Genomic DNA, 68,231 nt, shown 5'->3' with positions numbered 1-68,231 from the left:
CCTCAGCACTGTCACCTGGGCGGAGAAGGCACTCTGGGAGTGGGCACTCGGGGGCTCTCGGGTGGGGGGCACACTTGACGCACCCACTGAGAAGTAGCGGGTGTCCTCGTCTTCAGAGTCCGAGTCTGGGGGAGAGGAGGGCGGAGTGGGAAGGGGGATCCCAGGCCCTGAGCCGCCCCCAGGCCTGCGGCAACCCCCTTACCCAGCTTAAAGGCCGACTTGCACATCCTGAAGGGGTTGGGGAAGCTGCGGGGAGCAGCGGTGGGGCCGGGCGTAGGGAGCAGGTCGGCAGGCTCCCACATCAGCAGGTCGTTGTTGATCCTGCGATAGTGGGGTGTGGAGCAGGGGGCGGCCGTGGCAGGCGGGCCCCTTCCTCTCCCCTTCCCCCCGCCCACAATGGCCCAGCCGCCAGCCCGCACCCCACCTGTTGTAGATGGTCTCGTAGAGCTCCTTGCTGGGCAGGAAGATGTGGGCACTGGGCAGGCTGACTTCCAGGCTGCAGCGGGACAGCGCCAGGGTCCGGTTCTGGAAGGCTCTCATCTCCTCGGGGTCTCCAGGGATCACCATCTAGGCGGGGAGCGGGGCATGCGCAACTTCGGCCTCGGGGGACGAGCAACAGAGGCCCCCGCTCTGCAGACCGGAGTGCTGAGCAGCCCCAAGAAGGCAGGACAACCATGGGGGGGCCATTGGCATCTCACAATCCAACCCATATGTGAAGAGGACCCCAAGGGGCCAGTAGCCCGCCTTACTCCTCACCCTGTGAGGCCACAGAAGCACCCCACCCCACCCGGCTCAGCGGCCCTGCCCCTGGGGCGGAGCAGGCTGCCGGGCAGGCCGGCCTCACCTCCTCGGTCTCGTACATGGTCCTCCTGGAGGAGAAGGGCGAGGGCTCGGGCTCCCGCAACTCGCAGGGGCTCTCCGTGGAGGACGCCTCCAGCTCCTCAGCCTTGTCCAGCGCCCCCTCCCACGGCGGGAGTCCAGGCGGGGGGTTCAGCGTGACCACTACCCTGCCGGGGGGGCACGGACCCGTCATTGGCCTGCAGGCCTCGCAGTCCCTCTCCTTTCCCACCCGCCCGCCCTGTCCAGGGGCCACCGCGGCTTACTGGGGCAGGAAGTACTTGCGCCCATGGGCCTTGGGGTCGAGGGCTTTGGAGACTCGCAGGCAGGGCACTGGTGGCTTCTCCCCGTCTTCGTAGGTGCCTGGGGCGGACCCGGGAGAGCGGTCACCTCGGCCTCCCTCCTTCCAACTCTTCCTGGGTCAGGCCAATGGGGGCTGTCCTTTCACACTGGCTACTGCCCGAACTCGCAGGCCACAGGGGCAGGAGGGAGGACAACTGGCAGCGAAGGCCCCCATGAGGGGAGACTGCTGCCCTGGGCAGGTGTGGCTCCCGGTTGGCTCTTACCATGCAAGTTGGAACAGGTGAGCTCCAGGCGGGTGGGGACCGGGGGGCCAGGCCCACTGCTAAGCTCCGACCGGAACTGGGGCTCACTCAGCTCCAGCCGCAGCTGCTCTGTCCGCACGGCCCGGCCGGCCCAGGGGTCCCGCTGGGGTCGTAGGTCAGCGATGGGGAAGCGCAGCAGAAGGGTGGCCCGGGGTGCCGAGAGCCCCACCACCATCCGCTGCTCAGCAGCCGCTGGAGGCTCTGTCTGTGGGAAGGCCGCCGTGAACAGGTCAGAGCCACCCACCGGACTGCCTGCCTGCGGGGCCCCGGCCTCCCCCTGCGGCTCCTCACCATCAGGCCGGTGGGCCGCTCTGGGGACCGCTCCGTGGGCATGGTGGCCAGGCGCAGAACGGCAGTGAGCCTCTCCATGACAGCCAGGTCCACTTCCGCCTGGAAGTCGGCTAGCTCCAAGGCCACCTCTGAGTGGCAGTGGCACGTGGCCTGGCGCCGGTGCCGGCTCTGTGGGCAAGGGTGCCCAGGTCAGCATGGGCCACAGGGTGCCTGGAGCAGACCCAGCACACCAGTCCCTCCAGGGGGAGAAGCCCCAGCCTAACGTCACTAGGGCTTGTCACACTGGGGGATAGGGGGGCTGCAGTGGGAGGGGCACAGGGCAGTCACCTTAGAGGCCCGTCGCAGGGTCTGTGTGTGGCGCAGGCGGGCGCAGGGCTGGGCGGAGACCTGGGAGCCCAGGCTGCTGGGGAAGCTCAGGACCTGCGGGGTGGCAGGGGGTCGGTCAGCGGGGTCCTGGCTGGCCCGAGGCGGGTCTGCCCCACCTGCTGGACTGGCCCACACCTCTGTGTACTCAGGCTCCAAGGTGGCCCGGGGCCATAGACACTCTAGCACCTCCAGCTGCCCGAAGCGGACCTCCGTGCTCGTGGCGCGCTGACCCTGGGCGCCTGTCCGAAGCTCCCAGTTCAGCTGCATGGCGGTGCCTGTGAGCCTGCAGGCAGAGAACACGCCTGAGCCGGCGGGCCAGGGTGTTCTGCACAGGTGCATCCCCCCCCCACGCAGGTCCCCATCACGGGCCCATACCGGACATGGCTGTGGGGACAGGCCTTCTGGAAGCGGGACCGGAGGTGGTGAAACTCTCGAGTGCCAAAGGGCCCGTCCTTGGTGGCATCGAACTCGGCAAAGAAGCAGGAGACGAGGTTGGGGGGTGGGGCATCCGGGGTGAAGGTGTGCAGCAAGGTCAGCGTCACGCCCCCGAGGGTGATCTTCAGCAGTGAGTCGGGGCGCAGCGTGTCTGGGAGGGGCGTGGGGGCCACCTTGCCTGCGGGGACAGGGGCTTCACCAGGGGCTCTCCAGAGCAGGAGGCGGGAGCTGGGAGAAGCCCTGGGCTGAGCCTGTCCAGGTGGCCCTCAGACGACACCAGCCCTGGGAAAGGGGGATTCCAAGCCAGGGACTGGCCCCAGGCACTCTGTCTCCATCCACCGGGCCCCCAGAGAAGGACGCACCAGCTGGGCGGGTCTGCGAGAGGCGGCGGAGGCCGGGCCCGCTGTGCACGGAGGAGCTGAGGTCCACATCGGACAGTGAGAGATCGGACACGGCGGAGGTGGCGCTGCTGGTGAGGCCGGCGGTCATGGAGAAGAACAGATCTGTGGGTGAAGTCGGGCGGGTGGAGACACTGGTTGAGCTTGGTCCTGGCTCCACCCTGCCGGAGCCGCCCGCCTTCCACACCCACCACTGCTGTCCAGGTTGACCAGAGGGTCCAGGCTGAGAGGCTCAGCCTCGGGCTCTGTCCCTGCCTGGAGCTGCTGGTTCAGGTCCTGCTCAATCAACCACATGTCCTCCACACCCAGCGGGCGGCTCTTGTTTCTCTTGTCCGCCAGGCCCTCGGAGTCTGTGGGTGGGAGGGAGGCCTTCAGTCCAGCCAGCAAGCTCCCCATCTCTGGTCCCGCCCCCCTCCCGGCGCCCAGAGGTCCTACCTGCGAGGCCCAGGTCGGCCAGCAATTCGAGAAGCTGCTGGAGCTGCTGTGGGGTCAGAAGAAGATGCAGGGAACCCAACTGTCCGGTCACCTCCAGCTGGGGGCACAGGGAACAGCGACAGGGCTATCAGGACAGCATGGACCACCCTTGGGTGCCTGGGAGCCTCCCCCCCACCCACCTGCTGTGCCCCAAGGAAGGCTGGATGCCTGCTGCCTGGCCGAGTTCTGCCACCAGTTTGCTGTTCAACCCTGGGTGTGAAAGTTGACCTCGGGGCAGCAAGTCATCCTGCACTCAGCCCCAACCAGCACGGGCCGTCTTCCCAGGAGCTGGGGACCCACCTTGGGGCCTGGCAAGGCCTCTTTTTTCTTCAGCTTCACTGCCAGCTCGATGTACCCGGAGCAGCTGCCGATCTGCAGGAGGGGCTGTGGGGGCACCCCCTGGGGGATGGGGGGTGGGGGGGAGGAGAGTCAGCTGCAGGGCGTGGGCAGGGCAGGGGCTGGAAGGGGCCAAGGACGGCCTCCCACCTGTGAGGATAGCAGCTCGAACCACAAGCGGACCCCTGCCATCAGGAGCCGCTTGTGGAGGAAGGCGGGCGGCGGGCGCACGTCCACTGAGGGCGCCTGCTTGGGGTCCAGCAAGGATTCGTCATAGTACTCCAGCCTGCGGAGGAGGGAGGCTTGGCCCAGGGCCCCCAGGCTGGCGGCGTCTCCCCACACCCAGCCAGCTGCTCGGGGTCACCCTGTCCAGGGCAGGGCTCAGCACTGGCCCCCATCCCCACATCCAGGGGCGCCCTGCCCAGCTGGCACCCACCTCTGAACATGGACCTCCAGTGCCAGGCTGCGTTCCGGGGCCTCCAGCGTGTGCTCCACCCTCACCACACAGTCTGCGATGACCACCTTGATCCTCTGCAGCACTGCGGGGGGGCCGGGGAGCTCAGGGTCATTGGGGTGGGACCCCCGTGCCCCTGTCCAGTGGGGGGCGGGCAGAGGCAGGGCCACTCACCAGAGTCGATGGTCTGGGCAAACACTTCCAGCCCGTCCAGGGGCTCGGGCGACTCTGAGGCATCGGGCACCCCCTCCCGCAGGCACTCCTGTGCCATCTCCAGGCTGCTGGTCATGCAGGCCGGTACGTGTCCCAGGCCTGTTCGGGCAGGCAGGAGGGGCTCAGGGCAGGCAGACCCACAGCCCCCTCTCCCCAGCCCCAGTCCTCTTCCTGTTCACCCTCCCCCAACTTCCCCCTGACCTGGGCCCTGGCGGGGCTGTAGCAGCAGCTGGAGGCCGGACACATGCACGGTGCAATGGTCGGTGAGCAGCGAGGCCCAGGGCACCTCTACCTCGATGGAGCTCACGAAGCCCTCTGCAAGCTCCAGGGGCAACTGCAGGGACTCCATTCGACAGTTCACGTACTGGGCGGGCAGGGAAAGCTGGCTCAGGGGACCCCGAAGCTGCGGCCCCCCTGGGCCTGCCACCCCCACCCCTGCCACCTACCCACAGGGCCTTCCCATGACAGGCCAGTCCTACATGCCAGCTCCAGGCTGCTCCTCACTGCTCCCTCCAGAAGCACTTCCCAACACCTCTACCCACCCAACCCACCCCGGCTCCATCCCATCCCATCCCTTCCAGAGGGGAGCCCATCCATCTGTCTGTCCCCAAAGGGGAAGGGTGCTCAGACTGTCCTAACCTAGCCTGGGCAGTCACAGGGCAGCAGAAGGACAAGGCAGGGGCAGCAGGTCCAGGGGCTGCCCTGGGAATAGAAGGCTGGCTGGGGGTGATGGGGGTCAACTAGGGAGGGGCCCGACTCAAAAGGCAGGGTGTAGTTATACCCGGCTTTGGGGAGTAAACCAAAAATGAAACGCATCGTATTTGAAGCTGATTCATGGTGACGCTGTAGGGCAGAGGTAACTGTACTCTGGACAGGAATAGAAAGCCCGGCCTCTGCCCCCTCGGGGGTGGTTGGTAGTATTGAACTACCGACCCTGGAATCAGCAGCCTGAGTACCCACCAGGCAAGCGGGGCTCTTTTAGGGTGCAGTTAAATGTCTGTTGAGGTGGAACCCCTGCCTCCTGTGATGGTTACACTGGGGAGAGACCTGTTGGCTCCCTCAGCCAGACATGAGTCTGGTCATCGTCATGGTAAGATGGGGACCCAGGCTCCCCTTCCCACTGGCTTCTGGGGTCTTCAAGGTGCGGCTACATGCTGAGCAGCTGGGGGCAGGGACTAAGTTTACCAAGAAAGCATCTCTGAGCCACCTGGGCCCAGCCCCTCCCAAGAGACAGGCTGGAACTCTGCCTAGCTAGGGGTCAAGGCAGTTCTGGCAAGGCTGAGCAGGGTGGGGTAGGAGGGTTTTCTGGAAGGACAAAGGGTCTGCCCTGAGGCCAAGATAAGAGGCTGAGGTCAGGGAAGCACCCCCCCCCCCACTCCTACACACACACACACAGTCCTGGGACTGACAGCAGAGAAGCTCCCAACTCAGTCCCCCCTCAACCAAAACTTCTCAGGAGTCCAGTGCCTCCTGCTCAGAGCTGTAGGTCTCCCCGTGCCTGGCTGGAAGGCGAAGCTCCTAACGGCAAGCCCACCCCAGCTGCTCCGGCCAGGAGGGCTGACCCAGTGCCAGCGCAGGCAGGCCTCTAATTGGCCTCTCTTGTACAACCTCCCAGGTCAGTTGAGCTGTGAATCATGGCCCCTGGCCCTGGCTGCCCCCAGTCACAGGCCTCTGACCCAGACTTCAGGCTCCTGGCTGCCCCAGCATCTCCGTGGGTCACTTCCTGGCCAGGGGGCAGGCCTCCAAGCTTCTGGGGGGCCTCCCCTCCAAGCCTGGAATGCTGACCCCCAAGACCTTCCCTCAACCGGACCATCTGGCTGCGGCCCTCCCCAAGCAGGAAGCTGCCGCTGGCCCAGAAGTCACACGAGGTGTTGACCAACAGGGCTGACGCTTGTTGACATCCACATCCGGCGGGAACCCCACCCCCAGGCTGCATCCCGGGGTGAGGAGGTCAGGGTCCCAGCCCGTAGGGGCTCTTCCCAGTCGGCGGACCCCTGCCCGGCTGCCCTGCCTGCCCTGCCCGGCCCCCTCCTCAATCCTGCCCCGCACTCAGGACATCTTTCCTGACACTCCCCAGAAGAGTGACAGCCCCCTTCCCAGCTTCGTTTCCCCTCCTGGGAAGTGGAGACGGGGACCCCTCCCAGCCCGGCTTCCCAGGCTCTCTGGGAAGGGTCCCGGAAGACAGCCGGGGTCGCTGACACTTGGAAAAAGCCGGGGTCCCCCGCCTGGGACGCCCGGAGCCTGGTCCTCCTGCCCGGCGCCGGGCGCTGGGGGCTTCAGATCGCGGCGCCCCCGCCCCCAGCGCCCGCCAAGGTCCTCACCCAGGGCTCCAGGTGTATATCCCGCAGGGCCAGGCTGCCCTTGTACAGGTCTAGGCTGAGCTGCTCCACGCTGAGGCGCTCCTGGAAGTACGGACCCAAGTAATACTGCAGCAGGTAGCGGCAGATCCGCTCTTTGACACAGTTTGACCATGGCGTCAGCCATCGTGACATCTCGGAGACCGCCGGGCCCAGGCCGTCCCCGCTCGCCGCCCGCCCGCCAACCCCGTCCGGCTGCGCTGTTCACTAGAGCCCCCGGCTCGCCCCGCCGCTTCTCCCAGCGCCAGGCCGCGCCCCCGGACACTCAGCCACGCCCCCCACGCACGCTGCCATTGGCCACTGCAAAGGGCGAGGCCCGGTGATTGGCCGAGGGGGGCGGGGCCTTGAAGCGCGAAAAAGGGACTGGGCTCGCGGCATGATGCAGCGCGTCCAATCAGGATTGACGCTCGCGTGAAAATACTGAGGGGGAGGACCTTTCACCTCCGTCCACACGCTCCGAGGGCTGTTGGAGGAGGGGCCAGTCCGAGGAAGCAGTGCGCATGTGCCGACTCTCCCGACCACGGCAGGTGATTGGAGGGAATTTAAAGGGGCAGCGTCCTTCCAAACTTCTCGGGAAGCTTCCCGGAGACCTTTAGCCGGAGAGTTGTTTCAGCAAACATCTGCACGATTCTGACCGCCTTGCCACCCTGTATCAAGTCTCTTAGCACCTGCTAGGTGGGGTGCGTCGCCACCAGGGTGCAGCCAGGTTAGGAAGGAACCAGAGAACCCAGGTACCTGGCAGTCCACTCCCTGCCCAGGAATCTCAATAGGAGGTCAATTGACTCACCCTTTTCTCAGAAGCTGGCCGCGCCCGGGGGCCTCTTTCTGGAATAATCACACCAGCTTTTCATATCTCTAAATCCCAAATTCAATGAAGAATGGAATCCAATCCCCTCAGGCTCAGATCTTTTGTTCCTGCAAAGTCGTGGAGCTAAGAATGACTTTCCCATTTTTTTTTAAATGGTTGAAATAAAATAAGATAAAAATCCTATGCCACTCAAAGGGCAGTGTCCTAAGTCAAGGCTTGTGCGCAGCTCCACCAGCAAGTCTTGTCCAGGGCAGTTGTCCTGCTACAGACTGAGTTGAAGACGGGACAGGGCTCCACAAAAGCTTAAACTATCTGCTAGTGGTTACACGCTTGAGGCTGTGATCCGAAGGGTCAGCAGTTCGAAACCACCAGCTGCTCCTGGGAACAGGATGGGACTTTCTATTCCGGTAAACAGTTATGGTCTCAGAAACCGACGGGTCCCCTAGGGTCACCAAGACTAACCCAGTGACTTTGGTTTGGGTTTCCCTTTCATGCAGTTCCTCATGGTGTGGTGACCCCCCGAACCATCAAATGATTACGTTGCTACTTCATCACTGTCATTTTGCTGCTGTGACAAATACCGTGACCCCTGTGAAAGGTTGTTTGACTCTCAAAGGGGTCACGACCCACAGGTTGAGAACCACTGCATTACAGGCAGTTCACTGACTCCTGCTCTCAGCTGGGTTGGCCACACAAAGCCCTGGATGCCTTGTTGAGAAGATGAAGCCTACAGTGATGAGGTGACAATCTCATCCTGGCCCCATGGTCCCAAAGGCAGGGAACTGGGACTCCAGTCCTAGCTGCGGATGGCCTTCGGCACAAGACAACTGCCCACGACCCCCGTGTTACTTCCTGTGAACGGGCTTATAGACGCAGGCAGGACAGCTTCCCGTCTGGAAGATACTCAAGAAGAGCTGGGCAGCTCCTGAGAGAACAGCAAGGACCATCAGGTGACTGTGGAAAGGGACCCTGCAGGGAGGTGGCCCGGACAAGACCTACTCCAAGCCAGTGCATTCGTCCAATGAAAACAAGACAGCTTGTGTTGAGCACCCAGGCTGTCCAGGCCCAGAGCCCACCCACAACTTCACCCGAGTTGTCTGTTCTTTTCCTCGCCAGTGGCTCACGAGGGAGATGCTGTGACCGTCCCGTTTTACAGAAGTGGAAGCAGGGCCCTCGTGCCCAAGTAGCAAGTGAACGAACCAGCGCCTTGTCTCTGTCTCCAGAAGGGCAGCAAGGACAGAAATGGGTGTTCTTTGGGGTTCCTCGTGTGCAGCCTCGGACAGGTGAGCACTTACTTCCTGTGGTGGGAATGGGGTATACCAATAGAAAGACTGGGGACCTGGGCCGGACACTTGGGCCCCAGTGTGAGGCTGGGTTGACTACAGAAACAAATGTAGAGACACTCATATATGTTTAAGAGAGAACTTTCTTTTTCCTTCTTGTTATTTTTATTTTGTTCATTAAAATTTTTTAAAAATAATTTTATTGGGGGCTCATGCAACTCTTATCATAATCCATGCATCCATCCATTGTATAAAGCACATTTGTACATTCATTACCCTCATCATTCTCAAAACACTTGCTCTCCATGTAAGCCCCTGGCATCAGCTCCTCATTTTTCCCTTCCCTCCCCGCTCCCCCCATGAACCCTTGATAACTTATAAATTATTATTTTGTCATATCTTACACTGTCTGATGTCTCCCACTTTTTAAAAAAAGAACTTTATATCAAGAAGTAATTACGCATCAATAAAACATCCAGCATCAAGTCCATAGGTCCGCTGTTAGCTCATATTCTGACACTAGTCTGTATGTTCTTCAGACTCACATACCACATGCGATGATGCCGAATCCAGGAAGATCACAGGCCAGTGAGTTAAGTGAAAATGTCTGTAGCTCCAGTGGCGGTGGAAGCATCTCAGCGCTGGCACCGGTCTCCACATGGCTCTCCGACTGGGGCTCCTCAACAGGAAGGTGAAGCAGACAGAGAGGCTCCTCACAGATCTCAGCAAGCCTCCTGTGGCTTGTCAACAGGAAGACCAAGGCAGAGAGAGAGAGTTCCCAGAATCTTCATGAGGAGGCCACGCCCACAAGGAGGCGTCATCAGGCTGGGGCTGATTGACAGACTAGACTCCACCCCTTCGCTCTTAATACCTTTAAGTTGACGCAGGATTGGCAGAAATCAATGTCCGAGCAAAAGCAAAAGATTCAACTAGAGCTGGGAGTAGTGTAGGCACCAGTGGCCTTCCTTCTAGACAATTCCTTCACCTTAGGAAACTCCACCACAAGCCCAAAGACAACGTCCTCCCCCAGCCTAGCTCCAGGCTTGGAGAAGGCCATGATGGTGAATGAATGAATGAATGAAAACAATGAGTGGGCAGAGGGGATGGACAGCAAGGTGCTGCTGGCGCCCCCCTGCCCCCCAGGACTGATTCTAGGATTCAGTCTCAAGCCTCACCTTCTGCCCAGACTCCCCACTGCCACACCCAGCACCTCCAACAAGCACGCTGGTGCTGCACCCATCAGCCCCAACAGCTGACCTCGGGCTGACCTGCCCCCTCGCCAGGCGTGGCTACAGGTCTGACCAGTGCAGGCTCATTTTCAGCAGGTGAACACCTGGCCTTTCTTCCTAGTCTGTCATTGTCTTGCCACCTCCACGGAAACGGTTCCGCGTTAGCCCGTCACTGACAGACCAGCGGTGCCTGCACTGGGGCTGCACAGGCCAGAACAGAACCTGGGTAGTGGCCCCCACAGAAGGAAAGACAACCCCCTGAACCACTGCTACCTGACCCCTCCCCCTCCCCTGGATGATGGGGTCCTCGGGAGAAGCCATGGTGGGGTACTGATTAGGGGCTGGGCTTTCTACTCCCCGTTAAATTAACCAAACACCAAACTCACTGCCATCAGGTCAATGCCCAACTCATAGTGACTGACCCAAGAGGGCAGGGAAGGGCAGCCCCTGGGGATTTCTGAGACTGCAACTCTTTTTTGTTTTAATTATTTTGGGGATGGCTCTTACGACTCTTTTCACAATCCATCCATTCATCCATTGTGTCAAACACATTTACATATTTGTTGCCATCATTGTTTTCAAAACACTTTCTACTTGAGCCCTTGGTATCAGCTCCTCATTGCCCCCCCCCCCCGCCCCTCTCCCTCACAACCCCTTGATAATTTTTTCTTTTTGGTCATGTCTTACACTATCCGATGTCTCTCCCTTCACCCACTTTTCTGTTCTCCGTCCTCCAGGTAGGGGATTATATGTAGATCATTGTGATTGGTTCCCCCTTTCTCCCCTCACCTTCCCCTTCCCCTCCTGGTATCAATACTCTCGTTATTGGTCCTGAAGGGTTTATCTGTCCTGGATTCCCTGTGTGTCCAACTCTGATCTGTACCAATGTACATGCTCTGGTCTAGCTGGATTTGTAAGGTGAATTGGGATCATGATAGTAGGGTGGCAGTGGGGGTGGCATTAAAGAACTAGAGGAAAGTTGTATGTTTCATAAGACAACCCTGACTGGCTCGTCTCTTCCTTGTGACCCTTCTGTAAGCAGATGTCCAGTTGCCTACAGATGGGCTTTGGGTTCCACCTCTGCACTCTCCCTCATTCACACTGGTATAATTTTTTGTTCTTTGATGCCCATCGACACCTTGTGATCACACAGGCTAGTGTGCTTCTTCCATGAGGCTTTGTTGCTTCTAGCTAGATGGCCCCTTGTTTACCTTCAAGTCTTTCAGACCCCAGACACTATCTCTTTTGATAGCTGCGCACCATCAGCTTTCTTTACCACATTTGCTTATGCACCTGCTTTGAGACTGCAACTCTTTAGGGGAGGAGAAAGCCCTGTCTTTCTTCTGTCTTTCCCCCTACTAGCCTTGTGGACCACGGCCACATGAATAACCACTCTGCTACCATTAAGTGTTGTGGGTTGTTCTGATTTGGCATCAACTTGATGGTGGGAGGTTGGTTTTGGTTTGGGGATGTCAGATGACTTACTAAGATAGGGCCAAGATTTCTCCAATAGAGAGGATGGGGAGGGGACCAGAACACGCCTTACATTAGGTTGAAACTCATGTCCTTGTCCTTGAAGGGCTAAGGATGGGTGTGGAGGGGTCAAGGAAGATGGCTGGGGGCTGTAAGGGTCCTGCCTGCAGAGAGGTCAGGTGGGAGGTCTGCTGATAAGATAGCCTTCCTGGAACGTGACCCTCAGGCTGGAAGGATGACCAGAACAGGACTTTCAGAAGGAAGGTGCCCCACCCAGGTAGCTCAGAGGCAACTCTGTGTAGAGTAGGTTAGGCTGCTAACCACAAAGTCAGCAGTTCAAAACTATCAGCCATTCCCTGGGAGCAAGATGAGGCTCTCTACTCTGGTAAAGAGTTACAGTCTCCGAAACTCGCAGGGCTGATTCTACTTTGTCCTATAGGGTCAAAAGTGACTCAATGGCAGTGAGTTTGGTTTTTTAATTTTGGACATGGGGGAGCGGAGCAATTTCATCCGTGACCACACTGAAAGCCACGGATGGATACATGTTGGGTGAATTTTGGTAAAGATGTTGAACGGAGCCCTGGTGGTGCCGTGGTGCTGCCCTGGCCTGCCCACTGAAAGGTAGGCAGTTCAAATCCACGACTCTCTTCCGGAGCCACTCATTCACGTGCTCCCTGCTGTGGAGAATGCGGACTCTGAGGGACCCACAGGACAGGGCTGGAATGCCCCTGTGGGTGTCTGCCACTTCGTTTAAGGGAGCAGTGGAAAGCCCCATCAGTCTCCCTCAGAGCAGCTGGGGGTTCAAACCGCTGACTTTGTGATCAGCAGCCTGCAGAGTGACCCCCCCCCCCAGGGCCCGCTCTGTAAAGATTAAAAACACACGAACAAACCTCATCAAGTCAATGGCAGCTCACAGAAAGTGGTCTTTTCCCTGGGGAGGGGCCATGGTTTTCAACTGTAACCTTGCAGTTAGCAGCCACCCCTGCCCCCCGGGGTTCCTGTCCATGAGTGTACGCCACCGAGGACACCCCGTGGGACAGCTCTACTCTGTTCTGCGTGAATGGGCGTCAAACGCTGCTGGAAAGATCTGGTGATCTTTCCTGTCTCTCCAGGAACATCGTAAAGCCCCCGGCGTGGCCATGCTGTGTGGGAATTCCATGGGGGAGGTTAGTGCTTTTGTTTATTTTTTATTAAAAAGATCATTTTATTGGGAGCTCTTACAACTCTATCAATCCATGCATCAGTTGTATCGGGCATGTTTGTACATATGTTGCCATCGTTCTTTTTCTAGACAGGTACTTTCTATGGATCCCTTGGTAGCAGCTCCTCTTTTTTCCCCTCCCTCTCCCACCCACCCTCGTGACCCCTTGATAAATTATAAATTATGATAGGGCAAGTTAGTTGTAAGAAGTGTTAGCATAAATAAATACCAAAAGAGAGCGCAACCTTTTGCCCCCAGGTGACCTTGAATCTATTTGAAACCCAGTCTGAATGGCAGCTCTTGCCGGAAATCTGATCTCATGTTCCCATCCCCCACCCCAAATCAGACGTTGCACTTCCTTCTGCACAGCTCTGGGCTTCATGGCCATCCTGGTCTGCTGCCCGGGGATCCTCGAGTCTGGCCCTGAGGGTTCGGAGGGACCCCCCTTCCCACTGAGATGCCCCCCCCACATGCTTCCAGAAGATTTTTCACCCACTGGTCTGTGATCTCCCTGCTTTCGGTATCATTGCGTGCCCTGCGAGGGTCTGTGGGAGAATTTATGGACTAGTCTCGGACATATGGGCTAATATCGAACCGATGGATTTGATTTGGACTGGGCCGGGATGTTTTCTTAATATACAATTACTCTTGGATATAAAAGTCTCTCGTACACACATGTCTCTGGATTTGTTTCTCTAGTCAACCTGGACTAACACATCTTGGTACCGGGCGATGGGACCTTGCCCTGAGTACCAATTCTGATACAGGCTCCCCCACCCCCGTGTCTCTGGGTCCCTCCAGCCCCTGGACTGTGGGGCGAGAACTTCTTCTCCGGAACTGGGAGGTGGGCCCGAGAAGACACCGAGGTCCACACGGGTGAAGCTACTGAAGCTTTGGAGCAGAGGGTGGCCTCCAGGCCAGCAGGTCAGTGGTCCAGCCCTGTGGCCCTGGCAGGCTGCAGACCCTGCTTTATGTTGCATTCAGCCAGTCGGTTCTCCTGGGTCTCCAGGCTGCCAGGACGATGGCTGGGTGGTTCTACTGGGGCACTGGGCAGGTACCAAGGGCCCAGCCCGCCCACCCCCAGCCCTTGCCCTCCATGCCCACTCCCGTGGACAGACGTTGTTCTTCCAGAGAGAACTTTAGTTAGTGCAGGGGGCTGGGGCTCACGGTTGAATAAAGGGTGCTGGGGTCTCCCCATCCTAGATCGGGAGCTTTAAACTCCGGGAACCTCATCTGTGCCTGGATCTCCTGTGACCGCTTAATGCTTTTGAACCTGGGGCCCCTACTAGCGCCTCTTGGGGGACCAGAGGGACTGGGAGGTTCCCGCTGAAAGGTCAGGACGCCTGGGGTGTGGTGGCGTGACAACGCCGGGAGGACACCTTCTCCCACGCTGTGCCGCTGCAGGGCTAGCCCTTTAAACCCCAGACTATGATGTCACCAACAGGCAGCGAGGGACGGGCGGGCGGGGGACTGCAGGCCGAGGACGGAGGGCGGACTGCATCTCCCAGCAGCCCTGCCTCGCCGCAGACCATTAACCTGTCCGCTACCGGTTTCCCGCGGGCTTCCAAGCGTCCAGCCTTTCTGGGGTGGGGGTGTGGAGCGGGGTCCCCAGGGCGGTCGCCCGGGGAGGAGCAGGTCCTGCGAGTCCTTGGGCCCCGCAGAGGTGGCCGTCCCGTTTCCTGCCCCCCCCCCCAGCTTCCTGGTGCCCCCTCCTGAGGCTTGCTCATTGGCCATGCAAACTCCTTTCCAGAAGCCGGGGGTCCGTGCAGCGCCAGCGAGACCCGCGGCCCGCGCCGCTCGCTGCTCCCGGGAGCTGGGGCGCGCCTCCCTGCCGGGGTCCGAGGCCCGCCGCAGGGTCCCCCCGCCCCGTCCGAGCGCGCCCTTTAAGCGGAGCGGGGACTACATCTCCCAGAAGCCCCCGGGCCCGCCTGACGCAGCCCCGCCCCCCGCCGCGGGGGGTGCGGGCCGGGCGGGGGGAGGTGACTTGATGTCATCCGGAGCAGCTGGGCGCGGGTGCCGGTGCGCACCGAGCGGGGCTCCGCGGCGCTGCGTCGGCTCGAGCCCCCGACTCTGGGCAGAGGTCCGCGCTCCGCCGGGGCAGCCTGGAGCCCGTTGAGCGCCCGCGCCCCGGCTCGGGGCTGAACTGGGGGGATGCCCCAGCCCCCTGAAACCCGCGGGAGAACCCAGGAGCGCCTCCGCCCAGCCCCGGCGCCCTGAGTGCCGCCGCCGCCGCTGCTTCCGCGGGCAGCCCCTGGGGCTTGGGGCCAAAGTCGGTTTCTGAGAAGTGAGTGTAGCTCCGATGGCGGGTGTGTGTGTGTGTGTGTGTGTGTGTGTGTATGGATAAGGGGGCGAGTAAGGTGGGGGAGGGTGGTCGAGTCCCAGGAGGGGGATGGCAAGGAGAGGGGGGGCCGTTGGAGGAGCTGGGTTGTGGGCCTGGGGCCTCGTTCTGCAAGGGGCGAGGGAGGCTGGGGGTGGGGGGAACCCGGGGGCCTTTTCTCTGTAAGGGGGCCAGGGAGAGGCTGCCCCTCTGTTTGGGGTCTGGGCCTGGGTGGGAGTGCAGAGGAGAGGGCTTGTACTGCAGCCCCCCAGAGCCTCCAGCAAGACTGACCCGTGCACCGTCTCCTTCTCCCCAATTTCCTTTTCTGTAGAGTCAGGTGGGACCCTACCCTGACTGTGGGACTCCAGGAGGGACCTGACACCTGAGCCATCCTTCTCTCTAGCCTGCCTGCCCCCCAGGACTGGGAAGCTGCCGGAGGCCCTGGGGGGGGGCCAGGACTGTGGTTGTGCCCCCCCCCTCACGCCCGGGACAGGATGGGCCCCAGTTAGTAAGCCTAGTCTCAGCCAGCATCCTCTCCAGGTCCAGAGAGACCCCTGAAGGCTTTGAAGTCTTGACCACTGCCTGGCCACCATGGAGACAAAGCTACCCCCTGCGAGCACCCCCACCAGCCCCTCTTCCCCGGGGCTGTCGCCCGTGCCCCCTCCCGACAAGGTGGACGGCTTCTCTCGCCGCTCCCTGCGCAGGGCCCGGCCCAGGCGCTCACACAGCTCCTCCCAATTTCGATATCAGAGCAGCCAGCAAGAGCTCACACCGCTGCCCCTGCTCAAAGGTGAGCTGGCCCCGTCCCTGTGGGGCGCCAGCGCGGTCTGCCTGCCCCTGCCCCCCCTTTGCTGATGCATGTCCTGACTGGCCTGTCATCCTTAGGGGTGGGGCCTCTGCCCATAGCACCACCCTGGGGGGCTGACCAGGGCCAAGGGTGGGGCAGAGGCTGGCCTCCAGGAGGCCACTCCTGCCCAGCCGCCTGGCATCAGTCCTGTGCAGTCCCCCACGCCAGGTGTTAAGGCCTGACTGGCCCAGCGGGAGGGGAGCCTAGGAGGCCTGCAGGCTCCTGGGACAGGGTGTGAGAGGTTAGGCCCTCGCTGCCCAGCCTGCCTCAGGAGGGGATGGGATGGGAATGGCTGGCTCCCTGGAGGTGGGATGGGGTGGGGTGGCTCACACCTCTCGCTCCTCAGATGTCCCCGCCTCGGAGCTGCACGACCTGCTGAGCCGCAAGCTGGCCCAGTGCGGAGTGGTCTTTGACTTCTTGGACTGCGTGGCGGACCTGAAGGGGAAGGAGGTGAAGCGGGCGGCCCTCAACGAGCTGGTGGAGTGTGTGGGGAGCACGCGGGGTGTCCTCATCGAGCCTGTCTACCCGGATGTCATCCGCATGGTGAGCGCAGCGGGCCCCAGGGTGCTGGGGGCAGGGAAGGAAGGGTTTGTATGAACCTGGGCCTCCCACCCGCCACCCTCAAGGTGCCCCGTGGCACACCTGGGCTCCGCTTTCCCCGGAGCTTGGAGCGTCCTTCCCGACAGCTCTCGCCTTCCATGGGTCCCTTTCCACCAACCCCCCTCTTGGCCTCTGAGCCGCAACTGTTTCCCGTGCCCACCCTGTCTCCCATATCACCTGCCCTGGTCCCCACTGGGCCTGACTCCACAAGGCGGGCAGTTAATGAGGCACTGACAAATCACTCTCTTGGAACCAGGGACTTTCCCCCTCTCCCGCCCCCCCAAATCCCCCCCCCCCCCGGCAAGCTTCTGTCTTCACAGCTTTTCCTTCAAGACCCCTGCCCCTGCCCCTCAGATCTCGGTGAACATCTTCCGGACCCTGCCACCCAGTGAGAACCCCGAGTTTGACCCTGAAGAGGACGAGCCCAACTTGGAGCCTTCGTGGCCACACCTGCAGGTAGGAAGCACTGGGAGGGGGGAGGGGGTGGGGGGCTAGGTGAGCGGGAGAGCCCCTGGACATTGTGGGTCATACCTGTTTGACCTCCGCCCCCAGCTGGTCTATGAGTTTTTCCTGCGTTTCCTGGAGAGCCCAGACTTCCAGCCCTCCGTGGCCAAGAGATACGTGGACCAAAAGTTTGTCCTGATGGTGAAGGCGGGCGCCCAGGCTGGGGGGGTGGCGGCGGGGGCAAGGGCAGCGGGACAAGGAGGGCAGCTGCCCGGCCTTGGCCTCCTGCCTGACCTCTGGCCCCCGCCCGGTCTCCCAGCTCCTGGAGCTGTTTGATAGCGAGGACCCCCGGGAGCGTGAGTACCTGAAGACCATCCTGCACCGGGTCTACGGCAAGTTCCTGGGGCTGCGGGCCTACATCCGTAAACAGTGCAACCACATCTTCCTGCGGTGAGGGGCTGCGGGGGGCACACGTGCAGGGGAGCCGTGGGGCGGTGGGGCGGCCAGGTCTCTCTGCCTGTTGAGTCCGTCTGACAGGCGAGAAAGCGTGGGCCCAGAGAGGACGTAGGGCCCAGCATGGGGTTCTGACCGTTTTCACGCTGGTCCAGTGGACCCAAGATAGACTAGCGTTGTGTCCCACACCTGGACCACGTGGCTCTGGAGCTGGGTGTCCGGCATGTGTATTTGGAGCCAGGCTCTGTGGGGCTCTGAGGGGAGGTCCTGCCTGGCTGCTCCTACAGCAGGCCCTCTGGTGCCCTCACCGAGGGACCTCAAACACAGCCCTGAAGACCGAGGGAGGGAGGCCTGTGGGCCCAAGGCCAGGACGCGTCCCCTCAGCTTGTGGCAGTTCGAAACAGCCCCGGTGTGACCCCTGGCCTGTGAGAGGAGCCCGGAGTCCTCTCCGTCCTCTACTGACTGACTTTGTCAGTGGCAAACCACCTGCACTTCAGTCCAAGCCTCAACATCTCTGTCTGTCTAGAGGGTCGAGGAGCACGTCGGGCGTTGCTGACCACTGTGCCTCCTGAGAGGCCTGCTGCTGCTCAGTTTCCGGAACAGAGTGCACTGCGCACTTGGGCACACCAATGCTGTCTCTGTTTGAATCCTCACCGGCCCCACCACGTGGGACCGTTTTGGGGACCCAGGGAGAATGCTCTAAACGCCTGTTGATGTTTGCCCTTTGGCGACAGGCAGAGGCGTGGCGGCCTGCTGAGTGGGGTGGGTGGCAGGCTTCCAAGATGAGCTAGGTGCTTCTCAGCAGAGAGGGTTGCTGGAACTCAGAGTGACAGAAGGTGGCTGGGCAGAGCAGGGGCCTTGATCCTCAGGGCCTGCGTCGCTGGGTACTGGGCTGGCCTGGAGCAGGAGCCGCGGGCCGGCCTGACCCTCTGGCCCCTCTGCAGGTTCATCTACGAACTGGAGCACTTCAACGGGGTTGCTGAGCTCCTGGAGATCTTGGGCAGGTGAATCTCTGGGGGCCCCGAGACAGGGCGGGCTTCTGAGGGGGGCAGAGACTGGGGCCCGGTCGGCCCTCTGAGCCCGCCCCTCTGGCCCTTCCTCAGCATCATCAATGGCTTTGCACTGCCCCTGAAGACTGAGCACAAGCAGTTCCTGGTCCGGGTCCTGATCCCACTGCACTCTGTCAAGTCCCTGTCGATCTTTCACGCCCAGGTGAGACCCAGGCCAGACCCTGCCCACCAGGGGGCACCCCTCCCGTCCGGGGACCTGGGACTCTCCAGCAGAGCCTTGTGCCGAACAGCCCCCTGTATTCCCAGCTGAACACACTACTGGTCCCTCCTAAAACCCGACCAGACTCCCTGCCATCGAGGTGATGCCCACTCAGCGGCCCTATAGGACAGAGTAAAACAGCCCTTGTGGGCTCGAGACTGAACTCTCTTTGGGAGTGGAAAGCCCTGTCTTCCCCCCAAGGTCCTGCCTAGATGCTCAGGAAAAGCAGGCAAGTCAGTGTAGGGGGACACACCTGAGCCCTTGCTATGGCTGTTCCTGGGTGGCCAGTCCCTGGCTCCCATCCTCCCTGACTCCCCTCCTCCATCGTCTTCCTCCCCTACAGCTGGCATACTGCGTGGTGCAGTTCCTGGAGAAGGATGCCACGCTCACGGAGCACGTGAGTCCTGCAGAGGGGAGGGTGCCCGCTCCCCCCGCCCCCCTGTCCTCCCAGGGCTGACCCTGATGCCGCCACCCCACAGGTCATCCGAGGGCTGCTCAAGTACTGGCCCAAGACCTGCACCCAGAAGGAGGTACAGGACGGTGCTGAGGCTGCTGCCGGGGCGGTGGGGGGGCCCAGGCGGGCGGGCGGGGTGTGAGTGCTGCCCCTCTGCCCCCTCAGGTGATGTTTCTGGGGGAAATGGAGGAGGTCCTTGATGTCATTGAGCCCTCCCAGTTCATCAAGATTCAGGAGCCCCTCTTCAAACAGGTGGCTCGCTGTGTCTCCAGCCCCCACTTCCAGGTATGACCCGGGCAGGGGGACCGAAGGGCTGGACTACTGTTGCTCCCAGGGCCCCCGGTGTCCCTCTTATGGGCCCCGCGGTAGGGCAGGAGACCCGGGGCTAGCATCAGTCTGCTTTGGCCCCCATGGCGCCTTCCCAGGTGGCAGTGCGGGTGGGAGAGGCTGTGAGTGTCAGCCCACATTCCCACTTCACCTGAAGTGGCCCTTACTCCATGGCAGGGCCAGCCGGGTTCCCTACACCCAGGGTTCCTGCAGGTGTGCTCAGACCCCACTGTTCAGGGGAACCCTCACTTGGTGGAAGTCCCTCCAGCCCCCCGGCTTTGTTGAATGCCCCCAAAGCGTAGTCTCACAGCAGCCCTGTGCAGGCAGGCCCCCCTGCCTGCCCATAGCAGTCCTGGCCCAGGGAGCCGGAGACTAAGGCAGAGGGCAGCTGCCTTGCCCTGGGGTGCGTGGCCAGCTCGAAATGGAGCTGGGGCTTACCTGTGAGGGCTGCAGGGGGGGGTGTCCCATGAGCCCCGAGGGCTGGGGGCCACCGGCAGGACCCCCATTGTGTGGCTCGCCGGCCCAGGTGGCAGAGCGTGCTCTGTACTTCTGGAACAACGAGTATATCCTGAGCCTCATCGAGGACAACTGCCACACAGTGCTGCCCGCTGTGTTTGGGACCCTCTACCAGGTCTCCAAGGAGCACTGGAATCCGTGAGTGAACGGGCAGGGAGGGGGGGGGCATGCTGTGACTCAGCTGGGCAGAGGGCGGTGGGTGGGCAAGGGGATGGGGCTCTAAGCTCCTCACACCACCACCCCCCCGGCCCCGGCCAGAACCATCGTCTCTCTGATCTACAACGTGCTCAAGACCTTCATGGAGATGGACGGGAAGCTGTTTGACGAGCTCACGGCCTCCTACAAGCTGGAGAAGCAGCAGTGAGTGTAGGGGCTGGCCGGGAACGGTAGGGCAGCAAGGAGCCATATCCTCGGGGTGGGGGACACACGAGCATCCCCCCTGTGATGACAGTGATGTTTCACGTCGCTTCCGTTCCTGCTGAGCTCGGGCCCGACTGCCCTCAGCACCCTCAGATCTTGCTCCATGTAGTTCTCCTGCCTCCCTGCAGCCACGGGACCCCTTCTGCCCGGGCCTGGCAGGGCCTTCTTGCTGCCCCGGGGCTCTCGGCCCTCTGCAGCAGGGGTTGGCAGGGTCCAGCTTCATCCTCTCCCCACAGGGAGCAGCAGAAGGCCCAGGCGCGCCTGGAGCTGTGGCACGGCCTGGAGGAGCTGGGACTGCGCCGGTTACAGGGCACGCAGGGGGCTAAGGAGGCCCCCCTCCAGCGGCTCACCCCCCAGGTGGCCACCACTGGGGGTCAGAGCTAGAGTTCCCACAAGAGGAGAGCGGAGCCCAGCCCCTCCACCCCTCCTCTATCCAGAGACTCGGCTTCCCCCTGACCAGGCAGGGGACTGAGGATGCCCTGCCTGGCCCAAGAAGGCAGCTTTCCCAGAGGGCAAGGGCAGATGGTGGTCTAGGTCGGGGAAGTGCCCAGGCCCTCGTGACAGGACTTGACCAGGCCAAGCTTGACCAGGAAGCCGCTGCTGGGGACCCGCCCTGCCGCACTGCTGGGCCCCGGCCAGCTGCAGGCAGGTTCCTGGCCCCGCTCCCAGCCGCCTCCCGCACCTGCCCCTCCCTCGTGCCAGCACGAGGCCCTCCAAACCCACCATGGGATCCATGGTCTATTTATTCTACCCCCTCCACAGACGTGGGCCTGGGCTGCCCGGTCCGCCCCTCCTCGCCCCGGACGTCCGCACCCCCTTTTTATTTATTGGGCAGGGGGAGGGGTGAGGGCACAGAGAGCAGAGACACCCCCCCAGTGTCCTGGGGTGGGGGTCCCGGTCTAGCCCCCTCCCCTGGCCGGGGGTGGACGCAATAAAGAGAGACTCTCGGAGCTTCATCCTTTATTTAGCTGGGGCTGGGAGGTGTGGGTGGCAGAGGCTGGGAAGAGGCCACCCCTATCTAACCTGTGGTCCCCGTATCTAAAAGGGCGAGAGCACCATGCACCCTTCCCTCAGAAAAGCCAGCTGCAAGCTCTTGCCCGGGCTGGGGGTTCCCAAGGCCCCCCACCCCCAGAGCCCTCCCTCCATCAGATGCCCGAGGGCAGGAGGCGGAGCTGGGAGGGTCTAGTGTCGGGAGAGGCGGCACATGTCGCACTGGCAGGTCCTGGCCGTGAAGAAGTCCAGGTCCTCCCACTGGCCACCCACACACTGCAGCCGGACCTTCACCTGGGGCAGAAGGGGGGCACCTTCTAGCGCCCAAACGCCAGGTCCCTGCCCCACCCCTGCCCCCCAGGCGGGCGCTGTGAGCCCGGCTCTCACCTTGCTCAGGCCGCGGATGGTACAGCATTGTGAGACGGAGGTGATGTTGTGGCGGTAGTCACTGGCCACCAGCACGGAGAGCCTAGAGGGGAAGGCGCTGGACTCGCAGTGGCCCACGCAGGCCTGCGCCACATGGGAGCCCTGGCAGGTGCCTTGGCGGTCACTTCGCACCGTCACGTTGAAGGCTGCGTGGGAGAGGCATGCCCAGCTGTGGTCTGAGCTCCCCGAGGCTCTGAGGAGGGGCTGCCTGCCACCCGGGACACCGGGTTACTCACCGTGCAGGTGGCAGCCTGGGGTGGTGGCCGCCCCAGCCCAGCCTCGGTGGAGTGCCAGGGCCAGCAAGCAGAGGAGCAGGGTTTGGGAGCACGCCATGGGCACCTGCAGCGGAGGGACTCTGTACTTGGTGTGCAGGCTGTGGGTGCCTGCTGATGGCACAGGCAGGGGCTGGCAAGGCAGGGCTGTGTGTGCCCACCTGGGGTCACTGATGGTGTGTGTGAACTGCTGAGCGTGTGCAGTGAGCCTCCCTCAGCGGCAGCTGGGCCTCCCAGTACCTCCCGCCTGGCCCCACTGGCTCACCACTTCCGAGGCGGCAGGACTGGCGTGGCTGTGGGCTCTGCTCCCCGGCTCAGATGGGCTGGATCCTGGCTCCACTGGTTCTGCTCTGGGTTTTTATTCCCCTCTGGGAGCTCCGCCTTCGGAGCTTGGCTCTCACGCCCCCTGCCTGCCTCCCCAGCTAGAGGCCTAGAGCAGGACCACCTGGGGAGCCTGCTGGAGGTCAGGGTACCGGGTGGGGGGGAGTAAAGACCCTGGGGCCAGCTGGGTCTCATCTGATGCGACCTCGGACAGGACCTCACCACCTCAGCTACCAAGCTCAGCCTGCAGAGAGCAAGCAGGGTCTCCTGGCAAGTGTGATGGTGGGATAGGGGAGCATGCGTGGGGTATGTGTGTATGTGTGTACTTGTACAGTGTCACTGGGTGATTTGTGCTGAGGGGAGGGGCCTTTAGTCCCTGGGATCATGGCACCTGACTCCTGAAAGAGCCCCTGCTGCCAAGCTAGGCCAATCGGCTCCTTTTGCCAGTGGCTAGTGCCTAGAGAAGGGGACTCCCTGAAGGTCGCCCGGCCAGGCGATGTGAGGGCTGGCAGCAATCCCGGTCACCTGTCACCTCAGTGCTGAACCACACTAGGGACCAGGGGGTGGAAAGTGGGGGTCAGAACCCCACCAGAGCTGGAAGATTTTCTGAGCCAGATCCCAGGAAGAGGAACCAGATAGGGGAGCCACTACCCAAGGCCCCGCCTGAGGCTGGTGGGAGCAAAGGCCACTGGTCTAGTCTCCGGGGCCAGTGTACTATGCCTGTAGGTGTGTTTGGGGCACCAAGGCGGTCACCCTGCCCCTCTTTCTCAGACACTGCCCCCACCCAGTCCTGTTCTCACGTGCTTCTTGCACTGTGAGGTGGTGTGGTGGTGGTGGGAGACAGGCCCAAGATGCAGGGGCTCTGAGCAGCCTCCCACTCCTGCGGGGTTCCCGCTGGCCTCCAGCTCGGGCTCGGGATCTCACAGGTTGTCCGCCCCATGCCGGCCGTCCTCACACCGGAGACCATTCTAGGCTCTCAGAATGAGGCAGGGGCTCAGAGGTGGCACCAAGTGGGAATGGTGGCATAGGTGTCTTTTCAACAACAAATGTACAAAGCAGTTTTTTTCTGAGTTCATGGGTCCCAGCCGGGCCCGTTATATGCAGTCAAAGCCCAGGTGCCCTATCTCGAAGCCCAGCCTCTGCCACCCTCCAGGGAAACTGGTTACTGAATCTCCAGACAGGTGACAAGCTGCCCTTTGGGGTCAAACTGGGTGACATGGGGGAAGATGGGGCTCCAGAAGGTATGTCTCATAAGACCCCTGGTGTCCCCCTACACACACACGAAGACGTGGGGGGCTTTGGGGCAGACCCTCTGTGTCTTGGGGGGCAGCTTTGCTCTCTCACTACTGCGTGAAACCCTACCGATAACTCTTCATCCATACTTGACTGTCGCCAGGACCCTAAGTGCTGAGACAGGTCAGCACTGGCTCTTGGGCAGGGCCATTTGGCAAGTGCTGCTCTTTATTCAGTGTTCAAATTGGGAAAAACAAGGGATGACCCAAGGGGCAGGGGTGGGGACAGCCCACAAGGGGACAGAGCTGTCGGGGTCTCCTCCCGCTTGGTGGGCTGTTGTAAGGGGAGGGAAGTGGGGCGGACTAGGACAGGCTGGGGTGGGTCCTCGCTGCATTCAGAAGGCTCACAGGCTGTCCTTTCGGAAGAAGTAGCGGAATGGGAAGAGCGAGCTGTGGATGAGAGTGGAGGGTGGGGAGCCCCATTAGTTCTTCCTCGCCCTCTGGGGCACTCGGGCTCCGGGGCAGCACATTTGAGACTGGCCTCGGTCCTGGGGGCGCTGAGCTGCCGCCTGAGAGAGTTACTAAAAGCTCTCCGACAAGAGGCCTCTGAAAACCACCCGGTGATCCTGAGGGAAGACTGGGCGAGGCCCTGCCCGCAGCCAAGTCACCTGAAGGCCCCGGGAGTGACAATGGTCTCCCATCCAGCCCACTGGCTGGGCACACCAGGGAAGGGTGGGGGTGAGGGGTATAACATTCCGCAGACAATTGAGGCCCTTGCTGCCACCTTCCATCTGCCCTTTCTCTGAGGCAAGATTTGAATCCCTGTGGGTTTATCTGCTTCCTTTTCTGTTCTTTGAGACGGAAGGAGGCAGGCCCGCGAGCTAGAGTTGCCAGCCCATTGTCTGCCCTGGGAAGGAAGGCTGTCCTACCTCAGAAACCCAAAGAAGCCAGTGGGCCCCAGCTCTGGAGGGTCACCAGGGGGAGGCGGGCTGTCCGGCTGTGGCAAGGGAGCCGTCTTCTCTGCCAGGCTGTCTCCCAACTTAGGGTCTGCAAGGAAGACACGCAGGAGGGGGGGAGTTGACAGGCTGCTGAGAGCAGCAGGGGCTCCAGCAAAGGCAGCCTCACACCAGGCCATGTCTGGGGCCCGGGGAGCCATTTATCCCGGCCATCCCAACTGCACCCCGGATCCGGAAGCTGTGATTCTGAGCTCAGAGAACGTTCAGTCCACAGCCAGGCCTGCGAGCTCTCTGTACAGTTCCAGACGTGGAGGGCTGGAACTCTCCACTCGGGGGAATCTTGGGCTGCTGCCCAACCCCCAGCAGGCCTTCCCTGGGCGCCCCACCCAGCCTGGAAGCTCGGCAGGCCCCTCCCACTCTGTCCTGGGAAGCTCACTGGGCCCCACCCGTGTCACTGCCTCGCCACCTCTCACCCTCATGGGCAGCTGGGGGCTCCAGGGCAGGTCCCACACTGGTGCCCTGCCCAGGGCCCGCTCCTGCTGCTGTGCCCTCGATGGGCCCTTACTGAGGGCAGGGAGGACCTACCCTGCTCCAGGACATCGGTGCTTTCCAGTGCTGGGGTCTTTGGCCACTCCTGGTGGGTTCTTCGTTCCCTGTTCTGATAAAAAGACGGGGTCACCTGCACCTTCCCTCCCAGTGGAGGGAGTGACCTGGACGTCTGCAGGGAGCTGACCTCACACAGCACTGGTTTGGGGTGCTCGGCTCAGGCCTGTTCTCCCTTCCTTCCCAGAGGCCTGAGCAGTGCCCCTCCCACACCGGAAGCCTTGAGAGCTAAGAGCTGGGTCTCAGCTACCATTCCATGTCGCTGAGTGCCAAAACCTGCCAAGAGCTGAACACGGAGGTTTTGACAGTCACACCGAGGAGGGTCACCTGACTCAGTTCACTCGCTTCCTCACTGCCATTAAGTCTGTGCCAACTTGAAGCAACCCTATGGGGCAGCACCCAGCTGCCCATATGCGTGTCCAGGGCTGTAGAACTTCACGGGCACGGCCAGCCCCAACCTTTGCCTTTGGAGCACCTGTTGGGTTCAAACTACTGACCTTGCGTTCAGCCCTAGGTGTGACCTACTGTGCCTGGAGAGACGTGTGAGAGGTGGTAGACTACACTGCAGCTCAAGAGCATGTGTGTGGACGCGAAGGTGGCCCTTGTGGGAGCAGGTGCAGTCGGTGCAGGAGGCAGCAGGCGCAGGTGAGGTCTGAATGGGGCTTTGCCATAAGGTGGGGGTGAGGAGAGGGATCAGCGACACAGAGGATTCTGGGTAGGGACATGCCGTGTGAGGCACAATGCCCAAACGGGCAAATGCCCTCAACACCACTATGACATAAGAGGTCAACCCAGCAGGGTGACATCGTGCCTGTGTGGGGCTTGATGAGCTCCCTTTGGACTTTGAGGGGGACAGCCCACAGTCCACAGCCGGTTCTTAGCCCAACCCCTTCTCCAGGGGATGCTGGAGGATGTGCACGAGGGGGCTTCATAGAGTGTGTGAGCTGGTGGCTCGCCACCTCCTCTTTGGGTGAAGATCTGGCTAGTGAGGGAGCACAGCTGGTCAAGGTGGGCCTGGGCGGCAGAGGCCTGGCAGCTTCCCAGGAAGGTAGTCCTGTCCTAAGCACAAGCTTCAGGCCCAAAGGGCAGATCGTTCTTAGACGAGCTTCTCCAGTCAGACCACAGGAGCATATTTCTGCAGAAGCGCCGCCTTCCTGGACAGTGGTGTGGTGGGATTCTGGTTTCCAGCTTCAGGGAACGGCTCGTACAAACTTAAGAAAACACTGCTTGGGGCTTACCATCTGCTGCCAGGAGAGGTGCTGGTAGGAGCCTCTCCTGAGGAAGATGCAGGGGCACCAGGAGAGGAGCTCTCTCTGACCCAGGGGAGCCACCCTCCTAAGACAGCTTAGCTCTCCCGAAACCCCCAAAGTCCTAAGGGAGGAACAACCCTCTCGCCTGAGATGGGATGGAGTGGACCAGGCAGGAACCCCCCAACACAAGGTTGTCCTCCTTGGGTTCTGGGCCAGCCTGGTCAAGCAAAGGTGGCCAAAGAGCCAAGAGCGAGAGCGCCGATTCTGCTCCGGGCCCTGTGTCTGCTCACCCCGTTTTCATCTGAAATCCCAGGGGCCACGGCTTTGCGTCTCACGCCCCCCACCCAGCCCCAGTCAGATTGGCATGGAGGCCTTTGGCGTTCCCAGCACAAGCTCCTAATGTGTTCAGACGGGCATGAGCCCCACTGTGACCCGCCCTGAGGGCGGGGAGGACACGAAGCACTGGACCGTAGCCGCAGCCACAAACGCAATCATCCAGCTCAAGGCGCGTACACTGAGAGCCACTGTGCTCACGCTCACTCCGGAGCTCAAATCAATCAGCACGCTCCTCTAGGATCAGGTTGAAAAGGTAATTATGTTGAGTAAGAGGCTGTGGGCACTGTTCGTGAGGGAGATGATGTGTCACACTAAGAATAGGAAGGAGTGAAGGCGAGGGAGTGGGGAAACGTCCCTGAAACATCCTCCTGGTTGTGTAAGCGCCTTTGTTCTCCGGAGCGTCGTGTACTCCGCTTGCACTTTCTCATTTCTTCTCTTTACCTCTCTCCTGGGGAAAGGTGGAGCGGGCTGTCTGCGAGGACAGCATTCACACCCTGCCCACGGAGGCCAGCCATGGTCTAAGTCCCCAAGGGCATATTCTTGCCCCAACTAGATGGAGACAGCACAGTCTTTTAGAAAGAAGCTCACGCCCCTCCTCTACAAGTCACAACGTTTCCATCAGTCCTTCGGATCCTCCAGGTCACGTTTATCTGTGTTGCATGGCTGTGCTGTCCTGTCTCGGCATGACGAGCTGAGCTCCAGGGGCACTGGCTGGTAGTCGCAAAACCATTACCCCCCTTGGCCTTCGGTCTCAGTGGTCTGGGAACCCTCCCCACCCCATCTGGTCCGGGTGAGCTTCTCTGTGGGGCTTTTGTCCCCTTGGTTCCCTGTGCTTCCTGCTATCCCTGCACATGTCAGTCACATCCCTCTCAGTGGGAAAAAGAGCCACACTGCTGGGAGCCTTGAGGGCAGACAGAGCTGATACCCTTGCGTGTACATGGACCAAGAGATGGCATCCGGCGTGGAGGAAGGCTTCTTCACAGCCTTCAAGGTGCCAGTGACGAAGATCAGAAACTGCAGTCTTCAATGCGGACGGCAGCTGATGCAGAGCAGGCCCAAACCTTCACAAGTGCACCAATAGGGCTGTGTTGTTAGGTGGCGTGAGTCGGTTCTGACCCACAGCGCCGTTCCTATGCCGGAGCCCATCTCACGGAGGGCTTTCCTCCCCTTCCCTGCCCCTTTACTAGGCTGACATCACGACACGCCGAAAAGACCAAAGTCGTCCAGTCTTGTCCTCTTCCTTCGATCCACAGTCCATGTTCATGGGAGTAGCAGTAAATTTGCTGCATAAGATCTCTTTAAAGTGTGATGGTGCCCGGCTATCAAAAGACATAGTGTCTGGGGTCTTAAAGGCTTGAAGATAAACAAGCAGCCATCTAGCTCAGAAGCAACAAAGTCCACGTGGAAGAAGCACACCAGCCTGTGTGATCAGGAGGTGTCAAAGGGATCAGGTATCAGGCAACATCAGAACAAAAAAAAATCTTATCATAGTGAATGAAGGGGGAAGTGCAGAGTGGAGACCCAAAGCCCATCTGTAGACAAATAGACATCCCCTTACAGAGGGTTGTGGGGAGGAGATGAGCCAGTCAGGGTTCAGTGTAGCAACAATGTAGCACACAACTTTCCTCTAGTTCCTAAATGCTTCCTCATCACCCTAAACCCCCCCTCCCCCACCACTATCATGATCCCAATTCTACCTTACAGCAAATCTGGCTAGACCAGAGGATGTACACTGGTACAGATAGGAATTGGAAACACAGGGAATCCAGGGCAGATAAGCCCTTCAGGACCAGTGGTGAAAGTGGCGATACCCAGAGGGTGGAGGGAGTGTGTGTGGGGTGGAAAGGGGTAATCGATTACAGGAATCTATATATAACCTCCTCCCTGGGGGGCAGACAGCAGAAAAGTGAGTGAAGGGAGATGTCAGACAGTGTAAGATAAGACAAAATAATAATAATAAAAATAATAAATATAAATTATCAAGGGTTCATGAGAGATGGGGAGCGGGGAGGGAGGGGAAAAATAAGGAGCTGATACCAAGGGCTCAAGTAGAAAACAAATGTTTTGAGAATGTTGATGGCAACAAATGTAAAAATATACTTGATACAATGGATGTATGTATGGATTGTGATAAGAGTTGTATGAGCCCCCAATAAAATGATTTTTTTTAAAAGACCTCTTTATTTTTTTGTTGTTGTTTTGGGGTTTTGTGTGTTTGTTTTAAATCATCATCCATTGTGTCAAGCACATTTGTACATTTGTTGCCATCAATAAAGATCTCTTTAACGTGATGAAGCAAGGCTATCACTTCGAGGCCCAAGAGGTACTCTCAGTGACCTCGCGTGCCTGTGAATGTGACAGTGAGTGGGTAAGGGCAGGGAAGAATCCATGCACTTGAAGTGGTGCTGGCAAAGAATATGGAAAGACCACGGATGGGCAAAAGGACACACATTCCACCAGAGCGCTCCACGGCAGCAGGGCCGGTGAGACTTCGTCTCCAAGACTTTGTAAAAGCCGTCAGGAGAGACCGGTCCCTGGAGAAGGACATCATGCTCAGTACAGTGAAGAGGAAGGCCCTCCACAAGACACCAATGGGCTCAACAGAGGAACGCGTGTGAGGACGATGCAGGCCTGGGTTGGGGTGCTCATTCTGTGTGCCCAGGGAGCCTGTGAGCTGAAACCAACGTGACAGTCCCCAGCGACAGCAACACGGCACCCTCGGTACTCAGCACGCCGTAGACACTCAACAGAAGAGCTGGGCCAATGCCTGTGGCCATGTCTGCCTGACCATCCATCACCTTCATGGTCCTGCAGAGGCGAGGGAGCAACTGTGGTGGGACCAGAGAGGAGCAAGCAAAAAGGAAGGCTCTCTCTCAGGCACGAATGACAGCTCGCTGCTATTTTGAGAGGAGAGAAAAGGAAAGAGCACCACTTAAAAGACAAGTCTGCAAACGATGCCCGTAAATGGAAAGACCTCATAAATGAACTCAGAGGCTGGTGGGGGGGGGGGGGAGACGCTAGCCTGCTACTGCGCCCGCAATGCCATTTCCCTTCTTCTCAACCTCCTGGGCTTACACCTGCCCGCCAGACACTGCTGAACTGAGACCGCAGGGGCTGGAGAGGCACCCGGAGCCTCACCCAGCGCAGACCCACTTTCCGTCTCAGGGTGGAGCGCAAGCAGCAGCTTGGCGAGCCGAGTGGAGAGGAAGCCCCTTTCAACAAGAGGGTGCGCAGCCACTGGGCGCTGGGCTGGGGCAAGGGCAGGGCGGCCACGGGGTGCTCTGCAGACTGTGAAACCCAAGAGGGAGCCCAGTCGATCCCAGCTGCACTTAAGACAAGATGTGCTGGTAAGAGGAACCCCAGCGAACGACCCCATAGCAAGGGCCAAGCACCTCGAAGCTTCCACGTTGGTGCTTACCCGCCTGCTTTTCATGGGGGTCTTCCTCTTGCTGTGGTATTGGCTGGACATCTCCGCCTTGGCCCTAGGGCTGGGGAGAAAAGCCCAGGAAACAGTACAGGTCAGAGGCACCACCCCCACGTTCATGTGAGCATTGACCAAATGAATATTTCAGCAGGCTGGCCAGTTCTCGCCCCACGCCTGGCCTGCAGAACACACTCTCTCCGGGTGTTGCTTCACCCACAGTAAAACCTCAGTTTGAGACACTTAGGGGTCTGAGGGCTGAGGAAGGGGAAAGGCAACTGGCAGCAAGCTTCAGGTTCTGCTTGATCAAGGACCACAACCTACAGAAGGGGCAGACCTGAAGCTTCAGGTCTGTGGAACATGCAGTCCAGTGGAACAGAGCCCTTGCATGCCACCTGGGCCCTAGTCCTCAGGAAGGGGCAGGACTCAGCTGGCATGGCCTGCCCTCTTTGCTCCCTTAGGGTGGTTCTCTGTGAACCTGAGGTGCCTGGGAGAAACCACACCGGGCTCACACCAGCAGCTCTCTCTGGGATACTGCTGCTGGACACGACTGAATTGCCTGACTCCTTCTGTCCCCGATAGGAGCAAAAGGAGGAGGTAAGTAGCTTCCCCTATAGGGACCCCCACATGCTGGAGATGTGCGTGGCATTTCTCCACAGTGCAGCGAAGGGACACACTCCTCCTGGACACCCAGGACTGCCCATTAGGGTGGGATTCAGCAAGCTTACTGCTCACTGAGTAAAACAGAACGATATTTATTCTCTCTTTCCAGGGCTCCCCTATACCTTGTATGCTATTCTGGGGCTTCAGAAGCTTTGTGCCTTCTGCTTGGGCCTTAGGGTGACTCAAAGACTCAATTGCCATCGAGTACTGACTCACAGTGACCCTGTAGGGCGGGGTAGAACTAGCCCTGTGGGGTTCCGAGACTGTAATTCTTCACAATGCCACATCTTTCTTCCTCAGAGCAGCTAGTGGTTTTGAACTGTTGACCTTGCAGGTAGCAGCCCAATTCGTGGCCCCCAGGCTACCGTGGCTCTTTAGGATCATACTCTCATAGTAGGGGCTCATCCAGACTCGTGGACTTCAGCTGCACGAATCTGCCTGCATTTCCTCCGGGCTTTCATCCCGAGGAGCCCTATGTGGCCGAGGGGACCCTGTGCTAAAGTTCTCTCGAAAACATCACTGTGCTTCCTTTCCTTAGTCCACCCACTGGAATAGGCAGGTGTCAAGGAAGCCCCGGGAGGAAAGTGGACGCACCCAGGGGCGGCGAGCAGATGAGCCAGCAGCAATAGCTGGCAAAGCCTCACTTGGGGGCCGGAGTTTGCCTCTCTCCCACTCCCACTGACCTGTCCAGCCCCGACTGCATGGGGTTGCCGGACACTTCCATGTGGCTTCGTTTCCTCCTCATGGCTCCTGCCGACTTCCTCTCTGCTCCCACCTTGAGGGAGAAACTAGGTCTGTTGACTCCCCACCCCCTTTCTGGAGTTGCTCACAGATCACTGCCCCCAGCCCCTTCAATTGCCCAAAGCAACGTCCAATACTCTGGTCAGAGAGGCAGTCTTAGGAGTCTGCCCAAGGAGCTGGAGGGTTTCTTAGCCACAGCTCTGAAGGGCCTGGGCCGTGACCAAAGGGCAGAGGAAGCAGACCGGACAAAACATTTTGCACATCAGGGTGTGAGATAAAGGCATGTTCCATTTTGTGTAGGAAAAGGCAGACTCACCAATCCAAGAGCACTGTCGCTTCCTGGTTTACCTACAATAGGAAATATGAGTGTCTTTTGACAGGCCAAGACTGCTGCATCTGGATTTCTGGCCCTGGACACACTGCCTGGGTGTCTCTCTCCCTTGAGCCTGGCCCCTTCTCTCTGAGGAGGGAGCATCCTCTAGCTCTCCCCCTTGCTTCAGCATGAGCGACACTGGCAAAGTGAGGGGGTCCCCGAGTCTCAGAACCTCTAACAGCATCCTGTTCAAACGGCGGGGAGAGCCTTGCAATGAGAGTGGACCTTCAGGCATCAGTGACAAGCGGATTGGGAAGGCAGTTTCAAACCAGACTGACAGGGGTCCCGCTGCTTCTCTAAGAGTAAGAAGAGCTAGAAATTAGAGATTAGAAAGCAGGACAGTCACCGAGTCCTCTAGAAGGGGACAGGCCTCTTTCCGTGAGTGATTTCCCAGAGACCTGAAGTCAGACTCTGCATTTCCTCCTGCCGGTACTTCCGTGTTTCGTTCTTGTTAACCACCTGGTGAGGTCGGGGCTACCGTTCCTCTACATCATGTCACAGAGCAGGCATACAAAGACTACAGCAGTTCCCTCAGGCCCCGGTTCCCAACCTGTGGGTCACGACCCTTTTGGGGGATTGAACAACCCTTTCACAGGGGTCGCCCAATTCATAACAGTAGCAAATTCATAACAGTAGCAAAATTTCAGTAGCAACAAAAGTAATTGTATGGTTGGGGGTCACCAAAACACGAGGAACCGGATTAAAGGGTCACGGCATTAGGAAGGTTGAGAACCACTGCCCTAAGGTACGTAGTTATTAAGTGCCAAAGGCACCAGGATTTGCAAGAGACATGCTGGCCTTGAGCACGTGATCTTGACCTCTATGCTGTGAGGTGCTCAGACCCAGTTTGGCTGATGGTCCTGCTGTGTCAACTTACACCACGTCAACGCTCAGCAGTCAACCGCCCCCCCCCCTTCTCCTCTCTACCACCCACATTTCCATCTACTTACCAGGCAGTGGGTTCTCATGAAACCATTTCATCTCCACGTAGAGAGTGAAAACAAACGGGTAGGGGGCCAAGACAAGCTCCCCGTGCTTAAATTTCAGATGGGAAACGCTCTCCCACTGGCTTTTATCTGGGAAGTGGTGCTAAGGCGTGAGAAGAGAAGTCAGTAGCCATCCATGAGGACTGCTGTAGGGAGCACAGCCTTACCCTTCCCCTGGCCGACGCTCCCATGGGTCCACTCTCTGTTGCGTCCCCATGCGCCAACAATGGGAGCACTAACTCATTTCCAGTCAGGAAGAAAGGATACAAGGAAATATGATGAAGTGTTCTGTAGCAAATGGCTGCAGGTTGTCCACATTTCCCAAGACCACACGAATAGAATCCTGGGGGGGAAGGAAGAGTGAAATGACTTATTTGTGCTTTGGCTCAAGCTGGGTTCTCAAAGCTTCTTCACTTACATTCCATGAAAACTGAACCAGTGGCTGTTTCTTAGATATTCCTTCTCGGCTTCTGCATAAACTTTCCCCTCTGCCGGAAATGCCCTTTCCACCCATCAGCACATGTCTAAAGTCCATCCACCCTCCAAGGCAGAGTTTGAAGTTAACTCCTTTAGAAAGCTTGCCCCGGCTCTCCATGCTGTAGCAAACTGTACCTTTACTGCATCCTTGTACATGTTTTATTGTCATCATTGGAAACCGAGGTACTTAGTTTACTATGATAACCTGGCCTATAAACACATGTGGGGTTAATTGAAGGGCGGAGGGATAAATGGCTCAGTGACCCTTGCCTTTCTAGTTCTTGGGTCTCTTGATTTCTGATGATCAGACCAGGGTGGAGCTGCCTTAGCCAGTTCCCTGCTTCAGCTGGCAAGGATCACTTCCTGCAAGACATCCCCAAGAAGAAGCCACATGAACCTACCCCGATGCAGCCCTGGGTGCTGGAGCAGCCATGAGGAGACCCCTGCCAGCGCTGAGAATGCTTACACATTCACTGATTTGGCTTTCCTCCTGCAGTTGGCATCATTGCATGTTTTGTGAGATGGAGGAGGATTTTGTGGATTGGTGTTGTACATATGGGTTAATGGGTAAATGTTGGACTTGTAGCACTGGGTTGAGATGTTTTCTTGATGTGCATTTAACCTTTATATAGAACTCTCTCTTATACATGAGTTTCTGTGGATTTGTTTCTCTAAAGTACCCAGACTGACACAGAACTGTTGGTTTCCAACGTTTGGACCTTCTCTACATCCCGAGGGGGCAGGATGACCATGAATTTCAGCCCAAGGCTGATTCCTGTGAAGTGGAGACCACACATATCTCCCCCTCTGATATGGTTAAAGTTTATTGAGCCAACCTGGCGATAAACACATTTGGGGTTAATTGAAGGACGGCGAGATAAATGGCTCAGTGAGCCTTGCCTTTCGAGTTCTCGGGTCTTTGTTTTTTTTAAAAAATCATTTTTATTAGGGGCTCATACAACTCATCACAATCCATACATACATCAACAGTGTAAAGTACATTTGTACATTTATTGCCTTCATCATTCTCAAAACATTTGCTCTCCACTTAAGCCCCTGCCTTAGCCAGTTCCGTTTCAGCTGGAAAGGTTCACTTCCTACCAGACATCCTTGAGAAGCCACATGGACCTACCCCAATGCAGCCCTGGATGCAGGAGCAGCCGTGTGGAGACCCCTGCCAGCGCTGAGATGCTTATACATTCACTGATTTGGCTTTCCTCCTGCAGTCGGCATCATTGCGTCCATTTTGTGAGATGGAGGAGGACTTTGTGGATTGGTGTCGGACATATGGGCTAATGTTGGACTTGTGGGCTTGGGCAGCACTGGGTTAGGATGTTTTCTTGATGCGCACTTACCCGTTATATAAAACTCTCTTATACGTGAGTTTCTGTGGATTTGTTTCTCTAAAGTACCCAGACTGACACATAACCGACTCTGATACTCATCCTTCCGCCCACAGCACTCTACTTCTCTGCTGCTTGGTTATATTTTGCAATGGCTGCACAGAACTCAAAAACCACACTCAGAATGAGAGGATCTGTTAGGGAAGCAACACGTGACAATTTAGGATGAGGATCAGGAAGCAGGTAGGCAGTCTCTCTTCCCCTGTACAGGACAGCTCTGTCACCTTTCAGCTATGGAGATGTCTCTCAGTTCCATGAAGACAGGCTCCTCGAGGTCCCCGCGGCGAGGCCCCCTTTCTCAGTCCTCAGTCTTGCCTCTGTTCTGTTTGCGCAAGGGTTTTACATCTCTTGAGCTCTGCTAAGTGCTCAGTGCCACCCCACTCCTCCAGCTTCCTACCCCAAAGCACTCAGCTGTCTCCTGCTATGGACAACCCCCACCCCCTCTGCAGCCACCTTGCTCTGTGGTCCAGGAAGCCTCCCACACTGCCTTGTGTCAGTCCCAGGTTGTTTCTTGCCATCTTGTGCCATCGATGGTGTCCCATCACTGGTGTCCCAGCTCTCCGTCTCCCAGATCTTGTTGTCAGCACAGAAACCTGCGTCCAAGGGATACCCTCCACATCCAACTCTTCTTTCTTGGTGGTACTCAGGGCCCTTCTCTTACATTAGGGATGGCTCATTTTAAGCCTGCAAGGATGGTAAAACGGTACAATCCCCTCACCATATTTGCTTTAGTAGCAAACTGTCCAATCCCCTTGATGGGCTACAAGGGCCAATTTGCATAGTCCTGCCCAATCATTTTATTGGAATTACAAGACCATGCATGGCTAGAAAGGCCATCAGGTCTATATTCTACCGGAGGGAGATTTCCCAGTATACTATAGTTACCGAATTAAAATCTTAATTTATTACTAGTTAAGTAGTAATTTATTGCTGCTGTTAGTTTCCATCAGGCTGACTCCTGGGTGTCCCTTCCTGAGCCATAGTCACGATCCTTGGGATGTTCCAGTTCATTGTTGTGGCCATTGTGTCAATCTGCCTCGTTAGTGACTCCTCTCATTTTCACTGGGCCTCAATTGTAAGAAAAAGATCTCCTTTTCTAGTAACTAGTCTTTCCTGAAGAAATGTCTGAAGTAAACAAATCAAAATCTCACAAAATCCTTGCTTCAAAGGAACATCCTGCTTGCATTTTCCAAAGACTGATTTGTCTGTTCTTTTGGCAATCCATGGAATAGTCAGTATTCTTTGCCAATACCACAGTTTGAATGTATCATTTTCTCCTCCCTTCTTTTCCCATTATCTAGCTTTTGCATGCATATGAAGTAACTAAACAGACCATGACTTGGGTCAAGCACGCATTAGGTGTAAAAGCATTATCTTGGTTTTAATTCCTGCTTTCAAAGGCGTTCTTATATGATTCCCTGACGGCTGTTGAGCACTGACCCAAGTAGAATGATGTCACTGACAACTTCAGTCTCCTCTTTTTGTCATGCTGTTGTTTACAGACGCAGTTTCTTCATGCCCACGGTGATCCAGACCAAGAGACAGGCTTTATCAGGGGTTGTACCTTAGGTAATTTACTGCACAGATAACTAGGACACAGCATCAGGACTAGAGGAAAGTTGATTAGTGACCTGAGATTTTATTTTATTTTTTGCTGTTTTATTTCTTTTGTTGTTATGTTTTGCTTTGTCTTGTTTTTGTACTTATTGTCTTTACATGTCTATCTAGATAAAATAGAAGGGATAAACAATCCAGAGAAAACAATGGGATTGACTGTTGGGGGGGGACACGGGAGAGGGGGAGGCAGGGGAAAGGAAAGGGGGTGCCAACAAACTCAGGGACAAGGGAACAACAAGTGATCTAAAATCTATGGCGAGGAGGGTGTAGGATGCCTGGTGGGGCTTGACCAAGGGCAATGTAACCTAGAGGAATTACCAAAACCTGAATGAAAACTGAACATGACATCAGGACAAAAGGAAAGTAAAAGGTAATAAAGAACTAAGAGGCAAAGAACATTTACAGAGGTCTAAATTCAGGCATGTACATATGAAAATATATTTATCTATAATAACAGGGAAATAGATCTATGTATATGTACTTATTTGTTAACTATTAAGGCAGCAGACAGACATTGGGCCTCCACTCAACTACTCACTCAATGCAAGAACACTTTGTTCTAGTAACCCAGAATTCTGTGATGCTCACCTTCCCAACCCAATTGCTGAAGACAAATGGGTGCATAAGCAAATGTGGTGAAGAAAGCTGATGGTGCCTGGCTATCAAAAGATATAGCACCTGGGGTCTTAAAAGCTTGAAGGTAAAAAAGCCGCCATCTAGCTATGAAGCAACAAAGCCCACATGGAAGAAGAACACCAGCCTGTGTGATCAGGAGGTGTGGATGGGATCAGGTATCAAAGACCCCAAACAAAAAACCATATCGATGTGAATGAGGGGGAGGGTAGAGTAGAGACCCAAAGCCCACTGTAGACAATTGGACATCCCCTTACAAAAGGGTCACAGGAAAAGACAAATGAAACACACAATTTTCCTCTAGTTCTTTAATGCTTCCCCCTACTCCCCGCACTTTCATGATCCCAATTCTACCTTACAAATCCGGCTAGACCCGACATGCACACTGGTACACTTAAGAGCTCGCAACACAGGGAATTCAGGATAGATAAACCCCTCAGGACCAAGAATGAGAGTAGTGATACCATGAGGGGCAGGGGGAGGTGGGGGAAGAAAGGGAAAACTGATCACAGTGATCAACATATAACCTCCTTCCAGGGGGACAAGCAACAAAAAAGTGAGTGAATGGAGGTAGTGGTCAGTGTAAGGCATGAAAAAAATATTAATAAATATCAAGGGTTCATGAAGGAGGGAAGGTGGGGGAAATGATCTGATACCAAGGGCTCAAGTATAAAGAAAATGTTTTGAAAATGATGACAACATATGTACAAATGTGCTTGACACAGTGGATAAATGTATGGATAGTGATAAGAGCTCCTAATAAAATTATTTTAAAAAGAGATATTCTTACAGATCTCAAGGGAAAATTTGAAAAATGATATAATTATGCTTTTGAAATAAAAATTATATAAATATGGAAGAGTTAAAGTTATAAAAATGCAAACTAAAAAATTTAAATGATAAGGAAAATAAACACTACAAATCAAAATGGCAGCTAGATTTCATAAGATATAGATGAGACCCTTAGAACTAGCAATTTTATTTGAGAAAATTTTAGACTAAATTGGTTCCAGATTGTATTTAGCGGAATGCTCATTTCCGCTTTACTTGCTATCATGAGATGGTAAATAAATAACTAAAAGTGACAAAAAAATAACAATAACCTGAGATAATGCTGATGACACAATCTCGAATGTTAAAAATGAACATGACCTGGAGCAATTACTGATGAAGGTCAAAGATGCTTATCTGTCTATTCTAATTAAACCGTTTGGCATCATAAAGGGACTACTGGGTTTCTCTGAAAAAGAATGGATTTCAGTCTCAGCTTTGTCCTTTCACCTCTCTAAGCCTCATGTCCCTCAGTTGTGATCTCACAGAAGGCAGGCACTGGGTCCCATCTATGTCTGCATTCTCTGCTTCGCACAGTGTCTAACTTCTAACTCTAGTAGGTGATATTTATCCAGTGATTACTGCGATATTTTCTTTTTTTAAATTGCAGTAAAACATGTATAATATATAACATTTGTCGTTCTAACCACGTTAAATGTAGGACTCAGTGGCATTACGGGCTGTGTTGTATAAGCATTACCACTGTCTACTTGCAGAACATTGTTATCATCCCAGACACCCTGTGCCCACTGATCAATACCTCCCCCCGCTCCCCACAGCCTCACTCATCTGTGCCTATGAAATATGCTTATCCTTGGACAGCTCAGATAAGTGACATCATTATTGCTCCTCTTTGTGTCTTTTTCGCTGATCCTCTACTTTACTAAACACAATGAGAGGACAAAGGAAATTACTGCATAATTTCACTTATATGAAGTATCTGAGATAGACAAATTCATGTGTGTGTGTGTGTGTGTGTGTGTTTCCATGGAGCAGAACTAGAGATAATACTGGTAATTTTTGGCTGAAAGCAGAGCATACCAGAAAGGTGTTTACTTGTGTTGCATCGACTGCACAGGTGTCGACTACATGGATCCCCTTGGGAAGAAGGGGAATTTGTGGGACACCACACGGTGCTCACTAGACCTGTACATAGCCCAGGACGCAATTGTCCAAGCAGGACAAAGGGACACTGCCTGACTTAAAGTGTCGGGGTTGCATCCTTTCACCGTACTTACCCAGTCTTCCGTATGTGAAGCACAGACTCAAGAGGCCAGCCTAGATGGAGAGGGGCTCAGCATCAGGACTGGAGGAAGGCTTGCGAACAGCCCTCCACGTGCAGATGGCACAACCGTGCCTGCTTAAAGAAGGCGCCAAGCACTTACTGATGAAGATCAGACTGCAGCCTTCGATCCGGATTACACATCACCATACGGAAAACAAAAACCCTCACAAGTGGGCTAATAACGAGCCTCGTGGTCAACAGAAAAGATCTGAGTTGTCAAGGGCTTCCTTTTCCTTGGACCCACAGTCAGCTCCGATGGAAGCAGCAATCAGGATATCAAATGCCCTACTGCATCGGGTACTTTGCTGCAACATACCTTTCTCCAGTGTTAAAAAGTGAAGATGTTACTTTGAAGACTAAGGTGCATGTGACCCCCGCTGTCTTCTCAATCACTACTGTGTACGTGAAAGCTGGACAATGACTAGGAGATTGGAGAGGAACGCATGGATCTGAATTCTGGAGCTGGGGAAGAATACCAACGACAGCCAGGAGGGGCTGAGGCTGTGGTGGAATAAGTGCAGCCAGAACACTCCTTAGAAGTGAGGATGGCAACTCGTTTCATTCCTTTTGGACACGTTATCAGGAGGGACCAGTCCCTGAAAAGGACACCCGTGTTTGGTAAAACAGAGGGTTGGCTAACACGAGGAGGACCATCAAGGAGAAGGAACGGCACAGCAGCTACAACAACAGGCTCCAGCACAGGACCAGATGGGGTTCCATTCCGTCACACACAGCGTTGTTAAGAACTGGGACCGACTTGACAGCACCGACAACCATCAGAAACTGACAATGCAACGCACTGCCATCCACTCAATTCCGACTCAGATCCAGACCCGACAGGACAGAGCAGAACTGGCCCTGTGGGTTTCTGGGGTGCCAGTCTTTATGGGAGAAGAACGCTTGATCTTTCTCCCTCAGAGCAGCTGGGGGTTTCAAACTACTAGGGTTAGCAGCACAATTTGTAGCCCACTATGCCCCCAGGACAACAGTACATATATGAATGCTTGTGTGTACAGAGAACATATATACCTCAATATATTACATACATACAACACAGAGACATCTAACAAATCATCTATCCATTCATCTGTTGATGGACAGTTGGGCTCTGTTTAACTTTCGGTGATGGGAATAATATTGCATGATCATCAGTGTGTGTGTAGGTCTGTTTGAAGCCCTACTTTCAACTCTTTGGGATTCATACTCAGAATTACTGATCACAAGGTTGCTCTATGTGCACTTTTTGAAGAACCACCAAAGTATTTCCCACAGTGACAGTAGTCTTTTCTGTTCTCATCAGCAGTGCAGAAGGGTTCTAATTTCTTTCATTCTCGCCAACAATTGTTTTTATTTTCTTTTTGTAATTGCTGTCCTAGTGGAGGTGAAATGGTATCCAATGGTGGTTATGATTTGCATTTCCCTACTGACTCATGATATTGAGCATCTATTTTTAAATCATTTTATTGGGGGCTCATACAACTCTTACCACAATCCATACATCCATCCATCGTGTCAAGCACATTTGTACATTTGTTGCCATCATCATTTTCAAAACATTTGCTTTCTACTTGATTCCTTGGTATCAGCTCATTTTTCCCCTCCCTCCCAGCTCCCCCTCCCTCATGGACCCTTAATAATTTATAATTATTATTTTGTCATAGCTTACTCACTCCCTTCACCTACTTCTCTGCTGTCCATCCCCCAGGGAGGAGGTTATAAGTAGATCCTTATAATCGGCTCCCCCTTTCCATCCCACCCTTCCTCCACCCTCCCTCCCGGTATTGCCACTCTCACCACTGGTCCTGATGGGATCATCCGTCCTGAATTCCCTGTGTTTCCAGTTCCTATCTGTACCAGTGTCCATCCTCTGGTCGAGCCAGATTTGTAAGGTAGAATTGGGATGATAGTCGGGGGGGCGGGGGGGGGGGGAAGGAAGCATTTAAGAACTAGAGAAAACTTGTCTGTTTCACCGTTGTTACACTGCACTCTGACTGGCTCATCTTCTCCCTGAGACCCTTCTGTAAGGGGAGGTCCAGTTGCCTACAGATAGGTCTTGGGTCCCCAATCTGCATTTTCCCTCATTCATAATGATTTGATTTCTATTGTTCTTTGATGTCTGATACCTAATCCTTTCGACATCTCATGATCACACAGGCTGGTGTGCTTCTTCCATGTGGGTTTTGTTGCTTCTGAGCTAGATGGCCGCTTGTTTACCTTCAAGACCTCAGATGCTGTATCTTTTGATAGACAGGCCCCACATTTCTTCACCACATTTGCTTATGCATCCATTTGTCTTCAGTGATCGTACCAGGAAGGTGAGCACACAATGATATGATTTTTTGTTCTTTGAAGTCTGATAACTGATCCCTTCGGCACCTCGTGATCACACAGGCAGGTGTGCTTCTTCCATTGAGCATCTTTTTGATGTGCTTATCGGCCATTTGTTTATCTTCTTGGGAGAAATACCCAAGTGCTTTGCCATTTTAAAAACTGGGTTATTTGCTTTTCTGTGGTTAAGCTGTCAGAGTTCTTTACATAATTAGGGTACTATCTCTTATCAAATACATGATGTGAAACTATTTGCTTCCATTCTGAGGGTTATCTCTCTTGACTGCTTTTTGATGTATGAAAGTTTTTCATTTCGATGAAGACCAATGTATCCATTTTTCCTTTATTACGTGTGCTTTCTGTATCGTACTTCAGAAACCAATGCCTAATCCCGGGCCATAAAGATTTTCATCTAGATTTCTTCTAAGAGTTTTATGTTTTGGCTCTTAATGTCTTTCATCCATTTTGAGTTCATTTTTGGATGCGATGAAAGTTCAGGTACAACTTCATTCTTTTGCAGGTGGAGGCCTAGTTTTGGTGACACCATTGGTTGAAACATTGTCTTTTCCCCATTGAATGACGTTGGCATTCTTGTCGTCAATCAGGTGACCTATTTTTATACAAACTAACTAATTTATCACTCATAAAACCCCATGAGATTAGGCAATTCTATTATTCCCCACCTGACAGGTAAGGAAATTAAGGCAAACGAAGATTAAATAACTTATTCCAAGTTACGGAAGTAGGTAATGGTAGAGTCAAGGTATGAATGCAGGCAGTGCGGTGTCGGAGCTTGCGTGCCTCTCAGTAAATGTTCTCTAAGCGAATGAGAGGTGTAAATATCTGCTCTCAAGAGCAGGTAAGAAGCACCTCAGAACTTGATGTGAGGAATGTACCTCCATCAACCAAACCCAGTGCCACTGAGTCGGATGCAGCTCATTGCCAAACCCTGTGTGGGGTTTCCATGGCTGCAAATTGCTACAGGAGCGGATCACCTTGTCTTTCTCCTGAGGTGGGTTTGAACCGCCAATTTCAAGGTAACAGTCCAACCCAATAGCTACCCAATAATGCCACCAGGGCTCCCTAACTAGCATTTACTGAACATCTGTTATGGGGCCGGCACTGTACACATTGATTCTGGATACTCACCACCGTCTTTACAACAGGCATTCCTTATCAGCCTTGTTATTGGCAGGTCAGCTAGTAAACTCAGAGGGGTAAGTACCATGCCCACAGCCACACCATGAAAGGCACAGGTAGAATTTAAACTCACGTTTGAATCATTCTGCTCTATGATGCTTTCCTCTGCTCAAATTAACTGGCACAAAGTAACAAGAATATACATATATCACCTCACAAATAAGGAGAAGAGATCTGTGGTCCTATATTAAAACAATTGATATTGAAATGATTCCTGTGAGGTCTCGCAAGAGCCTAATGTACCTCGCATTGCTTAGCCAGAGCATCAGAGGTGCCTGCTCTCAGGCTAGGATGAAAATTTTTGGCTTAGAACTTTTGTGTTTGGGTGAATTTCATTGTATTCTGAGTCTTGAAAGTGTGGTAGCACACGTCTGTGTAAATTGCAATGTTCCTAAATCCCTGTTGTGGAGTTTGACGAAGAGCAACCAGTTCAGCACATTTTTCAGATGAGGACATTGAGACTCAAAGAGAGAAATGACTTGCCAAAGGTCCCACCCCCAATTAATGGCTGAGTTAGGAATGGGACCCAAGCCCCCTTCTCAGGCCTCTAACTCCTGGATCGGTGCTTTTGCCAACTTACCAAGCTGTCCAACCTCCCTTTTTTTCCACGTGAGAATGGAAAATCAGAGATGAGTTGAAAAGGAATGAAAATGAGGTAGGACTCGAATCACGGCAACTGTTTCCAATTAAAATACAGAGCCAGCAGCCTGGTCTGTGTGTTTACAGTGAAGTTTCCTGGACGTCGAGTACCAGGCGGTGGTGGGGACGGTAAGATTTCCCAGAGCCCAGCAAGGCCCAGTCCTCCGGAAGCAATCTCTCTGCCAGTGGCCACAAGAGAGAGCTGCCGATGGCTGGGAACTCTGGCGGAGCCCAAAGGTGCTGACACTTCAACTGAGCGGACAGAGGAAGGCTCCCCGCTTTCCATGTCCCTGGGAAAAAGTACAGTTGCTTTGCAGAGAGAGCAGGGTAGGGAAATTCATGTCAACAAGTGGAAGTTGTGACTCAGTTTGCAGGAAATCATTAAAACCCAGACCAGGATTCATCCTCCCAGAAAGCGTCTGCTTCTGTCCCTACCTCCAGCTGCCGGACGACGACTTCCTTATTTTCGATCTCTTCTCGCCTAGAAGGGAAAAGGGCAAGAGCGAAGTAAGCCAAGGCAGGACACTCTAAAGACAGTAGATTCTCGCAGAGCAGGACGTGCTAACCCAGTGCTCCCGGGGAAGGAGTCGCCACCTTTGCAATGTGGTCCGAGCTTGAATACAAGGACTTTTCAAAATGTTTTCTCCGTTAATTTGCCAAGAACTAAAGTTCCCAATCTGAAAGGTGGACTGTAACTTCTCAGAGCCAAGGCCCTTTCACGAAGTCTCTAAGGACAAGACTGGTTCCGTACTGCTACTAAAAGATGACTCTCCTTTTTCCACGGTGCTGGCATTTGTACCCACGGGGCAAGTGCAATGGTGGGCAAGATTGTTGGGGCCTAGTTTTTTGTTGTTAGGTATCGTTGAGTTGGTCCCAGCTCACAGAAACCTTACCTATAGCAGAAATACTGCCAGGCCCTGTGCCGCCCTCACGATTGTCATGTGTGAGTCTGTCAATGCAGCCACGGTGTCCGCCCAGCTTCCTCTTCTTTGCTGGCCCTGTTACTTTACCAAGCATGATGCCTTTTCCAGAGACTGGTCGCTCCTGATAACATGTGCAAAGTACATGCGACAAGTCTCGCCATTCTTGCGTCTAAGGAGCATTGTGGCCATACTTCTTCCAAGACAGATTTGTTTGTCCTTTTGTCAGTCCATGGTACTTTCAACCCTCTTCGCCAGCACCATAATTCAAATGCATTGTCTTCCTGATTCAATGTCCAACTTTCACATGCATATGAGGGGACTGAAAATACCCTGGCTGGAGTCAGGCGCCCCTGAGTCTTCCAAGCAACCTTCTTGCTTTTCAGCACTCTAAAGAGGTCTTGGGCAGCAGACTGGTACCTCCGATCTAGGCATGTGCTGCACTGGCAGCCGTGATCATCTTCACATGCCACACGGGAAAAATTTTAAAAACCCAGCTTCATTTCAGATCCTTCAGGAAGTGGTAAAAATGATTAATCTCCTACATCTCAATTCTCGAATGCAGACCTTTTTTATTCGTGCCTTGAGATACAATGGAGCTGCCCACAAAGTGCTTCTGGAGATTGCGGTTTGATGGTCACCTCCAGAAGACATGCATGCGCCACAGGTGGGAGCTAAGCTCACTGTATTCCTCATGGCCTGACACTTTACCTGGACGACCAGCTGACTGCCAAACTACAGCTGTTACTCAGACTGGGGGATCGAACAGCGTTTTCTCAAAAACGAACAAAGCGAGCCTGTCACTTGAAGGGCAACAACCAACCAACAGTGTTTGTTGCCAATGATAAAGTTTGCCTTTCAAGTAAAAGTTTGAATTTTAGAAAACTTCTATCTACCCCTGGGAACTTGGCAACTTTCAAATCCTTAATGTCTTTTCTGTATGAATGGTAGTGGGATTAACAAATGTGATTTTTAAAATAATGGAGAATAAAGTGTGCTAGCATTTAGATCATCTCTGTAGAATTTGATACGCCAATATTTTCCAAATGGCCCATGAAATGCTCAATGTTACAAAATCATTCTTGCTAAAAGAGGCATTCAAAGAGTGAGCTACACCAACGGGTTTCAGTGAAGTCAAGCTTTAAACGTCCACTGATACGTGAGGTGCTACTAGGATTCTAGTGGATCATTACATGCAAACAAAGTATGTTTGAACATGTCTCTGTAATCAGTGGATGGCTGTAGACACATTCAGAAGGGTGCCTTCCAAAAGAAGCCCAGTCAAATAGTGGCTCCTGAGGGGACCTGCTGGGCCCACTAGTCAAGATAGAAGTCAGTTCACAAGGTTATGCTATGGTGACTGTGTCTTGGCATTCTAATTGGGCAACCTTGACAGCGACACGGGATGATCACAGGGGCTTATCAGGAAGAAGTTTAAGAAACGGAAAACTGCATTGGTGCGAACAAAGCCGGAAGAGCTGCAACAAGGAATTTTTTCCCCCATCACAACCACCACCTGCTCATTCTTCAAGGTTAGCAAAGGCTGTCCTGTGAGGACTCTGTTGGGAAGCTCTATCCCATCTCCCCTGCATCCCTTATCGTGTCCCTTTGAGCTTTTTCGTTTCCCAAATTCACACAACATTCACAGGGTATGAGATGAGCCCCGTGAGGATGCCAAACTGCCACTTTGATATAGTGTAAATGGAAGCGGGCAGGATTCCGCAGAGAAGTGTGGGCAGATGGAAACATCGCCTTCAGAAGCTTCCTGGATGGAAGCTATGTTGGGAACCAGTAGCGTTATATTTGTGTTTAATGAAAGTTTATGATTCTGTAGCAGTATTTTTTGACAGACTAATATAATTTCAGATTCTAGATGACAGCTAGTGTGTTAAAAAAAACCTACTACTTAAAAACAACTCATGTAGTGTGTCAAAAAAATTTATCCACAATGAATGACCTAAGGAGGCTCTTAAAACTGTTCCCACCTTCAAATCTGTGTGAAGCTGGATTGTTTTCATATACTTCAACCAAAAGAAAAACAACCACTCACAACACACTGGGTGCAGAAACAGATGATTCATAAGAATTGCAAAAGTGGAAAGTGATGCCAATCATCTCTTTTGGGGGAGAAACATTTATTGTATATAAAACTACCACTTGTTATAACTCAGTGCATTTTAAATTAAGGTGGTGTTTTCAGTTTTTAATCTTTATACGATCCACGTCGATGGAGAAAACCCCCATAAGCAAAAGCTCCTTGGCCTCCTCAGTGACTTTAACAGCTCAAAGGGGCCCCCACGACCAGGAAGACCTGAGACGCACTCTTTACCAAGGTGGCTAATAAATATACAAAACCCAAGATACCTGGGGCCCTGTGCCCTGAAATGAGCAGTGACCTGCAGCAGTGCACTAAGCCCTGCTTGCAGGGCTATGCCCCCAAGTTCAAAATTACCTGATGCTGTTGCCATATCTGATTTTGAATTTGTACACATTGAGTCCTGCATGAAGAAACCTTGTCTCTGGGAACGGGTAGGTGAAGGGCTTTAAACTCATTGCTCCTCAGCGATAGCCTGGGTAAAGTAGAACAAGGAGAGAATTACTGAGAAGGTCAAGGACAGCGGGCCTGTCCTTTCTGCAGAGCTCTTCACCAGGGGAACAGCCAACACTCAGCACCACTCTCTGTCCCAGGCTCAGTCCGCTACCAATGACCTGGACCATACGTCTACCTGCACGGGGAGGGTGCAGGATGTATGCACAAGACCCCCACGCATGAAGTGATAAGACTTGGATTCAAATCCTGTTGTTTACCTTATGACCTTGGGCACAACACTTCTCTGAGCATCTCACTGCCCTGGTGACTTACAGGATGCTTGTTGTTAGTTCGGACCCACAGCAGCCCTGTGCATACAACACAACACTGCCCGGTCCGGCACCGTCCACACAACTCGTCCTACCCTTGAACTCACTGTTGCGGTCCTTGTGTCAATCCATCTTGGCGAGGGCCTTCCTCTCTCACTGTCCAGCTACCTGACCAAAAATGATGTCCTTCAGGGACTGGCCTCTCCTGACATGTCCAACGTATGTGAGAAAAAGCCTCACCATTCTTGCCTCTAAGGAGCACTCTCTGGCCATACTTCTTCCAAGACAGCTTAGTTTCAGTGCTTGGGAAGATTAACTAGATCTTCCAGATCTCTCTTGAACCCATGTTCCCCCTACCTCTACTTCCCTTAGATCCTTGACGGGGTGGGAGGGGCTCAAGACAGATCAAGAGGCAATCCAAAAGATGCACCTGTGAAGAGGCACAATTAGAAGGGATACTGCTGGTGATTCTCCATGAAGTGAATTCATTCGCAAAACCTCATCCCCAGCCAAGGCAGCCAATGCTTTCCAGTGGTGCCAAAGACTACCTCATCTTTCCAGCCTCTCCACTTCTTCCCTTCCACCACTTGTGAGGCTACCTGTGCCTCCAAAGTGACTATGGCCCTTAGCACTTACTAATTTCACTTGTCCTAATTCAGAATCTCTGCCCACTTGCCTCCGGGGAGAGACTCAGGCTACAGGAGTTTCATCCAAGGGTAAGTCAAAACATATTGCAACTACAGCTACAGCTCATCCATGCACGGGTTCTCCCCAACAGAGTATGCTTAACCAGGTCTGTCTGGGATCATGGATCCTCAGTACCTCACTCGTCCTAGTCTCATTAGGGTTCCTATTTAAAACAGCTTCCAGGGGGATCTGCAGGGCCAGTTAAATTCCAGGCAGAGAGGTCAGCTCAGGTTAGAACAACTGATTTGGGGGATTCCAATGGAGTAATCGTTAGAGGACGGACGCAGTGGCTGCATCAATAGGCTCAGGCACAGGAACAATCATGAGGATGGCTCAGGACCGGGCAGTGTTTCGTTCTGTTGTGCACATGGTCTCCACAGGTTGGAGCCAATCTGACGGCCCCTAACAACAATCTTTGTAGATTTTATCAAGGTCACAGGAAGATCATGGAGGCTTGTTACAAAGAAGTTGTAAGAAAATCGAAAACTACAGTGGTGAGGAAAAGGCCATGGAAGTTGTGCCCGGGGATCTTTCCCATCATGGCAACCCACCTGCTCATTCTGTAAGGGGGGGGGGGTAAAGGCTGCCCTAGGAGACTCTGGTCGGAAACCCTATCTTATCCACCCTGCAGCCCTGAGCAGACTTCTTTTAGTTCCTCAAAATTAAAAAAGACATTTAAAAAGGGTACCATTTGAATCCCTAGAAGATGCCGTAACTGTCACTTTGACATCGTGTAAATGGAAGCACATGGAAATCTTTTTCTTAAAGTTTTATTGGCATATAATTCATGTATCATACAATTCAATATTTAAGTATATGAAAGAGTTGTGCATTATTCACCCCCAATATATTTTGGTACATCTTCTTCATTCTTTTATGCGTTATTATGAGCTCCCATATCCTTTCAACCTCCCCTTTCATAACCCTAAGAAACTATAAATCTACTTGATGTCTATAAAGATTTATCTATCCTGAATTCGTCAAGTGAAAAAACAAAGAAACAAAAATAGCTTCCACAGAATAAAACACGGAATTCTATCCAAGTGTAATAAAAACTAGAACAAGTTGAAAATGAGCTAAAAAGGAAAAAAACCCCTAAGACATTAAATTTTACCCTAATTATATCTGCAGTCATCTACATTCTGATGCACTGTCTAGGGGAAAGACTATTCAGATCTTTGATCAATGGACCAAGGGCAGTTGTTCTCAACCTGTGTTTAGTGACCCCTTTAGGGGGCTCCAACGAGTCACCTGATTCATAACAGTAGCAAAATTACAGTGATGAAGTAGCAACGAAAATAGTTTTATGGTTGGGGGTCCCTACCACATGAGGAACTGTATGAAAGGGTCGCGGCCTGAGGAAGGTGGAGGACCCCTGACCAAGGGAATTCAATGGTGACTTGGTCCATGTAGAGGCTCTATAAATGACTTAGGCCTTTGACTCTCTCCTCTGCAGCCTGCTGCAAACCAGGTTCTCAAAATTTAAATTCTGACACAGTCTCACCCTCTGATTTTAGATTTCATTGCTAATAACTCTTTGATCATGTTGACTGGTTTGTTTCTTCAGTGTGAACTTAGCTGACACCTCACTTAGATGGAATCTTGTTTTAAGACAGATCTCTGGGGGAACCCATCATGATGATCAACACATAACCACAACACCCCACTCACGCACCTCCCACCCCCGCCCAGGGGGACAAACAACAGAAACCGTGGAGGAAGGAAGACAGCGGTGGGTGTAAGATATGAAAATACTAATAATTTAAAATTTATCAAGAGGCCACAGGGAGGATGGGGGGTAGAGTGGGAGGGAGGGGAGGAGTTGACACCAAGGGCTCAACAGAAACTAAATGTCTTAAAAACAATGATGGCAACATATGTACAAATTTGCTTGATACAATTGATGTATAGGATCGCTACAAGAGCTGTAAGAGCCCTCAATAAAATGTTTCAACAAAAAAAAAAAAAACCCACGCAGAAAGGCCTTTAAGACCCTAAGCATTTCTTTTTCTGATAGTCTGGCCCCATCTGATCTGTTCACCAAATTTTGCTGTAGCATCCCTATTTTCAATGATCTCTTCAGAAGGGCAAGAATCAAGTGGAGTACATTATAAGAACTTAATTGTTCTTGCATTAGGGCTTACCTTTAAACAGGCAGCATTCTTTACACAGCAGTGGTTCTCAATCTTCCTCATGCCCCGACCCTTTGATTCAGCTCCTCATGTGGGGGTTACCCCCCCAACCATAAAATTATTTTTGTTGCTACTTAATAACTGTAATTTTGCTACTATTATGAATCATAATGTAAATATCTGATTGGCAATGGATTCTCATTGTTACAAATGGAACATAATTAAAGCATAGTGATTAATCACAAAAACAATATGTCACTATGTATTGTGATATATTTATTTCTAATGACAAATAAATGAAGTTTTGTCTTGAAGCATGGTGTAGCATGGGTAACAGTCTTCACGCTGGGTACTCCTATGTGGGCATTTCTGCATGTGGGTGGACCTGCCTGGAGACAGATATAGGAGCAGTATCTCGGTTCCTAAGACCATTGGAAATATGCATTTTCTGATGGTCTTAGGCGACCCCTGTAAAAGGGTCTTTTGACCCCCAAAGGGGGCGAGACCCACAGGCTGAGAACCGCTGTTATACAGGGACTGAGAGATAGCAATAACTTCAGAAGTGCAAACACCTAGAAGGGAGACAACAGATGTTGTAAGATATGAAAATAATAATAGTTTATAATTTATTAAGGATTCATGAGGGGAAAATATTTTGAAAATGATGATGGCAACATATGTACAAAAGTGCTTGACACAGTGCATATATGGATGGATTGTGATAAGAGGTGTAAGAGCCTCCAATAAAATGATTTTTTAAAAGTTAAATAAACAATAAGAGAACTAAAATAATAATACAAAATCATCCAAAGAAAGAGAATGAGACAAATCTTCAGCTTTCATAAATGGGGATAAATCAAGAAATAGAGATGTAAAAATGCATAACATATAAAACAACAGTGGTAGCCAATAAGAATTCTGAACTCGAAGAACAGGCTTCAGAGGGAGAATAGAATTGGGGTTGAAGTAGAGTCTTATGGGAGACTATTGTTTTTCATCATAAGCTGAATTATTTGATCAATTATTATATCCATAAATTTCTTCAATAAAAGTATGAGGGGGACCTTCAAGATGTTTGTTGAAAAATGAAAAAAAAAAAAAAAAGAAGTACACACCTAAATAGAGGATCTGTTGAGAAACAAGAGTTTTCCATCTTGATGTTTTAGTTTAATAAAAGCTCCCAATGTGACGACTTGCCCTTGTATGTCACTCACCCCTCACATCAAGTCTATGAGGAAAGGAAGGAAGGAGTCGACGTTTGACAGAGGAGGCAGCAGTGGCGTTGAGAGACAAAGGAACCTGACCCAAACTGGGAAGGTTGGAACTGGGATTCAAACGGAGGCGGCGCAGATCCAGACTTGATACTCTGAAGTCCCCTGCCAGCCAGCTTCCCTGCCGATATGAGGAGGGAAAAACAAAACAGTGAAAAGAAAATCAGGAGTGGGGGGGAATGCAGAACAGAGCTCAAAATCATGAGACCAGGTTTATCAGTTGGACAGAGATGGGGGGAGCGCCTCAGATCTGGAACTGAAATCACTCTCCGTGCTAGAATAAACAACTACTTAATATCAGAAGGGCAGTATTTACCCAAGGCCAGAGTTCAGTGGGAGAGGAAAGGAGAAGGGATGGAAACGGGAAACACAGGGAGGAAGTGAGACAGGTGATGGCACATTGAGGGGACTGCAACCCATGAAATAAACTGTGTACGAGTTGTTGAAGCTCTGCTTTGTAAGCCGTCACCTAATTCACATGACAAGGTTAAAGAAAATCATTTTGTAAATGCTAAAATGCACTACTTTGACACGTTGTCAGGAGAGACCAGTCCCTGGAAAAGGACACCGTGCTTGGCGGAGGGGCAGTGAAGGAGATGGACTGACACAGTAGCTGAAACAATGGGCTCAAACATAAGAACAATTGTGAGGATGGCATAGGACCAGGGCTGTGTTTTGTTCTGTCGTCCAAAGGGTTACAGATTGAACATAATTAAAGTACCCGGCAACAACAAAATATCATACAGCCAATAAGAACTACTTTCGCATCTCCCTATTATCTGGATGCCATTTCTCCTCGGCAGGAAATAAACCAAACAAAAATCCTTGCCTGATGGAGCTGAGATGATCTGTGTGCCCAAAGAATGGAATTTCCCACAATTTCCAAAGTTCAAGTCTCGGGCTTCCAGTAAAGTGATACCCAGTGTCTGATCTTGGGCTGTCTGGGATTAGGACAGAAGGTTGAAGCCACAACCCATGAGACTATTTAGACTAAACTGCAGTTAAAAGTGGAAAGGAAAAAACGTTTCTGGTGCCAATTACAAAATCACCAGGGGAAATAGTTCACATCCTGTAAAAAAACTGGCGGCGGCAGCCCCACAGCCAAGGTGTGGCAGGAGCAGGCTGGACTCAGTGGTGGTTCAAGTGGCAGCTGATCTTTCTAAGAAGGCACCAGGTGAGCAGTTTGCAGCTACTGCTACAGAAATTTAGCCGGTAGGTATTGAGGGCCCTCTAAGATGGAGCCACCTCTCCCCACAGATGGAGGCTGGGGCTTCAGAGCAAATGGACATTTGCTGGTAATGACCATTCAGAGAGGAAACTTCATGTGCTTCTCCACGGCTGGCTGGCAGCAGAACAAACCACCTCCTTCTAGCCAAGGCCTGTTCCTGTTCATTGCTGGCTGCCCAATCCAGAAACAATCGCTACACGCTAATTACCTCATTTGAAAATAAAGACGAGACAACCCAACCCAAACCACAGAATAGCCGTGGATCAAAGATTTCACAGGGTTCTTTTCCAGCGTGGCTCTGGTAGCCATTCATGACCCTATGCCCCAGGAAGTTGATGGGGTCTTGCAGACTCTCAACCCACTTTTTAAGTGACTGCAAAGAATGACAACTGTAACACAAAATCAGAAGAGCAGGCCTTATGAAACCAGAGCTTTGTAATGGGATGGCCAGGCCTTGTGTCTCTGTTCTGTCTCTTATTCTTTTATTAGCGATTTAAACCAAGAGCCACTCATGCTTCAATTTATCAAACATTGCTTCTTCCTATCTATCTCTTCATTGTTCGGGGAGATTAAATGAGGGAATGTTGTATGCAGCACTTCGTGAATGCTAGAGCATTCTAGGAGCTTTCAGTTAGGATAGATTGAAGTCTTCTCTTTACTCCAAATGCAAATTCAAGAGCAAAACTCATTATGCTTCAACCTTAGTGTGAAACCAAGTAAAAACCAACCAAGACTCTCTCCTTGGAAATATCCATAAAGCAGATTTAAAGGACACACAGGCAATGGTATAAGGAAGGGAAAGATTCTTCGAGGTGTGAGTAATTTCTTTCACATACACAAACATCTGGGTCCGTGCCGAGACCGTGGAGTCGCATAATGCTAATGACAGCCGAGGTGGAAGGAGATGAGAATACGGAAGTCCTGTCACTACATGTATCTGGCGATAGCTGATGAGAAAAATCCCCCAGTGTGGAACAATAGATGAATTCTCACAAGCATTTACTCAAAGTACATTCATGGAGCACTCCACCATGACAGGGATGAACGGAGACGACAAAATATTGGGAAATCCCAATGACTCCAACACTCAGATTTTAGAGATGAAGTTAAAGCTAAATTATGATCAGTATTGCCTTCCACCGCCACAAGTCCGTGGTTACGCCTCGGGGGATCTGCCTAACTTTGCTGAAGGAGATTCAGACGCTGGCAATTTCTATTTCCAGTGGGAGGTCCATGTAGAATACTTCTAGCTGGGAGAGTCCTTCATTTTAGAAGCGAGAACAAAGAAGTGACTTTACTAAAAAATAACTTCCACAAACAAAGTCACACAACCCAGAATGGAACCAGCATTAGACACCCCAAGACTGCTGATTCCTTTCCCATGCCTTGTCATGCCTTTGTCACTTTCTGCACAATCATTTTATTAAACCTTAACTCTAACCGTTCTCATTACACTGGATAACTTGAGGTAAACTCATGGAGGTAGGGAGAAATCAAAGAAAAATATGTCATGGGGTATAAAGGACTGCATTCACATTTGTCTCAAAGCTGGTTTCAAAAGGACATATTCTCATTTTCCTCTCTCATAAAATGACGATAATATCTATCTAGCACAATGTTTACCAAAATAATAATTGTTTATTGTAATATTCAACATATAACCCCCACTGCCACTGAGTTCGTTCTGACTCACTGTATATAGGATCACATCCTATGAGAGAACTGCCTAATAAGATAATTAAGAATAGCCTTTATAGGTGTTTTAGCCTCTATAGTTTAACAGTTTATGAAGCACAGAAGTAGTGGAGGCATAGAAATAACTGATGTAGGATTTATAGGGGATATAGGCTGGATAGTGGGTAGGGGGTGGAGATGGGCAGGTAAGGGGATTTGGGGACAGTGAAGGCTGGAGGGGGAGGGAGCTCTAGAACAGAATGTAATTACACAGTTCATTTTAAGAGTGATTTAGTTATGGGTGGAAAAAAGAAAATGTTCTGAAATTGATTGTGGTAATGATGGTACAATTCTTGACGTGACTGAACACTTGCATTGTGGTGTGGATAATGTGGCAATAAGACTGGGGAAAAAAGAGACAATTCTATATCTGTTAAATTATAAACATTTATAATTTTTATGTTTAAAACTAGAAAATACAAATTTTGAAAAAAAAGTTATTGAATAGACTATCATGCAGTGAGTGCATTGAAAAGTGGATTACGGCAGATGTAGTTTAGTTAAAATTTACTATCTTATTTGATCTCCCCTTTGACTAATTTTAAATTTGTTCGTTTTTAATATTTTCTTTTCAATTGAGGTTTTTCTTTTATTTTGTTATTATTAGTTTTTCTTTGGTATATCTTTCTTTATATGGAATCCAGGATAGGCAAATCTATGGAAACATTAACTGGATTAATGGTTTCTTGGGGGGTGGTGGCAGGGGAGGTTGGGAGAAATGGGAAGGTAACTGAGTACAGGAAAGAAGAAAGTGTTCTAAAATTGTGGTAATAATTGTACAGCTATTCTTGATAGGATTGCACTATTTACTTGTATGATATGTGGATTGTGTGCCAATCAAACTTAAATTTTTTTAAAAGAATAGCCGTTAAGCTCAATCATTTTTAAAATTTTATTTTCCAACCATTTTTTAAAACAAAGTATTAAGATCTAGAACAAGAAGAGACTCTCCCAACACCACCCAGAATAATTCCATGCTTAATAATAGTGTCATTTTATTTTCTAATTAGGTTTATTCCCTACTCTTTCTGGTAAGACAACATTTAAAATGCCATTGGCATTTAGACAGGAAGAGACTTGTTTTGGGAAGTGTCAGGCTTTCGTTTGGTTTTGCTTTTTTTGGGTGGGGGGGAGGGAGAAAAATAAAGCCTTTTACATAAAGATGTCTGAAATGAAATTAAAAGTCTAATGACAACTCAGTGGGTTGAAAGGCGTGCTCCTTTTAATTTACTCTCTGCATCGAAAAGCCTTTTTCACTTCTACCTTAGCCGTCCTAAAATAAACGCTCATGAAAAAACACGTTTGCTCAGCAGGTCCAGGATCGTATTCCTCATTCTGGAAAAGCAATCGGATGATGTCTCATCTCACCACTTTACCCAGTAGTTGTGACTTGTTCCATGATGATCATCAACCTGTCCATTAGCATTCACGTCACAGTGAATCCACTGCAGCACTATTAAATTCCAACAGCCCAGGGAACCCAAAACACATTTGGGTGTGAAACTGCAGCCAACGTGGGGCATTTGATTTTTTTGGTTATGCCACTGGGTGAGCTGTCCTGAAACAACAGTCCATGCAGGGAAGATTCAAATGTTAAAATGATCCATTAGTTTTAAAAGGCACTAGTAGTTTCAGAAGGTCAATGGTATTTTAGTGTTTTCAAAAGGCGGAAAGAATCTCCTTATAGCTGGAGAAAGGGCGCATCCTTTGCAACTTTGAGGTATGAACTGAGTCCCCGACGTGCGCATCTCCAGGGTTTTAGTGACAGGAAAAGACACAGGGGGAGTGTGAAAAAGCTTCCAAAGCATACAGCTTTCTTGTAGCATGAACCAAAGGCAAATCCTGAAACAATGAATTAGGAAATTCAACGCCTTTGGATGTAAAAAGAACAAATCTCACTCAGGACATGTGAAATCGTTTGCTGACTTTAATCTAGCGCTGGGCAAACAGCAACTGTACACCCACTACGCTTTACGCACCAGACTCCCTCCTTAGCTAGGTGTCTGACATTCCATATGTAAAACAATAGTAAAAACTCTAATGTCCAGCTATTTTGCACATTAACAATGTACTTCTGGCAGTACTGACCCCAAAGTGTGAAGAGAACGCAGTGCTGGCTTTGATGGCACCTGGGCTGGCTCGTGATTCCCAGTGGTTCGGGTGTTGCGTGATGCTGTGGGGTTTGGGCTGTGACTACGTAACGATGAAATTTGGCAGTTATACGGTGCTATAGCCATCCTCCATTTTCGTGTGGTGCTGAATTTCACATAATGACCTGGTCTTTGGAACCCAGCCATGTCAGTAAGTGAGGAGTACATGTACTCACTAGACTTACAGCATGCTATGCTACACCTAACATGAGAAGATAAACTGATCTGGCCAAGGTCACATGCATCAAGGGCAAGACTAAGACTCAAGCAAAGTAATCCAGCTGAATGCAAGGTATCAAGAGTGTAGTTACCTTATAAACTGGCTCAGACTCAGTAAGAGCCTCAATTCTTTATATTTTCTCACCTAAGCATAGCTCAAAAAGAACAGAATCAGGCATTATTACTAAGAAACAGCAAGCTTTGCACTTGAGGCCATCAGACCATAGGGATCAGATGGTGAATATGCCTTAGGGAAAAAAATAATAATCCATCTTTCATTTATATAATACATTCATTCCTCTATCTCATAGGACCTAAGAATTTCTATTGAAGTAGAAAGGGCAGAGTCAGCTAACTTACACTTCATGCCAAATGCTCTCCTAATTATTGCCTGGCTGGCTTCTCTTAAGCTTACACTCATTTACTATTTGTTCATTCAATCTATAAACAAATGCATGCCTACTGTGTACTAGAAATGAAATACTATTGATAAAGTAGGAACATGACGGACGTGGTCTCTGCCTGCACAGAACTTACAAATAATTGTGTGATGACTGCTACCAAAAGAGAAAGAGAAAATGCTACTCAAAAAGGCAAAACTTAAGAGAAAAACCCAGCCCAGAGTGGAATTCATGGAGCTTTCCCCTAAATTACTGACTCATACCTGAAGGATGAGGATGAGAGTGAGGCTAAGTGGAGAGTGGGTGTGGGGTTTGGAGTGCACACAGGAAATAAGCAGTGCATGAGTATTCTGTTTAAGAGAGAATAGTTTTTTGTTTTTTTAAAGAGAAGTAGATGAACTTGGATGACATTGGGTAAGTGGGACAGTGTTGACACGAGGCTACATAAATAGGCAGCGAGGGCATTCTGTGATGCTCACATTCCTGACATGATCTCTCAAGACAAATGGGTGCATAAGCAAATGTGGTGAAGAAAGCTGATGGTGCCTGGTTACCAAAAGATATGGTGTCTAGGGTCTTAAAGATAAACATATGGCCATCTAGCTGAGAAGCAATAAAGCCCACATGGAAGAAGCACACCAGCCTGTGTGATCACGAGGCGTCAAAGGGATGGGGTATCAGGCATCAAAGAAGAGAAAATTGAGGTCAGGCATCAAAGAAGAAAAAATCGTATCACTGTGAATGAGGGGGCATGTGGAGTGGAGACCCAAAGCCCATCTGTAGACAACTGGACATACCCTTACAGAAGAGTCACAGGGAGGAGATAAGCCAGTCAGGGTGCAGTATAGCACTTATAAAACATACAACTTTCCTCTAGTTCTTGAATGCTTCTGCCTCCCTCCCCCCACTATCATGATCCTTACAATTCTACCTTACAAATCCAGCTAGACCAGAGGATGTACACTGGTACAGATAGGAACTGGAAACACAGGGAATCCAGGACAGATAAACCCCTCAGGACCAATAATGAGAGTAGCAATGCCAGGAGGATCAGGGGAAGGTAGGGTAGAAAGGGGGAACCAATCACAAGGATCTACATATAATCCCCTACCTGGGGGACGGACAACAGAAAAGTGTGTGAAGGGAGATGTTGGACAGTGTAAGACATGACAAAATAATTTATAAATTATCAAGGGTTCGTGAAGGAAGAGGGGCAGGGAGGGAGGGGACAAAATGAGAAGCTGATACCAAGGGCTCATGTAGAAAGCAAATGTTTTGAGGATGGCAACCAATGTACAAATGTGCTTGACACAATGGATATATGTGTAGATTGTGATAAGAGTTGTACGAGCCCCCAATAAAATGATTTTTAAAAGTAAATAGGCAGTGAAACAGCACATATGCATCAGGGACTGTTCTAGGCACTCAACAAAAGGTATGTCCTTGTCTTAAAGGGCTCACGTTTCAGGAGGTGAGGGCACAAAAAGCAGACACATAAATAAGTCAATGTAATTTGAGACACTCAAGTGCTATGAGGAAGAATCCCTGGGGGATGCAATGGTTCATGCACTTGGCTGCTAACTGAAAAGTTGGAGTTCACCAAGATGTGCCTCAAAAGCAAGGCTGGCAGTCTCCTCCTGAGAAGTTAGCCATCAGAAATCTTAGAGAACAGTGACTTACTCTGACACATATGGAGTCGCCATGAGTCTACGTCAACTCAAAGGCTATTGGTTTTTAAGAACTATGAAATTTGATTATTTTAAATGTATTTTTATATATTTTTAGGATTTTTAAAAATTTCATTGTGCAACCCACTTCAGTGCCTTAAGCCCACCAGATAAAACCAGGCAATGGTTCAGGGTGACAGTTTGCTTTGGCATGGGACACTGTGAGGGCCCATGGGATCAGACCTGTCACAAATCCAAACCCATGCACTTTTAGGATTTTATAGTAAAGAGGTTACATTAGCTAATGTGGCCATGGAAGGCCTTTCCAAAATGGGGCTGAAGTCTTAATGACATGGAAAATACCTTACAGATAATCAGAGGCAAGGCCATTCCATGTAGATGAGGCCCGTTTGAACAAGTGCAGGTGTACTATTGGGCAGTTTAATGGACAGGGCAGTGTGCTTGGAACACAACCGATTGGCTGGAGATCAGAGAAATAGGCAGGGGCCACATCATATCTACTGGGGTGTAGTAAATTACTTAATATGGTCCTTCTAGCCAGGATCTTGCGACAAAGACAAAGTGCTTGGATGAGACTATGCAAATTGGCAAGGGACCAGCCAGCGTTTCCTTCTGTTGTACACAGGGTCAATATGGGTCAGAAGCAACTTGATGACACCTAACAACATGCAAATAAGGCACCTGTGGTCCTTACGATGGACGGCTTCCTAACAAGAAGATTGGTGTAAAGGGAGACAGTCCCAAATTGGCAAGGATACCTCACTACCATCAAGTGTCAGGAGGGGTGTGCACCTTTTGGACCCAGGGTCTCTGCACTGAGAGCCTCACTGAGACCCAGGTGAGAGAGCTGTAACCCCAGAGGTAGCATGAAAGCCGAGTGCCTTCGGGCAAGAGGTGTGTTGGCCGAGTGGGGCACTTCTGGGAACTTAGTAGAGCTAGGCACACCAACCGTGACCCATGGAACAAGAGCGATGAAGGCTGTCAGGTAGGAGGCTTTCAGGAACTAAAGAGCTTTGTTGGCAAGCAAGGGCCGAGAGTAGGCCTGTCTTCTGGGGCGGGGTGTGTGTGTGTGTGTGTGTGTGTGTGTGTGTGTGTGTGTGTGTGTGTGTGCATGGCAGAGAGGACCTGCTTGCTTGCATGGCCAAGAGAAATGGAGAGGGCTGTCCTGCACTGAAGAAGGGAGGGATGTGCTCTCCACTTTGGGGGAGCCTTCCAGACTTGCCTGCTTGCTTCCTAATCCCAAGCTGAACTATTACTTCCTTAGTAAACCCTGAGTATATATGGTCTGTGAATTCTGTGTAGCCAAGACAATGAATTCTTGAATTCAGTAATGAAGTAGAGTGCCAAAGGAGGGACAGCTAGTATCAAAATTGGTAAAAAGCTTGGAGGGTGAAGCCATGTCTGACCTTGATCTCAGAGGGATCAGGATCAGTTCTGGGCTGGTGCTGACAATCGTGAGTCTCTCTCTTCCTCCTGTAGACCAAAGTCAGATGACACCATGCCCATTTTTTAGAGCAACTATATAATTTTTAGATTTGACGCTAAGCATTTTATAAAGGAAGGAAAAATAATTTGATATATGCTTGAGAAATAACACCCTGAATGCTGGACGAAAGAATCTTAACACTTTAGAATTAAGAAACAGCTATAGTAGTCCAGGAGAATGATATTGATGATTTGAACTTCAGTCCTTGAGAGAAATCATTGAATTGGGGATGTATTTTAGGCTACCTGATAGGCTAGTTACACCAATTAAGGATGCTTCTTGTTTTGGGACTTTGTAATTAGGTACATAATGGTACATGCCCTTTACTGAGATGGGGAAGGATTCTAGTAAGCGCTTGTTCTGCTTTTGTAATGTCTGAGAGGCCTAAAAGGCATCCAAGTGGATATACTGAGGGGGCGGTCTCCTAGTGTGCAAAGGATAGAAATATCAATTTGAGTCATTTGGATGGTATTTGAAGCTAGTGGAATGGATGAGATCACCTTCGGAGAAAGTTAACTAGAAAATGGAACAAGGTCTTCCTGAGGCATCTTTGTAAAACTTCAAACCAAACTCAAAGCCACTGACTCAATTCTGACACATAGCAACCCCCTGTGGGTTTCAGAGATTGTCACTGTTGATGGCAGTAGAAAGCCCAGTCTTTCTCCTGAGGAGCTAGCTGGTGGTTTCAGAGGGCCAACCATGCAGATCGCAGCTCAATTCATAACCACTACACCACCGGGTACAATCATTTCAGGTTGCAAATTGCTACACTATACTAAAATAGGGAGGCATTGAAGGTTATTAATACATGATATGACCACGAAGCTGTTTAAAAATAATAATAAGAGCAAATTTCTTGCAACATAGCAAACAAACTGGAGAGCCAGCTAGTGCCACGGTTCCACTCAAGCTAACAGCGGCGTGGTCTACAGTGATGAGAATGGAGATGAAGAGACGTGGATCGATTTGGCAGATGCCTCGGAAAAGGGATCAAGAGGATTTGGTGACCAGATGAGCTACACTCGTAGGAACACTTGGGAAACAACTGGGTGCTTGAACGGAAGCGACAAAATGCCACTTCCTGAGAAGAGTTGTCAAGGAAAGTGGAAAGGTTCTGAGAGGGCTGGGGGTAGCCATCGAATCCACGACGCCTCAAAACTGAGGCGCTGGCTCATGAGCGACCCAAGGCGAGGTTCTGGGTGTTGAGAGACCGGATCTTGTGTTGGGTTTCCCGCCTGCAGAGGAGCAGCGGAAGTTGAGAGCCGCAGAGACGGTCAAGTAGCCCTGCCTGCATCTTCCTGCCCACGTGGCCCGATGCCCGGATGGGAGGCGTCCAGTCCACGATCTTGTGTCAGGGCTCCAATCTTCACCTCGAAGGTTCCCGTCAGGGGTCTGAAAGCCAGAAGCTCCTCCAAACCCTTCAGACATGTCGTGAGCCGCACCCCTTCGACGGACGACGTCCGTCTAGTTTTCCTGGCAACGGCGGAGGCTGGCTGAGCGCCGGGTTGCGGTGGAGGAGGCACACACCCGTTGGTTAGCCGGTGAATGTTATTTAAAAGAAGGAAAAGATGGGGTGAAGGCAGCTGGGGATCAAGGTGTTTCGCTCTGGTGCGGGGAGGGGGATTCTGAGGGGGAAGTTAATAACGGTTCCTGGGAACGGCCTGCGGTCTCCCCGTGTGCCCCGCCCCCCCAGCTCTCCTCAGACCCGCGGGCGAGCACCCTTGGGTGGGAAACATCCCGAGGGGCTTGGGCAGCGGAGGAGGTCACCTCGGCCGGTGGGGGGGTTACACTGCCCCTGAGGGGCGGCGGGGCCGAGGTCTCCAGCAGCTAACCGATAATAAAAAGCCCCGACCTGGCGGGAGCGCCGGCCACTGCGCCGTTACCTCGTGACCTGAAGACCTGTCGGCCGTTCCCTCCGCTAGGCTCGGTCTCACACTCTCCCTCGAGGTCCTTCGCGCCTCAGAAATGCGGCCTCGGCCGGGGCGCGTGTAAGACGCGCCAACGGGGAAGCGCAGGAACCGACCTGGAACACAGCCGCGCGCTTTCGATGACTGAGCGGTTTGCGCTCCCGCCAGGCCTTCTGCGCACGCGCGACTGTGCTTCTCGCCTCGCCCCGCCCCTCTCCCCGCCCCTTCCTCCGTGCGCGTGCGCGCTCCGAGCCCTCGCCGCTGTCTGCGCTTGCGTGCCGCTCAGGGGAGGCGCGAGGCCGGATCCCGGCGCTGGGAGCCAGCACGCCCGCTGGCCTTCGAAGCTGAGGGCAGCTTTCGGCGATTCCTCGTCGGGTCGCACCTGGTGTTTATTTCGCGCAGGGACACTGTCTATACGCGCCCTCCTTTAACCCTCATCGCCATGCGGTAGAGCCGCTGAGATTCCAAGTAAAACGAGGACCGGATGTGGGGAGAGACTTGTGGAGGCTCCTGGACTCGAACCGAAGGCTCGGGGATTTCACAATCTGAGCGCCTTTCTTGCGGTTTCCAGCTTGGGTGATGTGAGTAACCAGCTAACTCGGCCCTTGCTACACCAGTGGAGCGGGACTGGAAGTACTGCGTTGGAGATGCAGGACCTGCCTAGCTGGGAGATGCCTTTTGACCATGGATTTTAAGTCCAGCATGATCCTGCTTCCGTCGCTCTCGGTCCAGGGAGACGGCGAGAAGGCAGAGTGGGAAGAATGGCCCCACGTTAAAAACCCTCTCTCATTCATCCTTTCATACTCCTCAGGGCAACGAAGCACCTACTAAGGGGTAGTACTCGCACAGGCCTGAGGAAGCAAGGCAGCGAGAGGGGGAAAAATCAACTATGGTACCTCAAGAGGGCACCTGCCTCCTCCAGAGAGAGGGTCTGGTATCCAAGCTTCCCCCAAAAGGAGCCCATGAGAAGAGATGCGATGGTTTCAAAAGCAGCCAGAGATTGAATTTGGCAGCCCGAGTACAAGCTGTGGGTTGAAGCGAAGATATTTGTGGGCAGGTGCAGCTCTTGCCTTATAACTAGTAGCTTCTGACTTTGCTTGGCACAGAGTAAAGTTGACTAAGTCCCAACACAAGGCAGGCTCCCAGTTCCTGTTGGGTGTACATCCCTGTTCCTTGCAGTCTTCATTCCTAGGGACGAAGAGACAGCCCCTTGCTTGGAGTGATGGTAGAAGCAGTGCAGGTGAAGAAAATAGTCTTCCTGTGAGACTGGAGGGAACTGCTTTATCCGGGTGACCTTTACTTGTAATCCCCACTCCCCATCTGGCTATTAGTATTTGTACCTGAGGTTGAAGTCAAGGACATCCCAAGCCTTAAAGGACAGCTGTATTGTGACTGATGAGTCCCTGTGGAGGAGGACTCTTGGCCAGGTGTGACCGAGGAAGGAACTTGACTACTCTTTAGACACAAAGGCTCTGGTGGGAAACAGGCAGAAACCCAAGAGAAGTTACTCCTTCCTATCAATCCCTCTGCTATTGAGTTCATTGTGACCCATAGCACCCGTGCATCGGGGGTTTTGAGGCCGTAAATTCTTAAAGAAGGAGATCGCTTCATCTTCCTCCTGCCGAGCAGCCAGAGGGGTTGAACTGCTGACTTGGAGGTTAGCAGCTCAGCACACTTAATCCACTGCACCAACAGGCTCCTTTCACTGCCATCGAGTTTGTTCTGACTCAGTGACCCCACTGAACATAGTAGAATTGCCTCTGTGGGTTTCTGAGACGGTAAGTCTTTACAGAAGTGGAAAACCTCACCTCGCTGCTTCGGAATGACTGGTGGTTTCAAACGATGGACCTCATGGTTAGCAGCCTAATGTATGACCCACCATCCCACCAGGGCCCCTTCAGTTCTAAAACTCCCGGAAGGAAGTTAGAGCAAGTAGCAGTATTAGCAAGAGGGCTGTGGTGGATATTCATTGTTGATGGAATGAATGGAGACGACATTGAGACCAAATGAGATGTGGGGATAACAGAGGAGTGTTCGATGTTGCAACACGACCTGGAGTATCAGGTTGGACGTAACACTTGCTTTGTGGGCCATGCAGGAGGGCGCATCGGATGGTTAAGAGATACATTCCAAGACCTAGAGAGGAACAGACCCTGGGTACACTGCCTAGACAGTGTGAGGGACCCAGTGAATTCTGGGCTGGCTTGTCCTTTGGGATTTTTTTACCCCCACAGTATTAAAATTACCTACTGATTTTGATGTTGAGCATCTTTTCTTGTGCTTTGTGGTTCTTGAGAATGAACAAGCCTGTATCCTAATTTAGAAACCAACTTGCAGTACTAAGGAGACATGGAGTGTGTGGATTCTGACTTAGTTTGACCTGCTGGAACATTTGGAGCCTTTGGTGGCAGAGTGGTTACTCATTGGGCTGCTAACCACAAGGTCAGCAGTTCAAAACCACCAGTGATCCATGGGGAAAAGACCGGGCTGTCTACCCTTTTAAAGAACTGCAGTCTACTTCCCCCAGAAGAATTTATTTCAGAGGACAGCACTGAAGCTGCAGCTTAGGGAGAGAGACATGTCTGATCAGAGCACATGGAAGCAAATGAAGGGGAAGGAAGAGAGAGTGGAGCACATTCTAGCCCACCAAGCCTTGAGGATGATATTCCTGCTCAGAGCAGCCAATCCACAGAGAAGACCATATAGCCGGCCCCACTATGAGACACGCTATCCCTCCCTGACCCATAGCCCTACAGGGGACAACACTGAAGACACAGTGTGGGAATTCCACCCAATCTGATCCCACCACACCGAGGGGAAGCACTAAGGGCATGCAACAGAACAAGGAAAACAGCAACAAAGTCCCCAGGGAATACCAAAAATACTTTGGGGCCATGGCTTGGCACCCCATCAGACTCAAGCAGAAAACACTCCTAAAGGCCAACAAACAGTCTTTGAACTAACTACAAACTTTTCTTTGTTGTTGTGGTGGTGTGGGTTTTGTTTTTTTTTGTCATTGGCTTTTTGTTGTTTTCTTTTGATGCTTGGTTTTGCTCTGTCTTATTTTTGTGCATGTTATTATCTCCGCGGGTCTGTCTAAATAAGACAGGCTGGATGAACAATCTGGAGGAGAAAACAATGGGACTGACAGTTCCGGGGGGACATGGGAGAGGGGGACGTGGGGAAAAGGTAGTGGTGTTAACAAACCCAGGGACAAGGGAACAACAAGTGATCAAAATCGGTGGTGAGGAGGCTTGGTAGGGTGTGATCAAGGGTAATGTAACTGAGAGGAATTATTGAAATGCAAAGGACGGCTGAGCATGATAATGGGACAAGAGGAAAGTAAAGGGATATAGAGGAAAGAGCTAGGAGGCAAAGGGCATTTATAGAGGTCTAAATAAAGGCATGCACATATGTAAATATATTTATATGTGAGGATGGGGAAATAGATCTATGTGCATAGATTTATAGATTTAGTATTAAGATAGCAGATGGACATTGGACCTCCACTCAAGTACTCCCTTTGCAAGAATACTTTGTTCCATCAAACTGGCATTTCATGGTGCTCACCTTCCTGACAAGATCGCTGAAGACAAAGCAGGTGAATAAGATGTGGTGAAGAAAGCTGGTGGAGCCCGGCTATCAAAAGACTTGAAGGTAAGCAAGCAGCCATCTAGCTCAGAAGCAATAAAGCCCACATGGAAGAAGCACACCAGCCTGTGTGATCATGAGATGTCAAAGGGATGTGGTATCAGGCATCAAAGAACAAAAAATCATGTCATTGTGAATGAGGGGGAGTGCAGAGTGGAGACCCAAAGCCCATCTGTAGGCAACTGGACATGCCCTTACGGAAGGGTTGCGGGGAGGTGACAAGCCAGGCAGGGTCCAGTGTAGCAACAATGAAACATACAACTTTCCTCTATTTCCTAAATGCTTCCTCGCCATTCACTATCATGCTCCCAATTATACCTTACAAATTTGGCTAGACCAGAGGATGTACACTGGTACAGGTAGGAACTGGAAACAGGGAGTCCAGGACGGATGATCGCTTCAGGACCAGTGGTGAGAGTGGCGATACCGATAACAGATACCAGGAGGAAGGTGAAGGGAGGGTGGGGTAGAAAGGGGGAATGGATTACAGGGATCTACATATAACCTCCTCCTTGGGGGATGGAGAACAGAAAAGTGGGTGAAGGGAGACATCGGACAGTGTAAGATAGGCAAAAAATAATTTGTAAATTATCAAGGGTTCATGAGGGACGGGGAGTAGGAAGGGAGGGGGAAAAATGAGTAGCTGACGTCAGGGGCTTAAGTGGAGAGCAAATGTTTTGAGAATGATTTAAGATAACAAAGGTACAAATGTGCTTTATACAATTGATGTATGTATGTAAGAGTTGCATGAGCCCCCAATAAAATGATTAAAAAAGAATTGCAATCTATGATTGAATGATTGAACTACTGAATTGTATATTATGTAAATTATGTGCCAATAAAACTGTTTAAAAAAGAAAAAGAGGTGCAGCCTTGGAAACTCACAAGGGCAGTTCTACCCTGTCCTGTAGGATCCCTAGGAGTCGGCATCAACTCAGTGGCAGGGTGTAAGGCTGGAGCAACTTAACACCAACACTCAGCAGATGTGACAGCTAGATTCAAAGCTCAGAGTGTCAAGCTAGCCTGCCAACAAAAGAGGCTGCTTGTTTGCCACCTTGTCTTTTGGATGCGCTCCCTGCCAGATTCCTTGTTCCCACCCTTCAATGCTTCCTGGAGTTTCTGCTTCACATCCTTCCGTCCTTCACTAAATACAATATTTACTGGAAGCTCGCTGTGTGCCAGACACTGTGCTAGGCCCACGGACACAAAGTTGAAGACGTCTACTCACAAGAATGTCACTCTTAGAGACTACAAAGAAAATAAATCTTTAAATACAGGGCGGCAAGTGGAAGCACTGAGATGCCTGTGTGCCTGGTCTTAGGGGGTCTGGAGGAAGACATGCTACCCACCAGGAGAGCTTGCTAGAGGAGAAGCCACCTGTGCTGAATCCTGGAGGATAGACACGTTCTGGCCTATGGATGGACACCCATAGGAAAAGGGCATTCCAGGTGGAGGGGGTGGCACAAAGCGAAGACCAACGCCCAGGAAGGTGTGTCTCTGTGTCTTGGAGTGTCGCACCAGGGTGGCATGCTGCCTGTGTGTCCCTGGGAGGTCTGAGGTTATGCAGCCAGAAGCACATTTGCTTGGAGGAGTGGCAGGAGCTGGGGCTAGTGAGGGAGACAGGGACTAGCCCCGGAAGAAGCTTGTACTGAGGTATTTAAATTTACCCCTAAAAAGCAATCTGGTGCTTGTAAAGGGGGCTGCAAACTGCAAGGCCAGCAATTCAAAACCACAGCAGCTCCTGGGGCAAAATACAAGGCTTTCTACTCCCACAAAGAGGCTTGGGAACCCACAGAGGCAGTTCTACGCCGTCCCATTGGGTCGCTAGAGTCACCATCTACTGGATGGCAGTGAGTTTTCCTTTCAGAAATGGGTCCTGAAACTCTCCCCTGACCTCTTGCTGTTGATTCTTACATATCCTTGAAGGCTAGCTCAAAGGTCACCTCCTCCAGGGAACCCTCTCTAATCTCGTTAGCCAAAAGAGACCAGCTCCTCTTCAGGACCCTTTTTGCCTTGTCTCTTACCCGGAGCCTGCCTGAAGGTGGGGACTATAACCCAATTTGGAGCTCTTCATGGGACCTGATCCAGGGTCTAGCACACCACAGAAGGCGCACTGGGGGTTCTGTGCTTGGCCCTTAGCCACTAGTTCAAAGCCATCCACTGCTCTGCCGGAGGCAGATTGACAGTCAGCTTCAGGACAGATTCACAGCCTTGGAAACCCTCTGGGCAGTGCAGCTCTGTCCTACAAGGTCGCTATGAGTTGGAATTGACCCAACAGGTAATAAACCGTTGATGAATATGAACCGATTTGTAGTAAATGACATATAGCGGGCAGTCCAGCACTGGAGCATGCTTTACAATGACCTAGAGGACTTGTTAAAAAGAGCTGGCCCAGAGTCTGATACAGTAGCACCAGGGGAAGGCCAAGCATGTAAAGGTGGATGTGAATTCCCAGGCGCTGCTGGTGGAAGCCAGGCTCAGAGAACCGCTGGATGACACAGTCCCGAC

General features: G+C 52.3%; 4 protein-coding genes and 1 non-coding gene across 7 annotated transcripts in view; 1 reads left to right on the top strand and 4 right to left on the bottom strand.

Moving 5' to 3' along the window:
* The window catches only part of ATG2A (autophagy related 2A), a 16,229-nt gene extending 9,251 nt beyond the window's left edge, over window positions 1–6,978 (bottom strand). For all 3 annotated transcript variants that reach the window (XM_075545458.1, XM_075545460.1, XM_075545459.1), the window contains exons 1-19: window positions 6,731–6,978; window positions 4,611–4,773; window positions 4,371–4,508; window positions 4,179–4,281; window positions 3,893–4,028; window positions 3,707–3,805; window positions 3,368–3,464; window positions 3,124–3,282; window positions 2,897–3,037; window positions 2,475–2,712; window positions 2,235–2,382; window positions 2,061–2,153; window positions 1,734–1,901; window positions 1,404–1,647; window positions 1,104–1,200; window positions 845–1,007; window positions 425–567; window positions 203–321; window positions 1–125 (exon numbers count right to left, since the gene is read on the bottom strand). The exon at window positions 1–125 is cut by the window's left edge and continues 30 nt beyond it. In XM_075545458.1, the coding sequence (XP_075401573.1) occupies window positions 1–125; window positions 203–321; window positions 425–567; window positions 845–1,007; window positions 1,104–1,200; window positions 1,404–1,647; window positions 1,734–1,901; window positions 2,061–2,153; window positions 2,235–2,382; window positions 2,475–2,712; window positions 2,897–3,037; window positions 3,124–3,282; window positions 3,368–3,464; window positions 3,707–3,805; window positions 3,893–4,028; window positions 4,179–4,281; window positions 4,371–4,508; window positions 4,611–4,773; window positions 6,731–6,901 (2,745 nt within the window). In that variant the 5' untranslated portion in view covers window positions 6,902–6,978. The remainder of the gene's footprint in view (window positions 126–202; window positions 322–424; window positions 568–844; window positions 1,008–1,103; window positions 1,201–1,403; window positions 1,648–1,733; window positions 1,902–2,060; window positions 2,154–2,234; window positions 2,383–2,474; window positions 2,713–2,896; window positions 3,038–3,123; window positions 3,283–3,367; window positions 3,465–3,706; window positions 3,806–3,892; window positions 4,029–4,178; window positions 4,282–4,370; window positions 4,509–4,610; window positions 4,774–6,730) is intronic.
* Window positions 6,979–14,748: 7,770 nt separating this feature from the next.
* On the top strand, window positions 14,749–21,357 carry PPP2R5B (protein phosphatase 2 regulatory subunit B'beta). Its single transcript, XM_075545457.1, has 14 exons — window positions 14,749–15,044; window positions 15,409–15,867; window positions 16,271–16,467; window positions 16,879–16,980; window positions 17,077–17,169; window positions 17,288–17,418; window positions 18,366–18,425; window positions 18,525–18,633; window positions 19,034–19,087; window positions 19,170–19,220; window positions 19,310–19,429; window positions 19,998–20,125; window positions 20,246–20,347; window positions 20,644–21,357. The coding sequence occupies exons 2-14, from the start codon at window positions 15,669–15,671 to the stop codon at window positions 20,789–20,791; spliced, it is 1,494 nt and encodes a 497-aa protein (XP_075401572.1). The 5' UTR covers window positions 14,749–15,044; window positions 15,409–15,668; the 3' UTR covers window positions 20,792–21,357.
* Window positions 21,358–21,589: 232 nt separating this feature from the next.
* Window positions 21,590–23,796, bottom strand: GPHA2 (glycoprotein hormone subunit alpha 2). The gene is made up of 4 exons (XM_075547538.1): window positions 23,779–23,796; window positions 22,060–22,228; window positions 21,785–21,969; window positions 21,590–21,691 (listed from the first exon to the last, which is right to left on the bottom strand). The coding sequence occupies exons 1-4, from the start codon at window positions 23,794–23,796 to the stop codon at window positions 21,590–21,592; spliced, it is 474 nt and encodes a 157-aa protein (XP_075403653.1).
* Window positions 23,680–62,188, bottom strand: MAJIN (membrane anchored junction protein). Its single transcript, XM_075548014.1, has 11 exons — window positions 62,049–62,188; window positions 46,763–46,880; window positions 43,826–43,871; window positions 33,245–33,320; window positions 32,942–33,067; window positions 31,935–31,966; window positions 31,561–31,652; window positions 30,212–30,281; window positions 25,190–25,262; window positions 24,578–24,695; window positions 23,680–24,098 (listed from the first exon to the last, which is right to left on the bottom strand). The coding sequence occupies exons 2-11, from the start codon at window positions 46,861–46,863 to the stop codon at window positions 24,053–24,055; spliced, it is 780 nt and encodes a 259-aa protein (XP_075404129.1). The 5' UTR covers window positions 46,864–46,880; window positions 62,049–62,188; the 3' UTR covers window positions 23,680–24,052.
* Window positions 58,792–58,924, bottom strand: LOC142447660 (small nucleolar RNA SNORA42/SNORA80 family). The gene has a single exon (XR_012784325.1). It is a non-coding gene; the product is annotated as a small nucleolar RNA SNORA42/SNORA80 family (small nucleolar RNA).
* Window positions 62,189–68,231: the final 6,043 nt, after the last annotated feature.

Source organism: Tenrec ecaudatus, chromosome 4 (genome assembly GCF_050624435.1).
Source record: "Tenrec ecaudatus isolate mTenEca1 chromosome 4, mTenEca1.hap1, whole genome shotgun sequence".
Lineage (NCBI taxonomy): Eukaryota > Metazoa > Chordata > Mammalia > Afrosoricida > Tenrecidae > Tenrec > Tenrec ecaudatus.
The sequence above is the reverse complement of the archived record's forward strand: the minus strand, read 5'-3'. Positions and strand labels throughout refer to the sequence as shown.

Excerpts from the sequence above, each read along its gene's own strand:
- PPP2R5B (XM_075545457.1), top strand. The coding sequence starts at position 15,669 with ATGGAGACAAAGCTACCCCCTGCGAGCACCCCCACCAGCCCCTCTTCC. Across the intron at positions 16,468-16,878 it reads ACCCGGATGTCATCCGCATG|ATCTCGGTGAACATCTTCCG; the intron begins GTGAGCGCAGCG and ends CCTGCCCCTCAG. Across the intron at positions 19,221-19,309 it reads AGACCTGCACCCAGAAGGAG|GTGATGTTTCTGGGGGAAAT; the intron begins GTACAGGACGGT and ends CTGCCCCCTCAG.
- GPHA2 (XM_075547538.1), bottom strand. Across the intron at positions 21,970-22,059 it reads CCCAGGCTGCCACCTGCACG|CCTTCAACGTGACGGTGCGA; the intron begins GTGAGTAACCCG and ends TCTCCCACGCAG. Across the intron at positions 21,692-21,784 it reads CCATCCGCGGCCTGAGCAAG|GTGAAGGTCCGGCTGCAGTG; the intron begins GTGAGAGCCGGG and ends CTTCTGCCCCAG.
- MAJIN (XM_075548014.1), bottom strand. The coding sequence starts at position 46,863 with ATGAGTTTAAAGCCCTTCACCTACCCGTTCCCAGAGACAAGGTTTCTT. Across the intron at positions 33,321-43,825 it reads TCGTCGTCCGGCAGCTGGAG|GATTCTATTCGTGTGGTCTT; the intron begins GTAGGGACAGAA and ends CTTCCCCCCCAG. Across the intron at positions 31,653-31,934 it reads GCGACAGTGCTCTTGGATTG|GTGGGAGCAGAGAGGAAGTC; the intron begins GTGAGTCTGCCT and ends TTCTCCCTCAAG.